Source organism: Dipodomys ordii, unplaced genomic scaffold (assembly GCF_000151885.1).
Source record: "Dipodomys ordii isolate 6190 unplaced genomic scaffold, Dord_2.0 Scaffold90, whole genome shotgun sequence".
NCBI classification, from domain to species: domain Eukaryota; kingdom Metazoa; phylum Chordata; class Mammalia; order Rodentia; family Heteromyidae; genus Dipodomys; species Dipodomys ordii.
This window is the reverse complement of record NW_012267306.1, coordinates 865,844-937,932: the sequence shown is the minus strand read 5'-3', so window position 1 is coordinate 937,932 and position 72,089 is coordinate 865,844. Positions and strand designations below refer to the sequence as shown.

The 72,089-nt window shown below is 35.9% G+C and overlaps 2 protein-coding genes across 3 annotated transcripts in view; one reads left to right on the top strand and one right to left on the bottom strand.

Moving 5' to 3' along the window:
* Positions 1-12,288, top strand: part of Ccdc132 (coiled-coil domain containing 132) — a 101,933-nt gene extending 89,645 nt beyond the window's left edge. The window contains exons 25-28 of the mRNA XM_013026070.1: positions 2,384-2,542; positions 6,107-6,228; positions 9,216-9,405; positions 11,606-12,288. Of these exons, the coding sequence (XP_012881524.1) occupies positions 2,384-2,542; positions 6,107-6,228; positions 9,216-9,405; positions 11,606-11,725 (591 nt within the window). The 3' untranslated portion in view covers positions 11,726-12,288. The remainder of the gene's footprint in view (positions 1-2,383; positions 2,543-6,106; positions 6,229-9,215; positions 9,406-11,605) is intronic.
* A 20,184-nt stretch (positions 12,289-32,472) lies between these two features.
* Positions 32,473-65,958, bottom strand: Calcr (calcitonin receptor). Of its 2 annotated transcripts, XM_013026025.1 has the most exons (14): positions 65,908-65,958; positions 60,809-60,962; positions 57,602-57,712; positions 55,166-55,278; positions 53,080-53,171; positions 48,946-49,112; positions 48,426-48,459; positions 48,191-48,233; positions 43,337-43,490; positions 40,184-40,244; positions 40,038-40,104; positions 38,254-38,472; positions 36,259-36,300; positions 32,473-32,706 (listed from the first exon to the last, which is right to left on the bottom strand). In XM_013026025.1, the coding sequence occupies exons 1-14, from the start codon at positions 65,956-65,958 to the stop codon at positions 32,473-32,475; spliced, it is 1,542 nt and encodes a 513-aa protein (XP_012881479.1). The 2 variants fall into 2 exon arrangements, with proteins under 2 accessions (XP_012881479.1, XP_012881480.1); XM_013026026.1 differs by lacking the exons at positions 48,191-48,233; positions 48,426-48,459 and having other exon boundaries at positions 48,986-49,112.
* Positions 65,959-72,089: the final 6,131 nt, after the last annotated feature.

Genomic DNA, 72,089 nt, shown 5'->3' with positions numbered 1-72,089 from the left:
AGGAAATCTTCATCTATTCACTCATAGATTCCTTATGTTAAATAAATACTTATTGGTGCTGGGAATGTTGCTTAGTGGTAGAATGCTTGCCTAGCATTCATGAAGCCCTGGGTTTAATTCCTCAGTGCCACATATACAGAAAACTGGAAATGGTGCTGTGGCTCAAGTGGTAGAGTACTGGCCTTGAGCAAAAGAAGCTCAGGGAGAGTGCCCAGGCCCTGAGTTCAGACCCCAAGACTGGCAGAAAGAACCCCCTCCCCCCCAAAAAAAACAAAAGTACTTACTGAGTACCTCATGTAATTTTTAATCTAGTGAAAAAGGACTAATTCAAACAACATTAATTTGCTTCTTTTAGAATTGCTTTTTTACTTCTGGGTTGTTCATTGTTACTGTATAGAATTATAATCTAATTAGAACTGTAATTACAATAAATTGTGATATGTGCTATGATAAGGGGAAAGAAGAATGACAGAAAATGCCTCCTCGACTAAAAGAAGGGGGAGCTGAAGTTGTCCAAAGGAAATAATATTTACACGGTACCACCCAGGTAGAGAGGTTATTGGGGACAAATAAATTCCCAACTAAGAGGGTGGCATATATCAAGATCAGAGAGTGAGATGCATGTGAGTATCTGAAGACAGCTTACCTTGACAGAACATGGAAGAGCTAGTGATAAGAGTGACAGGCAGAAGCTGTATCATGTAAAGTACTCCGCCTAGAGTTGGACTTTATTCTGAATGCACTAGGAAGCTACTGGAGAGAGTTTAAAACAGTTATGCATTGTATAGCATAGAAGCTTAAAGGGTGTTAGTGTCTTCTAACCTTAGTTTCTGGAAATTCTCTACTGGGGGGGTCTTAGAATAAGCTGTGCAGGAAAATTTAAATGACAATCTGTCATTCTCAACTAGTTTGAACAACTAAACTCTTTACAGGCTCTTGTTTCCGTATCTGGTTTCACTACTTGGTCCCCTTGCGGTAAGGGATTTTGACAGCCACTTTATCCTGATTCCTGAGGCAGGTTTCTACCCTGTTTTCAGAATTCTCTTGGCATTTTTTATTATTATAAAAGTGATGTATAGAGAGATTATAATTACATAAGTCAGGTAATAAGTACATTTCTTTTTGGACAGTTTTGGGCCTTTCCTTACTCTCTCCTTGCTTTTATCTTCTGATCCCTGTGTTAGTTTCACTTTATTCCTGTGTTTTGTGGCTTCTTATCAAGCTACAGGGAGTTAGGGAAGGTGTTTGATGGTAGGCCACATGTGCCTTGTGGGTTATAATTTATTAGATTCTGGTTTTGTCCCAAATACTGGTCATGTTATAATAGTATCTAAAACATCCAGTCTGGATAAGAATGGATAATGTGTCAAGCAAATTAAAAGGTTACAGTACCTGCTCCTTGTGAAGGAACAGCTAAAATAAACATGTAGATTATGGAATAGCATAAAGTAAAATGACCAGGCACAAAAAGAGGGAAGATTAATAGGAATTTTAAGAAAGTATTCTTCCCTCTGTCACTCACCCCATCCCACCTCCTTGATTTTTTTTTTTTTATTAGTACCAATGATTGAACTCAAGGCCTCAAGCAAGACTCAGCTTTTTCACTCCAGGCTGATGCTCTACCACCTGAACCATACCTCCATTCCACCTTTTTTTCTGGTCAATTGGAGGTGGATTTCCTTGGACTTAATAGGATGGCTTTAAACCATAGTCCTTGGATCTCAGCCTCCTGAGGACATAGGATTACAGGCATGAACCACTGGCTCCTGACCAGCATGGCTTTTTCAGTAATTGGAGTTAATGTTTTTTGTAGATCCCAGAGTTCAAACCATATTTATAAATGCATAATTCATTTACTATTGGTTTAAATGGGGAAATGTTACCATTTTGCTACAAAGAAAATATTTTCCAATTTATGTATCAATGTCCTTTTTAAATTAAACCCATTTTTTTTGTTTGCAATTTGTGTAATGGTTTCTCTGCAGTTGTACATGAAATGTTTTTACAGTAAACTGAGTTAATGTATAAAATACTGCTTTGATGCCATAATAAAAATATTAATACTTAAAAAAAAACAGGTATGCATTGTATTAGGGAGGCAGGTAAAGGATAGACTAGTTGACATGTCTAGATGGAGAAAAACAAGACCAGTTTGAAGGTGAGAGATCCTGGAATCATGTACCAGGATATTGGGAATTGAAATGGAGAGGAGAAAATTATACTTTGAGTAAAGTCCTTGTATCAGAATATTTTATAATTTGTCTCCAGATTTATAGTGTTTTATTTTCTGGTACAATATATATTAGAATGAGGGGCAGAATATTCTTTATAAACTTGATGCTTGTAAAGATAACTCTTTTCATCTCTGTGTAACACATTTCAGACAGTCTCAACTGCCAGTGAACTGCGCAAACCAATTTACTGGATTGTAGCTGGGAAAGCCATTGATTATGAACAGATGCTACTCCTAATGGCCAATGTGAAGTGGGATGTAAAGGAAATTATGTCACAGCACAACATGTATGTAGATGCATTGTTAAAGGCAAGTATCCTGGGTCACAGCATTCTATTAAGAGAAACGCTTCTTTGGTGCCTCTAAAATAGTGACATTATAGTTACTACCACAGTTTTCCCCTTACAAATTAAAGTCCCTGAGTTATAATAGGGTTATTGTCTGCATTTTGACTTATTTGGATCTAAGAATACCTCCTTCATAGATTTTGTTGTTGTTGTTTTCCATGTTGAGTTAGACTTCTATTATTTCTTGTCATGGGTGACTTTTATATTACTTAACCCAATGACTTTGATCTAAATTCAAGAAGATATTCCTATTTAACTGGAAGTTATTTCTATAGTTGAGAGTGTGTATATAACCATTCCCCTGATTATTCCAACTTGTATTTCCTAGAAATCGTATTATTTTGCAGTGTGTCATAGATATAAACTCTTTGCTTTCAGTGACCTACATTAATAAGTTTCTTAGAATTTTAGTTCATTTTCATTTATATGTAAATAGCTATTTATGGATCATCTGACAAGTGTCAGGCACTAATAGAGATACTGGCAATGTAATTATGAATTAAGGAACTTACAAGCCCTCAAGGAACTTACTTGCCAGTGCAGAGACAGGAATAAACAGATTATTGAGTTGTAATATCAAACGCTGTGAAAAAGAAAAATATCAAGAGCTAAAGGAAGAAAGCAAATGACAGGATATAGTTGAGAAAGAAACACCATTTATTTGCTCTGGTCCAGTGGAGATACGAGCCATACGGATACCTAAATAGAGGAAAGGGTATCTGAGAAGATAGATGCAGTGTTCAGAAGTAGTTCTTTTTTTAAAAAAATTTTGTCCAAGTAAAGAAATTGACCAGTATCTCCTCTCTCTCTTTTTTTTAATGGCATCAGGATTTGAATATAGGAAATTGCACTTGATTAGCTTGCTTCCTTGGCTGATCCTCTACCATTTGAGCTATACTCACTCTGCCTGGCTTTTACTAATTAATTGGAAATGGTGTTTTATCGTTGTCTTGTTCCAGGCTGGCTTCCAACTGCAATCTTCCAAGTCTCAGCCTTTGAGTTGGTAGGATTACTAGTGTGAGCCACTGGTACCAGCTAGAAATTGAGCCTTTTTAAACCCCCTGATTTTTATCTCTTTTGCATGTTTTTGTTTAATTGCTTACCTCAAGGCAATAAATAGTAGCCTGAGAAGCCTTGAGGACTCAGGAGGAATAGGTTGAAACAAAAATAGCAGTGCCATTTGTCTATTCATTTTTAGAAGTCCTGCTTCTCCCTGCTCCCTCCCTCCACTCCCGTTTTTGAAGAATTGGTAAACTGTGTCCAAATTTAATGTCTAGACCCAAGAGGTCTCCATTAAATGATCTTTGACCAGTAATGGAAATGGAAGGACAAACATTTCCAGAGCATCCAGGAGATTCCACTTGTGAATTCTAAATGGAATATAAAATACTAATATAATTTGCAAATGATGACATCACCTCATTGCTCTTTTTTTAAACATTTGGTGTGTTAAAAAAAAAAGATTGTTTTTTATGACATACTGATTTAGATTGTTTCAGCTGCTCTCACAGTGCAACAGATTGGATTGTTTATACACACAACAACAAATCATTGTTGCTCATAGTCCTGGAGGCCAGAAAGTTCAGGATCAGTGCTCAGATAGATTCTATCAGGTGATGGCCTGCTTTCTGATAGACGCCACCTTCTCATTGCACCCTCATACGGTAAAAAGGCACAACTTGCTTTTTAAAAAGCACTTCGGGACCCTTTCCTTACATAAGCCCCGCTTTCAGTGCCATCACCACTGGAACTTGGATTTCTTTATGTGGATTTAGGGGGATACAAACATTTAGGCCATATCATATGTCATGATGCAGGAACAGTTTCTGTTGGTCCTAGTTTCTGTGGTCCTAGCTTTTTGAGAGTCTGAGATCTAGAGGATTTTAGTTCAAGGCCAGCTCAGGCAGAAAAGTTTGCAAGACCCTTTTTCAGTCCATAGCTGGGTACAGTGGTGTTTACCTATTATTCTAAGGTATGTGAAATCAGAAGAGTAGTTCCTGTCCAAGTGAATCTGTTTTCCCCGAAGCTGGATGTGGTGATGCAAGCCTGTTTATCCGGGCTCAACAGAGAAAATCAGGGCTGGAGGCATGCCTCTGCTTTAGAGCTCCAAGCAAGTCCCTGAGTTGAAAACTCAGGAATGCAAAATAAATAAATGAAAAGACTAATACATGCACACTAGAGTGAGTTACTTGCTTCAGTTATTCCTAATTCCAAGAAGCATAATTATCAGGAAGAACCCATGTTTAGTAACCCAAATCCAATTTTTAGCAGACTAAAGCTTTCTTTAAGGTTAATTATTACTGGTAATTAATTATTACAAAGTTACAATTATTAAGTATAACTTTGGATCTTTGGATTGCGTTTTCAACTTTGTTGCCATGAGAGACTTTTAAGTACAGTGAAATGGTTTTATTATTCATATAATGACTGCCATCCTTTAACATTGAACTTAGCGGTAAGTAGAATGTCAGTTTGTACCATGAGCATATAACTTTATCTTTAAACTGTTAATGAAAATTATTGAACTATGATTCTTAAATTCAAAACAGTTTACTGTCATGAGCACACAAATAAATACCACATCAAATACTACTGCTCTTTTAGATCTGTGAAACAGAAAGTGCCATTATTTTATTTTACATTGATTTTCGGTGGTACACTTAGTGAATTTGCTTCTTTTCATAATTAAAAGCAATGAACTGTTAAAAATAAATCAGCAAGGAATATCGTGACTTAAGAAGTAATAAAGAGAACAATTATCTTTACACCTGATGGGAAAATCAGCTTCATCTGTCTTGACATTTTAGACATTATGTTACTTCTCTATTCAGGACACTAAAGAATTAGAACATCATTTTAAGCTTTCTTAAATATCTTGAAATATATTACAAAAGAAGGGCAGTGGCACTTGCTCTTATAAGTGGCCATGTCTACATGATGAAAAGGAATCCAAACAGATCATCTGTGGAAGGACACAACAGTGTCTTGCTTTCATGTAATTATTTGAAGTATCCAAATTAACAGTATATAGTTTTATTTTTAGTACCATCATGTCATACAAATTAATAGCCAGTAAAGAGACTCCATTTTCCGGTGATTAATTGGAAGTACTTTTTGCATTTTTTCCTTTGTATTAAAATTTTACATGTGTCATGGCTTGTAAATCATTTAGTTAATAATTACTTTCAAATAAGGTTAGGACAGAAAATAACTTATCAGATTATGCTCTCTAAGGAGAGAGCATATTACAGAGAGTTAACTTTCAGTTGAAAATTTCTTAAAATAGCATTTAAAGACTGGATTCTCAAACATTGTTTTAAAGCCAAATTGAGTCATTGGGCCCTTCTAGTGTATAGTGACAGCCATAGTAATGTTACAATGAAGCAACATTTGGCCATAGTTGACATTGTTCAGCCACTAATAGGATACTTTTTTTTCAGATGGAATGTATTCTTTTACTGTTTTGGGGGGAAGTGCTATGGCATTAAAATGACATTCACAGTTGGTTACATGTTTGTTTTCTTAGGAATTTGAGCAGTTTAACAGGAGGTTAAATGACGTTTCAAAGAGAGTTCGGATACCCTTGCCTGTGTCTAATATACTATGGGAACATTGTATACGACTGGCTAATAGAACTATTGTGGAAGGGTAAGTTTTTAATGTATTCATGACAGTCTGTGCTATCACTGGTGAATGGTGAGAATTAGTTGAGGTAATAATAGATAAATTTGGAATCTGATTTGAAAAGAAACTCTGAACCCCACTGTGCCTATATTTGTGATTTGGTATTTTTGCTGGTGATACCAAACCAAGCTAGTAGATGACTGAAAAATAATTAGGTTATCTGAAAGCTAAACTAATAATTATTATCTAAAGGAAAATAAAATTTATATTACAATGATTCCTAACATTTGAGCATGTGTCATTTACTGAACCAAATGTTTTACCAGGTCGCATCACCAGTATGTGACTTACCTCTTTGACGCTGTTTTTCTTTCTGTATTCTCAGTCAGATAGGTTAAATAATTTGTCCAAGTTCATACCGATTGAAAACTCAAAGAAAACATATGGACTTCTGATTTTCTGCTGGTAAAGTCAGTTCTCATAGTCCCAGTTTCAGTATTCCCATATCTCTGTCATATTTGAATTATTGTAAGCAATGTCATTTTTCATGTGTTAATTTACAGATCAGTTGTTAGCAGTTCTCCCACTTACTGAAAGACCATGCTTACTCTGCCACATGTAGAACACAGAGAAGAGTCAGTAATATAACTAAAACACCCCCAAAAGGTGAACAGATATATCAAATACCATGTACAGTACTGTAGAGTTGTACATTAAGTGAATCTTCACACATTCATTCATCCAATTCTCCTTAGTTCTTCTTTGCTATAAAAAGGAAAGTATTAGAAAATGGCAACTTTATGGGGATGAACAGACAACATCTTGTCTCTCTGTATTGGGAATTCCAGTGCTAGATTTCATAAAATGACTGTCTCAATAACTTTGAAAAGTATTTTCAATCAATTTGTTTAAAGTAGAGAAGTAAGCAATAAATGTTAGGTTTCTGTATAATCACCTTATTGAAAATAAATGAAAGTTTGGTCAATAAATTATGTAAGTTGTGTTTCTCTTGCAACTTCCAATAGGGGAAATAACTGATTCCCTAGGTTGAATTTTCCATGTTCTGTATGATTAATCGAAGAAACTGTATAGTTACTTAGGAGTAATAAAATGTTGTGCTGTTAAAGTTAATATATTTATGCAGATTACTAATTTACTTTAAGACACATAATGCTTCAACAGTGTGGAAGATCATAATAAATCACAATTGTTTTATCATTAAATATATATATATATATAGTGTTAGTGGGAGAATTATTTATTTCCTTTGCATCAAGTGGTTATAGTACCAAATGGTTTTATAAAATGGATTACTTTAGAATATTCAAAGCTTAATTTTATTTTTTATTTTTTTATATTAATAAGTTTTTTAAATTGTGAAAATATTGTACAGAGAGGTTACAATTACATGAGCCAAGGTAATGAGTACATTTCTTATCCAGCATTGTTGCCTCCTCCTTTGTTTTTCCCCTACCATCCGTTTCCTCCTATCTCCACAACTACACTCTTCCCCCCTCCCCCCAGCCAAAATTATAAAGTTCATTTTTGTTTTTCTTTTTGGTTCGGTCGTGAGGCCTGAACTCTGGGCCTGGGCGCTGTCCCTCAGCTCTTCAGCTCAAGGCAAGTGCTGTACCACTTGAGCCACGGCACCACTTCCGGCTTTTTTCTTTTTTGCTTATGTGTTGCTGAGGAATCGAACCCAGGGTCTCAAGCATGCAAGGCAAGCGCTCTACCACCTTACCAGCTAAAGTTCATTTTTCAACATAGCGTCTTGTACATCTTAACTGTTGCAATTTGTTTTTTCCTTTCCCCTCCACAAATTATACCAACATCAAATACAGTGAAAACAGGGGTTATACCATAGGAGAGGGACATACAAAGCAACAAAAAAATTCATCTTATAAATATGTTAGAAACAATAGCAAGAAAGAAAAACCATTTGAGGTTTATTTCACCTAACATCAACTTATCTGACCATTTCTGCTTGTCTAAGACATATACTAGTTATTACAAATAAGGGAAACCATGGGACCGTTTCTTTGGGCCTGGCTTACTTCACTTAATATGATTTTTTCCAAGTCTTTCCATTTCCCAACAAATGGGGCAATGTCATTCTTTCTGATGGAGGCATAGAATTCCATTGTGTATATATACCACATTTTCTTGATCCATTCATCTACTGAGGGGCATCTGGGTTGGTTCCATATCTTAGGTATGCTAAATAATGCTGCAATAAACATAGTTGTGCTGGTAGCTTTAGTGTGGTCTTGTTTGTGATCATTTGGGTAAATGCCCAAAACTGGGGTTGCTGAGTCATAGGGGAGCTCTATGTGGAGTCTGTTGAGGAGCCTCCATACTACTTTGCAAAGTGGTTGAACAAGTTTTCATTCCCACCAGCAGTGCAATAGGGTTCCCTTCTGTCCATATCCCCTCCAGCATCTGTTGTTATTGGAGTTCTTGATTATAGCCATTCTAACTGGGGTGAGGTGGTATCTCAGTGTTGTTTTGATTTGCATTTCTTTTTTGGCTAGGAAGGTCGAGCATTTCTTCATGTGTCTATTGGCTATCCTTCTTTCCTCTTGAGAGAAGTTTTTTCTGTAAGTCTTTAGCCCACTTCTTTATTGGGCAGTTGTTTCTCAAAGCTTAATTTTATAAATAACTCTTGGCAGCCAGATTAACAGAAATAACAGTTCAACCTTCTCATACATAGATGTATTAATTGGGTGCAAAGAGTTGTAGCCCATAGAGGAACAAAGAACCTTGAAGTCTTCAGTCTCTGCTTTACAAATGAAGAAAATGAAGGCCAGATAGGAAAAATAATTTTTCTTTCAGCCATATAGTTAAAACAACCTATTTTCTTGTGATACAGGATCATGTACTCTTTTTTTCTGAATGCTTTCATTGTTTTGGACCATCTACACAAATATGGTTTAGAGAAAAATTAAGGTGCCTAGAAGTTTCTTTTCCTAATCATGCCATCATCTATGCTGTCTTACTATTATGTATCTTAGATATGCCAACGTCAAAAAGTGCAGTAATGAAGGACGGGCCTTAATGCAGTTGGATTTCCAACAGTTTCTAATGAAACTTGAAAAACTGACTGATATTAGACCCATTCCTGATAAAGAATTTGTAGAAACCTACATCAAAGCTTATTACCTAACTGAGAATGACATGGAACGCTGGATCAAAGAGCATAGGGTAAGAACTGGAAATAGTTATTTAAGTTTTCATTCCTTCCCTTTGTGCTGTTCTTGTCTGGTATGTTATATAATTCTAGATTATGAGAATGAAGTGTAAAAACATCAGCTTTTTTAAACATAAACTACTTAGTTCAGTTCAGTTTTTAAAATCATATTTACATCGTGTGTATGCAGTGCTGTTTTTCTAAATAAAATCTTGTGAGCACTTTTGAACTGTTTGAATAATATTTGGAAATATAGCCACCATAAGAACATTACTAGTTTTCCTGCAACTGTTGCTGTTGAACCAGTTCATGAACTGTAGTGCAAAGCTTTTTACTTCATATAGACTAGCCTAAACATACTGGCATGTATTAATGATAACTGGAGGTAACAATATGTAAGTAACTAAATGTGTGTCCTAAATTAGATTTTAGTTTTATAAATTTGATTTGTTTTTGTTTGTGAGAAAAATACTGTAAGTTACTTAGGATGTTGAAGTTTCTAACAGTATAACTTAACGTGTCACTTAACCATGCTTGATATGGGCGTTTTTCTGTAGGACTTTTATATCATTTGGATAGATAGATTAGATAGATAGATACATACATACATACATACACGCATACATAGAGAGATAGATGGAGTTAATGAAAACATGGGAGGTATTAAAATCACCAGTCTAAGCATGCAGGATCTAAGGTAGGTGATCTGGAATTCGAGCACAGCCCAGACTACATAGCCAGATCCTGTCCCCAAAGTAAAACAACAGCAACCCCCTCTCCCCCCCAAAAAAAAATTATCACCAAATCTTGTTGCTTTATTAACTATTGTGTTCATCCTCAAGCTATAAAGGTAGAACCTAAGTGATGTCATTTAGATAAGGAAATACATAATATTTGTATTTACCTTATACATGCATCCTTTCAAGTTTTAGTATTATAAAAAGATGGAATGAACTTTAGCACTGAGCACATTTGCTGGGTTTTGTGCAGATGTGTCCACTCTAGATTGGAAGCAGAGTAAAAAATATACAGATTTCTAGTGATTTTTGACATAAGCCAGAACTGAGAAAAACCTCACCACTGAGCTGCAGTGATAGCTGCTAACCAAAATGCTAAATCTGTATGCAGATGGACTGCTGAATCCTGGGATGCATTTAAGTTAGTAAGCTGCAAAGATTTCTTTATTTGTATCACAGTTCTGAATTAGCCATTATTAGATGCAAGAATGATACTTTAGGATTTATTCTTTTTTTACACTAATACATTAAAATTTCTTAGCTTGATATTCTGATAAATACCTCTCATTCAGTGGCATTTTCTCTGTAGCAGTAGGGTAACTTCCTGCATGGTCTTTTCTCCTGGAAATCAGGAAATTTCTAGAAAAACTCCATACAAGGCCAGATCTAGTACTCAGTAGCAGTGGATTCTCACTGAGTGCTGACTGGTTAAATTAGATCTTACCCAGTGCTGATAGGTGCTTTGGGGTCAGATACACAAACTGAGTATTTTGCTGAGTCTTTAGAATGAACTCTTCCTCCTGTTTTGAAATTATATTCTCATTATTGGTTGTCTTAAAAAAAAAAGACTTTTTTTTCTTCTTAGATGACTGTACATTGCTGTTTACAACTTTTGCTGTTCATCCTTTACAAGCAAACCATTAGGTGTTTCTGATAAATCCCAATTTATTCTTATCCTAGTAACTCATTGATTGAAATTCAGGAAACAGATTTGAATGGAAAAGGATACTTTAGTCTTAATTTTACTTACAATATGAAAGTGTAATAAAGTAAATTTAAAAATTTTGTATTAGCAGTATATTTTGAGAATTTATCACAGAAACAAATGAACAGGTGTGACCTTTAAACTGATATAAACCATAGGCTTGTCCTATTTACCAGAGCATAAAACAGGTTCTGTTGCTTCCTGTTTCAAATATAGATAGGTAGATGGATAGATAGATAGATGATAGGTAGATCGATCGATTGATCGATCAATCGATCGATAGATAGATAGATAAATAGATAGATCTTTACTCCCTATTTTTACAGCTTAGTCAACAAGTTGTCTCTGAGTCTCAACTATAATTTGTGCTGTTTCTCCCTGGCTTCTCGTGTTCAGAAGTACTCACTGGCACTGAACTGGCCTGTTCATTCCTATCATTGATCATACACATGCCCTTTATGTTCTGAATTTGCATCTTCTTTCTTTGAACAGGAATATTCAACGAAGCAGCTGACCAATCTGGTGAACGTTTGCTTGGGATCCCATATCAACAAGAAAGCAAGACAAAAACTTCTGGCAGCTATAGATGATATAGACAGACCTAAAAGATAATGAACACAGCTCTTCTTCCTCACTGGCATTGGTGTTCTCTCAAAATATGTGATATCAAAGGCAGTTTCCCTGTACCCCTGACAACTGTCTACTAAGAAAAATTTTGTGTACATTCCTTGCAACTGGAAGGTGGAAAACACTGAAATGTGTGTGGTGTTCTCAATGACTTTTATATGCTCCAGGCTCTTTCCTCAACTTTAGGTTTCATTTGTTGTGATTCCTTCCTGAAATAATATTATTGCCTTATCAAAAAGATTGTACCATTAATATATCATTAGAACAGTGGCTGGTTTATCTTTGAGCAGTTTTTGGAGAGTGACTTTATGTTGGCATTTTTTTTTAATGCTCTGAATTTGGTTCTTAGTAAGCATAATATGAAAGGGTTGATGTACAGTATTTCCCAATTATGAGCACTGCATGCAAATTAAGAAGTACATGTAAGTAAAATAGTTGAAAAATCAGTATGTTATGTTTTAAGTGTCAAGATTTATGTCAGGGTTAATTTGGTTATAATGAAGTGATCATAAATGATGAAATTTAATAAATGTAATACTGTAAAATAATCAGCTTGTGTGAGACTGCATTTTGATACATATTTTTTAACCTGGCAGGCAGAATTCTTGAAACTGTAATGCAGTTTCTAGCATGTCTTAATTCTAATTATTTTATACCCTGAAACAGATATGAGAATGTATGTACGTGTTTAGTGCTGAGTAGAATACAGAATTACTATTGTGCGGTTTTCTTATATCTTCCTTTATAAAAATATGCAGTATTTCAATCCAGTTTTCTTGTCTTTGAATTTAGCATAATAGGACAGCAAAACCTGAGTCCACTGATTTGGGGAAGAGCTGTCTTAACTTTTCATAAATGTAGGGCCATATTTTTACTTTCCTTAAGTACTTGTTTGGCAAGAGTGCAGTCAGTGATGAACTTTAGAACTTAGTCTGTAGTAGCCATGTCTATTCCTCTAAACGTTTCCCTGCAACCAGATAGCTTCTCTTAATATATACATGAACACTACTTTGGCATGCACCTCTGTCAGCCGACTGTGTAAAAGAAACTTTTTTCTTGCTCACTGTGTTGGTCCACTGATTACTTGCATGATCTATACTTACAGAAGTTCACAGGATCCTGAGAGGTTGCATTAGAGAGAGGTCTGTGTCCTGGGAGTCTTGGGGGCTGAGGTGAAGGGCAGTGGGTGGCATATGACCAAGCATGGAAATGATAAGGAGACGAAAGCCACTCATTGTCTATCTGCCCCTGCAGTGTTTAGAACTATACAGTATAAAGTAAAGTACTCTTAGCATTTGTCTTGGGTGAGAGGGGTGTTTATGTGTGTGTCTCTGTGGAGTTTTTCATTTTCAGTCACACTTTACTGCCAATTTGAAACATTCTTCCTATAAAACAATGAGTTTGATACTATTTGTGATCTGCTTGTGTTATTAGCCTGTGTAGTGATAAAGTAGATTCTGCAACCACTTAGACAAAACAGGAGATAATCCTTATGCTGAAATGGCTTATTCAGCTGAGCACGTAAAGAATTAATCAGTCTTCCTTATTTCTCAGTTGATTAGCAGATGCTTCCCTTTTCTTTTTATTTGCATGGATTTTATAGTTGTTTTCCATTCATTTCTACCTTCATGGGCTCTAGGTAAAATGAAGAGCAATTACTTGCTTAGTAGAGCCCACTTTTTCTCCCTGGTTACAAAAGACATACTTACCTTGTGAGATTAGAGCCTCAAGCATACGATCAGACAGACCTTTTAACCTACCTTTAACTTGCTTCTCTATCTTCAAACTAAAAATGATAAATCTTCTCTAGACTCTTTAACAGTGTTCTTTTTTGTTTTTTTTCTTTTTTGGTACTGAGTATCAAACCCAGACATTGCACATACTAGGCAAGTGCTCTGCCACTGAGCTATATCCTAGCCCTTAAAAAACGTTTTTTTTTTTTTTTTTTAACATTGGAAGGTAGTTTTGTAAATGCAGGTATCAAAACAATAACAAGAGATTCGGATCTTAGGATTACCTAATAGAATTACTGGACAGTTCTTAAATATATTATGCACTGATACTGAATTACAATATGATACCTTGTGAAACTAATTTTAAGATAGAATTGAAAAGCCGATAAAACAAATGGGATTACACACTCAGAAAACTTTCATTAGCTACCCTAAATTTCTTTTTAGTATTAATTTTCCTTAACAGTTTAAAAGAAAGTATCCTGTAAAATTCTAGGTTTTGAATTGATATAGGAGCCTGGTAAACCAATGTCCTCTGAGAAAAGATGATTATTTATACTAATTCACTGTTTTGCATCTTAAAATGCTAGGAATTTAGATGACCTAATTTGCTGCAGTTTACAAAAATTCTATAGAGACCTCATTAGTCCACTTTAATAAGCTCATTTATTCAACTTTTAAAATAAGTCAATTTTTTTCTTGAAGCTAGAACCATCTGATATATCTCTTAAGTAGAAGGTATTTTTTAAAAATTTCTGCTTAGCTGTGTGTTAATGTGCAACTTTAAGTTAGATTAAATAACTTTTTCCTTACTCATTCACTGAAAAAATGTCATAAAAAGCTTGTAATTTGTTTCAGTCTGAAAGCATCGTTATCTCTTATAATGAACACTGTACCTGAAGATGATGAATAAAAATTTTACTCAAATCAAATAGAAATGGTACAAGGGAAGGAAAAATATATATTCATTACTTTGGAGTAATTTTGATACAGACTTTTTGGCCAATAAAATGATATTCAGCTCTGGATAGTGATTAATAACAAGAAAATCATTAATCTTCTGGTGTAATCTTTGTTAGATGTTTCACAGGTCCAGCTTTCTGCAGATTTTTTTTTATTGTGGAAAGTATTTGCCCAATTGTTATCTTTCACAGAATTTTAAAGGTCATTAAAAAGTTTAATCTTCACAATTATTACAAGGACAAAATGTCAGATAGTTCAAAATGAATGGAGGATGAGGTGTGTGGCTCAAGGGGTGGGTAGAACACCTGGTTGATATGAAATGAAGCCCTTAATTCAACCCCTAGTACCACCCAACCCCCCTCCCACAAAACCAAAATCAAAAACCAACAATCAAAAATAAAAAAAACACACACTAAAAGCCCAATTATAATGTTATCCCTCCTTGAAAGGACAGCTTTTATGGAGAAAAATCAACAGGGAGCCATATGAGACATTCTAGTAATCTACTTTTTACAGAGCTGTTTGCAGAAGGCCTTCCAGGGAAGGAATTGAGGGGGCTGGCCATCAGATATCAAGCAGAGAGTTGTAGGCTGACAAAGTGGGAGGTGAGAAGGCCCCAGAGTAGAGCTCTGTCTATAGAGAACAGAAGAAGACCCATGTGGCTGGCACAGAATTGGAAAAGACTGAAAACAGAAAGGATATGGCAGGAGGAATGTTCGTGGGAAGGGCTTTAATTTTGAAATGGAAAGTGTTTGGGGAACAGTGCCACAGGATAGTGGCCTGATTTATTACTTCAGTTTTAGCTAAGTCATTGGGTATATTTGAGAACAGACTCTATAGGAACCCACAAGCAAAACAAGTCTCAGGTTGGAAAGCTAGTACACTAAGCCCTGAGAGACAGGAAAGGGGCTAGGACTGCAGTAATATTGGTGGGTGTTGTGAGAGGGGGTCAGATGCAGCTGTGTTTTGAAGGCAGGGACTATGGTTGGCTGAATGGCTTTGTAGAGGAGATGAAGACAACAATTTGGAAATGGGGAAATTTGATACACCTAGGGAAATAATATACCATGGAGGTGTGGAAGAAACAGCTTGTGGACACGATTTGAGAGATATCAGGACTGCTGAGGGAAATATGACATCAGAATATATCCTATAGCCAACCTGCCAGCCCAGAAATCACCGTTCATCTATGAATATTAGTGGATATTCATTATGCAGCCTGGCTACCAGTAGAGTTGCCATCTGCCTGAATAGAGATCAGGAAAAATTTCACCTCATTCAGGAATGGTTTAGGTAAAGGTTTTCTTGGAGAAAGTTAAAAGCCTGGGACAGAAAAAAAGAATAATAAAGTACTGTCTCCATCCCAGCCCCTTGGCTTTGTCACCATGACTGAACCAGAATGGTTTCCTAAAAGGAATGTGAGAGCAACTCCACCTAGAGGCCTTCCTGGAACCTCCTTTCATTAAAAGAAGGAAGCCATCACTCCTTTGGGGCAGTGAGATCCAGAGGCCATACTGTCTAGAGTCCTTCCTGTGTCAGGCACTATTTGCTTTACAATGCTCGCGTGGGTCAGGCAAATAGTGCCTGCCCTCTAGGTGCTGCAATCTAGTAAGATAAACAGATGTAAGTAAACTTCCCATTCTTTTGGGGGGAATATTCCAGATGAAATGTCTGGCACAGAGGTCAGAAAAGGCTCCCCAAAGAGACATTCAAGCCAAATGGCCGAGGGAAAAGCATCTTAGAGGATTAGGCAGGTCCATGTGGAAGCACAGGCATCTAAAGCAGCAGGTGCCACTGGGTCTTTTAAGAAGTGATCAGTGTGGCCAAGCAGTATCTATAAGCACTTGAATTGTCACTAGACTCTATCAAATGAACTGACTCCTTGTACTAGCCCATTAGTTAGGGGAGGTAAGAGTCCATATAGAGCAAAGAAGGGCCGGGAACTTCCATCAAAGTATTCTAGAGGGCATCTTGGATATCATCTATCACAGAATCTTACTTAGACCTCAAAGATGGATGAAGTATAGTTATGCAGGTCCTGAGCAGCTGATCAGTTCCACTGGGGCTGAATTGTTACCTGTACACATTAACCTCCATGTGGATCACACAGCGATTGCGGTTTGTTTATTGACTTCTCAGTTTGAGGAAAGAGGATTAATTTTTCCCATGGTTGTTGAGGAGAGATGAACTCTGGCATTTGAATTGAAAATTCGGTTAAAAAAGAAGAAATGCTTAAGTCATTCCCTTCAATGTATATCCCCTGCAGGCTGTCTGATCTGAGATGGAGCTTGACTTGTTTTAACAGATTGCCTTAGATCAGTGGTTTTGAAAATATTTTCCCTATCCAATCTCCTAATTACCTGCCAACTTCTTTGATATGCAAACTTTTATACTTACCATACTGATGAAGCTAGAAACTGTGGTCAGAGCTTATCTGCTGTTGTTTTAACAAGCCCTGGGACAAAGTAAAATTTAAGAATCACTGCCTTGGACTTTGGCTCGAATTACCTTTCCATCAATGTGACAAAATACCCGAGACACATGTACTTTTTGGCTTGTGGTATCAGTACCTGCTGGCCCCATCACTTTTTGGCATCATGGTGGTGACAAAATGTGCTGAAGGAGGCTCACTTCTTAGTGGTCAGGAAGCAGACAGAACAAGGGTGAGTTTTAGAACAAAGTCCTTCCTCCCGAAATCATTACACTAGGAGTCTATCAATGGATTAATCCATTCATAAAGTCAAAGCCTTCAGGAATGCAAACATTTCCTTAAAGGCTTGACCTCTCTGAACACTGCACCCTTCAACAAAGGAGTCTTTGGAAGACATTTACTATGTCTTACCTGTTACAGCTACTGGATAGATAACTGTGGCCCAGAGTAGTTCATCTAGAACTTTCTTCCCTCTGACAAAACAACAAAAAACCTACAGTATAATTCTTCCAGACAGACTCCTGAGAAGGCTTTTCTTTCCATTTTTAAACAACATTTCATTTTATTCTAAGAACTGTAACTCTTCCATGAGACAAATCTTAGAATATTGTCTTTCCCACCTGAGCCTGAGTGACCTGTGTTTGGATAGGCCACCATGCAACCTGTGTCTCCATTCTTACTGCAGTTGAATGAGAAAGGTGTTTAATTGGTCCATAAGTTAAGTACAATAAGACAAATAGAAAGGCAAGATTAACTAATACATCCTCTCTTACAGGGAATTGGGTTTTGATTCATCCAGCAATTAATTGAATCAAAGACAGAAACCAGTTCACAATTTGGTAAAGGAAGCTAGCCAGCCAGGTGGCTGTTGCCTGTGAATAAACGCTAGCTGCATAAATTCACTTTCCTTATAGTCCAGCAAATATAGGAAGGACTCAAACAGTTGAGAGAACTGTTTAGTGTTCAATTGTCTGTACAAACAGAAGCATTTGGGAAGGCAGCTGTTTCCATTACAAAGCCTTGGCCAGACTCTGGGAGGTGTGTGAGTGCATCTTTTTTAGTGTGTAAAATGGAAAAATGAAGTTATTAGACTATACTTATTCTGATATTTTTATAAAGCTTTGCACAAAAATAAAAGGCTGCCTGAATTCTTTTCTAATAGAATACATCAGGATGACCAGCAGTCAGAGTACTGAGGGAGAGGATAATTGGACATGTGACTCTTAAAAATGGACACAGTACATAGTTTCTTTTATTTCTTTTTTTTTATCTGTTTCTTTTTTGTAACAAATTCTAAGAACTATCCTTTCTGAGAATTTTAAAATATATATCCTTTTCCAAAAATTATGCATGGCTTTTATTTTTTTGTCCTAATACAGCCTATAAAACTAAAAAAACTGCTGTTCCTCCAGCCTGTTCCTTCTGAAGGGACATCCTGTGTGTTTCAACCTCGAAATCCCAGACTCTCGCCACCTTTTCAAGGGCCTCTATTTCCCTATGCACGTTCATCCACAGGAATTTTTTTTTCTCAGTGAAACCTTCCTGCCCTCATCATAAATTCAAGACTGTCAAACCTTCCTACAAACTCCCTTGCCAGCATCTAGACCATCTTTGTACATGGTCACCTTAGATGTTCTGTTTTGGTTTGGGATACTGGGGGAAAGAGCTGCACATTGTATTTGTGTGACTCCTACAAAACTCAGCCAAACATCAAACAACTAGTAGTAACCATCTTAGTAGTCGGCACTCACTAAGCATGCTTTACCTCTGTCCAGTTAAGCTCATCAAGTCTGTGATAGCCACCATTGTAGTCATGTCTACACTGCAAAGGAGGATACTGAACAGTCCATACATTTCTGTGTAAGTCAGTGTTACTTAGGAAGTGGACAGTGTGGATTTGACTCACAGCTCTACAAATCCATTGTGAGTCAATTTGCCAAACATTTCTTTATTATCACATACTTTAGACCAAGTACACAATTTATGGTTTGATTAAATTAGAAAGATAAATCTTATTCAGTGTAAAGCTAATACAGATTCCCCTCTCCCATTTGTTTCTGTTAGACTTCCCCTAGACCTGGGTATATATTGCTGGCTGTGGCTCAATTGATATTATGTTTCTGGATCTTTGTATCATTTCTGGCCACTCTTCTATGACATAAGGAAAGACAAAAACAATTTTAGTTGTAGAGATAAGTAGATATTAGTTATTATTATTAACTTTATTTTATAAAGAAGGTGACTGAAGATGAATCTTAATCAATTTTCCCAGCATTCTTTTCTCTACCCAACTTTGTGGTATTTGGGGAAAGAGTATGAGTAGTCTACAAGTGAGAATATTTCACTTTATATTTGGATCAGAAATGTTGTAGAGTCATTATTTCAGCTTGTTTGAGGGTTAAAGGAGAAACATTGGGGTTTGAATGATAGTAAGAAGCAAAGAAGTTGGAAATGTCCAAAAAACCCCAACACTGATCAATGTCTTAACATTGTAGGAGAGTCCTCCCTTGGCTTTTAGTAGCATCCTTCATAATTTATAACTTGAAAACTAAGAAGACCCAATTTACTTTCCAGCCTCATATGTGTATACACACACACACACACACACACACACACACACACACACACACATCTGTCTGCCACCACCTTCATTGGTGAAACAAGCAAATGCACTGCTTGCTATCTGTTTGTTCAGATAATGGAATAATTCTTTCAAAATTTGTCTAGACTGAGGTCCATTGGATACCTCTTCTGAGTCATTAATCTTTGAGACAAGGCTTGTTGTGAGTAAACGAACTGTAGTTTTATCCCTGAGAGTTAAGTATGTGCCAATAAAAAAAATTCTAAATGAGATTATAATTAGCATCTATCCAGGGACAGAGGTTTGGCAATACCTGATAGAATTAGTCAGTACTTTGTCTTTATCTTTAAAAGCTCATTTGGTAGAAGCTCATTTAAATACTTTCCAAGACGCCTTAGAAAGCAAAGCTGAGATGATTTTTAGGATTGAAATTCCATTGATCATTTTGGACATATTAGAGGACTTTTCAACATACTGGCAATTTGAAGAATTTGGCTGGTATTTAATGATAATGATGGGAACTTGGCACTTATGGTTTAAAATCATTAAACTATCTTGATAGTTTCGTTTTGGAAATTGTAAGCCAAAATAGATTTTGTCATATCTTTTCCTCTTTGGCTTGTTTCCCCATGTATCCTTTAGATTTCATCTTCAGGAGACAATAAAGAGGAATTTTGGAGAGATAACACTTTTATCAAAATGACAGTGGCACAAAAAACTTTGTGTGGGAGGTGAGGTGGGAAGGTTTGGACCAGTTGATAATCTTGTTCTGCAGAACAATCTGTTATAAATGATATAATTTTGATATTTGAAATAGAAAGTAAAAAATATTTCAGTAAAAACAATACCCTCAACATTTGAACAAAAAAGCCATTTGAACAAAAGATGTCTTTTATATAATACTACATTGTATTCATTAATATTTTAAAGAATTTTTGTCTATATCCATGAGAAATATTTTTCTGTTTTGAACTCTTTAGGTAGGGTTTTGGTATCAGAGGAATAATAATTTCATAAAATGAATTGGGATGTGTTCTCTGTTTATTTTTTCTAGAAGAGATGACTTAGAATTTGTGTTACTTGTTTAGCCATTTTATAATCTTTTCAGTGAAATAATCTGGGCCTAGAGACTTCTTTTGGAGATTTTTAACTCCCTTAATAGACATAGAACTATTCAAATGAATGATTTATAGTATTCTTTGATTATATTTTTGTTGACTTCAAGATCTGTGGTGATAGCAGTTTCATTACTAATATTGCTAATTTATGTTTTTTCTCTTTTTGATGTAAGTCTTGCTAGAGGTTTATCAGGTTTTTTTTGTTTGTTTGTTTTGTCAGTCATGGGGCCTGAACTCTGGGCCTGGGCGCTGTCTCTCAGCTCTTCAGCTCAAGGCTAGCGCTCTACCACTTGAGCTACAGCGCCACTTCCGGCCTTTTCTGCTTATGTGGTGCTGATGAATCGAACCCAGGGCCTCATGCATGCAAAGCAAGCACTCTACCACTGAGCCACCTTCCCAGCCTCTTATCAGTCTATTTGACTCTTGAGAAGAACCAAATTTTCTTACGTTCATTGATTTTATTGTTTTTTGTTCTATAATTTTGGTGATTTCTGATCTTATTTTATTATTTCTTGCTGTTTATTTCTATTTCTTTCTACATAAGTCAGGTAATGAGTACATTTCTTTTTTAAATTTAATTTTATTGGAAAGGCCATGTGCAGATGGGTTACAATCAAGTAGGGCAATGAATACATTTATTGTTGAAAAGTGTTACCCCCACCCTCTCTGTCCCACTTCTCACCCCTGCTTCCCTTCCTGTCCCCCAAGTTGTAAAGTTCATTTCCCTCATAGTCTGAATATCACTGTTACATTGTTCACCCTTTGTCGTTTGTATTCCCATTGTATTCTCCTTCCCTTCCCCAAATCAGATAAATGTACATAGAAGACAGGGTACCAAAATCGAAAACAGTGATAATAGGTGATAAACCAAAGGAAAAATATCAAAGAAAGTCTAGATGAATGGGATCACATTAAACTGCAGAGCTTCTGCATGGCAAAGGACATAGATAGCAAGATAAATAGAAAGCCCACAGATTGGGAAAAGATTTTCACTAGCCATACAACACATAAGGGCCTCATGTTGAAAATATATCTAGAGTTCAAAGCAATTAATCCCCCCCAAACAAATCCTCAAAGAAACAACCACCCCATTAATTAGTGGGTTCAAGAATTGAAAAGGGACTTCTTGGGAGAGGAAATAAGAACACCTAGTAGACATATGAAGACATGTTCAACATCTCTAGTCATAAAATAAATGCAAATCAAAGCTACATTAAGATTCCACCTCACCCCAGTTAGAATAGCCATTATCAAGAAAAATAATAACATGCTAATGGAGATGTGGCCAAAGAGGAATGCTACTGTACTGTTGGTGGGAATATAATCTTGTTCAACAATTCTGGAAAGCAGTACGGAGTTTTGTCAAAAGACAACATAGATCTCCCTTATGACCCAGCAATCCCACTTTTGGGCATTTACCCAAATGATCACAAACAAGGACACACTAAATCTACCAGCACAACTATGTTCATTGCAGCATATGGAAGCAACTCAAATGCCCTTCAATGGATGAATGGATCAATAAAATGTGTCTTTCTGACTCAATCAGGAAGAATGACATTGCCCCGTTCATAAGGAAATGGAAAGAGTTGGAAAACATCATATTAAGTGAAATAATCGAGACCCAAAGAAACATAGGCTCCAAGGAACTCTTAAGGAGATGTTAAAGGGCTTTTTTTTTTTTAAAGTATTGCAATTCGTCTTACTATACTTTTCTTTCAAGGAATATTGGGATAAAAAAGCATGTGTAAATATTAATGGCTCAAGTAAAGTATGGTTTTGAGGGAATCAGTTCACTGAATAACCAGCAACTTCTCCATTTGGGAAATGGAATTTTCTGAGGTAAAATTGCTCCTACAGTTGAAGCAAAGAATTGCAGTTCTGGCCAAGTTTATTGGCTAAATCTCTTAGTAATATTTTTTAATATGTAATAGATCCTCAATAAGGTGGCCTTTTAAACAGTATTTGGATCACTCTTAACTCTAAGGATAAAGAAATGTGTGGTTTGTTGAGATTTTGTAAGGATGGTCGAAGAAAGAAGTCACTTATCTCTATGGATAAGCTTGCAGACATCAACAGGGAACTGAGGATATCAAAGGAAAGATACCCCACACTCACATGTAGAAGTGGTGCTTGAGTTTCTGAGATGAGTACTTGTTTCTATGGTTCTTGAATCTTAAAGGAGGAGCACATAGTTCTTAGTGTACAGTGTACTTCCTGCTGGCATTTCTGGAGCCCAAATTACCTAGGGTTTGGACCTTTGGTGGCTGGTATTGCTGAGTGAGCCAAACTCAATGCAGCTGGTGCTAGCAGTGATGAGATATCTGGACGGTGGAGTTGTAGTTGATGTTGAATTCTTATGAGCACTGAGAGTATTCAGAAACTCTCCAATCACCAGCCAGTGGCTCCCATTGACAGAACTTAACTGAAATTGAGTTGGCGAGGTGATTTATAATTTGTAGTTCACAGAGTACTAAAGTTAGCATTCTAGAGAAGAATACAGAAAAGAGGATTAACACTAACAGACAATTATTCAATAACCAGTACATTAGCCCCACTCCATTTCTGGAATGTTCTCCAAGTTGCCTCAAGTCACATGTAGGAAGTAGAAGGATTGGTTTTTTGGAGGTAGAAATATTAGATGAAAACACTCATTTTCTTACCATTATATCAAATGAAGTAAGTGTTCAACTTTTAACTTGTTTCATTCAAAAGGTGGCTCAAATGATTATTAATTGTAAATTTATTTTATTACAGGGATCAAATGGAAATAAAAATTTCATGGGTATTATATAATATATTGTACTGAAAAGAATTCTGTTTTCCCCTTTTCTCTTAAGTTTGAAGTGAATGTAGAAGAAATATGTGCACAAAAATAGAAGCGTTTGGGCTGGGGAAGGTGGCTCAGTGGTAGAGCGCTTGCCATGCATGCCTGAGGCCTTGGGTTCGATTCCTCAGCACCACATAAGCAAAAAGAAAAAAGCCGGAGGTGGCGCTGTGGCTCAAGTGCTAGAGCGCTAGCCTTGAGCTGAAGAGCTGAGGGACAGTGCCCAGGCCCAGAGTTCAGGCCCCACGACTGGATCCCCCCCCCAAAATAAAAGAAATAGAAGTGTTTAGAGAGGAAAATAAAAATTCCCAAATAGTTTAGTCCACAATCCTGAGTTAGCATCTGTTAATTGTTGGTAACTGAAGTACAGAATGCCAGACTAACATATTCGTATGATAAAAAGAATCACTGTGCTGGATACCAATGACTCAGGCCTGCAATTCCAATCCCTGTTACTCAGGAAGCTGAGATCTGAGGCTCCAGGTTCAAAGCCAGCTCACACAAGAAAGTCTATCGGACCCATATAGAATTAACCATAAATGGAACTGTGGCTCAAGTAGTAGAGTGCTAGGCTGGAGCATGAAAGCTCAGGAATAACACCCAGGCCCTTAGTTTAAGCCTCAGGACTGGCACACACAGAAAAGAACAACAACAACAACATTCATTGTATTTATAATTTTGGGAGTTTGATCACTGATAAGGTAACACTTCAGATGATGGGTCTTAGAACTTCAAATCCATTGGATAAATGCTCAGAAGTTGAATTGCTGGGTCATAGGGGAAGCTCTATGTTTAGTCTTTTGAGGAACCTCCATAGTGGTTGAACAAGTTTACATTCCCACCAACAGTGTAGTAGCCTTCCCTTCTGGCCACATTCTTGTCAACAATCTGTTATTGTTAGTTGTCTTGATAATGGCCATTCTAACTGGTGTGATATGGAATCTCAATCTGATCATGTACAATAATATTTATCAAAATGAACTCCAGGAAATGAAAACAAGAGGTTATTTTTTCTTTGCTACTGTTCTTGTTTTCTTTTCCTTTTGTTTGTTTGTTTGCCTTTCTTTGGGAGGATAAAAAAGAGCAGAGAAATGGAAGAACAAAGGATGAACAAATGCAGCAGTGATACTCATTACACACTATGTTGAAAATGAGCTATACAACTTGTGGGAGGGAAAAACTGGGAGAGAGATCAAGGGAAGGGGTGACATTGTTCAAAAAGAAATGTACTCATGACCTGACTTAAGTAAATGTAGCCCTTCTGTACATCACTTTTACAATAACAATAAGGTATTTTAAAAAAAAGAACTACAAATCGAGAAAGAAACCAAGAAGTGACATGTGACATACTAAAATGACAATGTTGATATTTGTATTCAAACTCATGGCCTTTCAGTAGGCTGTACATTATCCCTGGTTTACTTGTGGTTATATTTTTCTCAAAAGAAATTCTTGGTTTTCAAGAAATTGAAGTGTAATTTGTAAGTTATATATTTAAAGACAATAGACACTAAATTTCATTCTTCTTGATTGTCCAAGGTGATTCAGTTTCTTGAAGACAATAAGAGAGTTAAGTGGATTAACTCAGACTCTATATTATGCATGCAAGACAGTAATTTTCTCTAACTGTCAATCAGATGGAACTTCATGGTGCAATACCATTTTTAAGCCAGTAGCAGGTACTCAAATATTAGCCAGTTTGAATAAGAGTTGTTATAATTACCTACCAGACTGAAATTACCATCTGAAAAATGTTTTTCTGTTAGAGCACATTACAAAGTTCAATGAAGTCCATAGAATTCTGTCAACTAGTAATTAATGCAAATGAAGTAGATTCTTTTTTGTTGTTGAATTGGAAATTGCTTTTAGTTGTCCTGTTGTTTGAGAAGAGCAATTTTAACACATCTGGCATCTGTTTTTTTGGTTCATAGTCCTAGTCTGTTATGCTGCTTCTTTTTCTCTTACAGGTGAATAATGATTTAAGTGGCATAAAATATAAATGCAATTCTCCTTTCCTTTTAGGTCCTTACTCATACATAGCCAAGGGAAACAGTACTAGAGTTGTTTTGTTTTTCCTTTCGTGCTGGTTCCAGGCCTGAGCTGTTTTGCTCTCTATCACTTGAGCCACAGCTCTACTTACAGCTTTTTTTCATGATTAATTGGAGATAGGCATCTCAGGGACTTTCATACCTGGGATGGCTTCAAACTATAATCTTCAGATCTCAGCCTCCCGAGTATCTAGGATTTACAGGCATTACCCACTCTTGGCCTGGTTTAAGATTTTTAAAATAGCTTCTTTTACCAATTATTCCAGGGATAAGATGGTTTGGATAGACTAGTCTAAGGAAGATCAAATAGACATATGATGAGAGTCGAGCTCATCAGTGATCTTCCAGAGAGCCAAATAGAAACCATTTTTGTGGGAATGGAGCATGGGTGAAACAACAAAAATTGTAACCATATATTGTTTTCATAAAGTACTGCATCCTGCCCAGAGAACTCTGAATATCATGCTAATGTCTTCAGATGTTCTTTTCTCTTTCCTTCATCAGGTCTGCCTCTACTTTTATTTTTTAATATATATATATTTTATTGTAAAGAGGGGTTACAGTTACACGAGCAAGGTAATGTGTCCATTTCCTATGGAGCATTGTTACCCCCTCCTTTATTTTTCCCCTACCATCCCTTTACTCTCCACCTCCAGACTCCTCCCTCCCTCCCCCCTCCCAAAGTTGTAAAGTTCGTTTTCAACATAGTGTCTTCTTGTGCATCTATCTTGTTGTTACAATGGGTCATCCTGTATCCTTGTTTCAGCATTTTGTTATTTCCCTTCTCCTCTCCAAATTAGAAAAATGGGTATATAATATGCAAGACACTGGAATCAAATACAGAGACAACAGGGGTTATACCATGGAGAAGAACATACAAAGAAACAAAACAAAACAAAACACATAGTACATTATAAGTATATTAAAAAGAACAGCATGAAAGATAAAATCTCTTGTGTCCTTATCTTGGGGTTCATTTCTCTTAGCAGCACCTTATATGGTCATAGGTACATAGCTTTGACCTCTTCTGCTTGTCCTAGACATATACTAGTTATTACAGATAAAGGAAACCATGGAACCTATGTTTCTTTGGGTCCCTGCTTCTACTTTTAGTTATATAGGCAAATCAGTTCTCAAGGTTCTATTATGCTGGTCATCCATCCCTTTAGTAGTTTAGGGTTTTATTTTATTTTTTAAAGACAATATGTTTTTCTATTGGTGAGGTCTCCCTAACTCTCTGTAATATCCACATTATAGTACTTTCCTATTTGCTTTTAAATTTTCAATTCATTCTGTTCCTTTCACACTGTGCATCATCCTATAATGTCTATAGGATATAAGAATGATTTATGACTCTTTAGCAGGTAATTTCCCATGAAATCTATCCAATTGCTCTTTTATCTGTCATGCTGCGTTTCTTCAGAGAAAATTTTAGATTGACATCTGGGGACTCTCATCCTCCTCGCTCATGGTCAGTTCAAAGATGTCTTGACTGCATCCTTAAATATCCTACCAAGCAGAAGAAGGGCCGTACTGTTAGACGTCTACTCAGAAGACAGAATTCTATTTCTCACTAATATCCAGACATGAAACTCTTCTCATTTCACTCTACCTTTCTGACAAAGCTACTATCTTCATTATGAAGAAGATAAAAGGAGCTATTGGTCCATAATCTTTCATTTTTTACCGAAAATCTGCTGTGACAGGGACCGTCTTTTGTGTTTTGTTTTTTCTTGGTTGCTTGATTTATTGATTTCTCTTAAATGAGACTAAAATTTGAATTTCTAGGAATTGCTTTAGGCATGCCCCATGAATTCGGAATTGTAATACTTTAAGAATATTAATAATTAATGTTTCTGTGACACTAACAGATAAAAGTGCATTCTGTATTTTTTAATATCCATTTAAAAGTGAGAATTACTGGGCTGGGAAGGTGGCTCAGTGGTAAAGTGCTTACCTTGCATATGTGAGGCCCTGGGTTCGATTCCTCAGCACCACATAAGCAGAAAAAGCTGGAAGTGGCACTGTGGCTCTAAATGGTAAGAGTGCTAGCCTTGAGCTGAAGAGCTAAGGGAGAGAGCCCAGGCCCAGAGTTCAAGCCCCCCCCCCAAAAAAGTGAGAATTACTTAGAAATATTTGTTTCTAGCATCAATTTTTTCTATTGATTTTATTTATTTATTTTGCGTTATGGGCAGAGATCTTCTGTGTGGTTTCAATTTTTCTGTTGTAAATATATACTTTGTTCTTAAATGCACTGTTGCATCAACATTCTGGGCATACTTAAAGAGAATGCATGTTTTCTATAATTTTTTGCTCTACAATTTGAGCCACCATCTGTCTCTTGGTGGTGCTCATCTCAGTGTTGTTTGATGCATGTTGAAGGTGCATCTTAAGGTATGCATGAATTTAGGTGGCTAAGTGTTCTGTTGAATTAAAACTTTTATTGGGTTATCATTTTTTGTTTTTGTCTGTTTTAATCTTAACGCCCAAGTCCTCTCAAATGTCTTATATTAAAACTGAATCTCCAAAGTAACAGACTTAGAAGAACGAGAAATGATAAACTAACAAGGAGTTTTTACTGCCTGAGTGTGACTATTTCCCTAATGGCAGAGGCCTGAAAGAGTTCCCTGGCTCCCTTTATCATTTATCACAGCATCATCTACGAGGTGTGGGCCTTCATCAGACATTGAATTGAGCAAACATCTTGATCTCAAACTCTGAGCCTCTAGAGCTGTGCACATCAATTTCTGCTTATAGATCACCCAGTCTGAAGAAAATTTGTTAAAACACCCCAAAGGACCAAGACATCTTTTATGTTTTGTTTAATATTAAGATAGCTCCCACTGGTTTCTTTTGGTTCATATTTCCCCAGCATAATGTTCCTATCCCTGTTTACTTTTATTGGGGGTAGGGGTGGGTTTTAACAAAGCAGTTTAGAAATAAAATGCATCTTGATCAATGACACTCCTTTCAGCATTCCCACCCATCTCTCCCAATCCAACTTACCTCAATTTTCTGACTTTTGTAGGCTATACATTGAATTTGTGACTGTATTCTCTTTCTCATTTCCTCTTCATTTATCTATCCATCTCCTCTTAGGAACTCCCACCCCTTTCAAGTACCCATTTTCTGGTGTTTATTTTGTTGAACTTTTTAAGAGTTCATGTTGTGTGTGTCTCTTGTTGCCTGTGTGACTTTGTTGTTCTGATCCAAGATTGGTTGTCATAGTAGGATATATTTTACATATCTTATTAGTCTTTTATTTATTGATATTTCTTTCTTCAATATTCAGGTTTCTCCTTCAATATTCATCTTTCTCCTGTGAGATACAAGTTTCAACCTTCTGTCATGCCATGTTGATCTTTCCCTAAAAATTATTTGGAACTCTTTGAAATATTTCTATTTTGAAGTCTTTTATTTTCAACTGAGGAAGAATTTTAACCATATTTCTGCAAATATATCCCATTTCCCATTGCAGGCTTTTTGTGTCTTTCTGTGACTATTGACTAGTTATTGTCTTTCCCTCTGTATCTCTCATTGTTTTTATGTTCTACTTTTTACCTCTTCACCCATTCCTTTGGGAGAGACATACTTTGCCCTTAAATTATAGAGAATATCTCTAAATAAAAGTAATTAAAGAAGCAGCAAATAAACACCAATTACTGGAATGTTGTACTCAAAATAAATAAGTCAATGATGATTAGCTCATCTACTCCATATAACAACCCTTTCTTATCTTTATTTCAATATTAGTATCATTGACGATTAGCTTATCTATTCTATACAACATCCTTTCTTATCTTTATTTCAATATTAGTATCAGATGGAGTTTCTGACTTCACCTTGTGTTTTTTTCTCAGCTTGCTTTTCTGATTTCCACTTATTCTAAGTAATCTCATTATAAACATTGAAGTGTTAACTCTCATGGCAGGCAGCAGACTGCAATGTAACTGATGGATGGATCTATGTTTCAGACTTTTTGTATTTGAAGAAGATAGTATCAAAACTTTGTATGAAGATCTTGCTTTCAGAGTGCATCTGATAACTGGAGTTCTTTGGTCTAGTGTTCATGAGGAGGGACACTGGCACCTCCAACCACATGTGTCATTCTGTGTTCCCACCCCAAAGTTATGAGTGGTTATACTTTTCACTTAGTAGGTTTTGATTTTGACCACTAACTCAGAAAAGAGGTGGTCATCTCTGCAAGGAAACTTTGCCATGATAATTACTATTAATAAACGTTACTATGGGAGGATGGAAGGTGTATGAAACATCTGCAGAACCAATGAGTGCTGAATGAATGAATGAAAACTCTCGTAGCCCCATTATTAACATTTTTCATGTCTCTTCCACTAGCTTTTCTTCCTCTGAGAATCATATTATCCATTTGTACTTTGCCTATTTTGAATCACTTTGTAGTTAGGAATCAAAGCAGGTGGGCAGATGACTGAATGTAAGTCATTCTGTTGAAGGATTAGGTTTTAGGCTATAATGGAAAATGGCTTTTGTTCTTCAAGATCACAGGGAAAATAGTATCTATTTGTATCACTGTGGAACATTTAGGAAACAATTCAGCCCTTATGTATCATTTCTGAAAAAGTTCCCCAGATTTCATGAGGCAACAATTTTGGATGCTATCACATAGTGTGAAGTACTTACAAATTGCTCCTGTTTACCTTTATTAGCTCATCTTAGTTCTCATTTAATCCTCAGTTTTCCATTTCTGGCTCTCCAAATCAACAGTAACCTTTGTGCATTCTAATGATACTTAGTTACTTTTTACCCATCCTTAGTGTCTCTCTCCACCCCAGCTACATTAAAAAGTGGCAATTGTAACAATTCTAATGACCTGATATAATGCTAGACAGATCAAGAATGGTCCCACAACAATCTCAAAACAATGCACAGTGAGAGGATTTGATACTTCCTCGCCGGATTTCTTTGTTGTCTACTCTAAACATACACAATAACAGATTGACGGTTGGGAGTGGTTTTTGCATTATCAAAGATATGAGAGCTGTGGCACGAAGTTCATTGTCAAATTGAAGACTAAAGGTGGCTACATTAATAAAGGTAAAGTCCTTGATAGTTTTCTCACATATGTTTTCTAACCTAACCTTTGGGTTCTCTTTCTTCCTTCTATGGAACAAGCAAGGTGGGGTGTCAGCAGCTCATGGTGGAAATGGAAGCAGGGAATGAATGAGTAGCAGACACAATGAATGGATGAATGAAAGATGAACCATGTATTTTTTTAGAAAAATATGCAAATATACATCATTTTGCTTTTAATATGCTCTGTATTGATTTAAACATGTACACAGCAGAAGCAGTTCACACAATGTTGGCACTATTTACAATACTATGATGAACTCCGGGAGTCTGGTCAGTCACTACTACATTAGCACAACAACATTTAAAATACTTCAGCAATAGATTATCACATTTGTACGAGAGCTGCCTGGAATACTCTGTTTTCCAAGTTTGTAAACAAAAATAGGAACATCACTACGTAACACTGTGATTGGAAAAAAAAATGCCTTCTTTGCTCTTCCTCCCTTGCACTCAGTAAAGAAGACTTAAACTGCAGTAGTATCCAAAATACATCTTACTGGAGAAATCTAATTTTCTCTGGGTGCACTAAATACGTAACCAGCAGGAATCAGCATAGTTTTCTTTAGTTGTCTTTCCACAACTAAATCCCTTCTGAAAGTCAGTAGCATAGAGATGATATGGATAAGACAATGAGATTTGGAGGATTTCAACATAGCCAGATATGATACTGGTCTTTTCCTGTGTTTTTTTGGTTTTGGTTTTTAGATCTTATGCTGGGAAGTAAAGAGAGGTGTAGAAATGTAACACTGAGTTTTAATGAGAAACTCTATTTTATTTTAACATGAAGTAATATGCAGGCAACCTTTTTTCTCTTGTTTTGATAATACAAGAGATCAATTATAAACCAATTTCTAATTATTCATACTGAATATTCCTACAATCTTGTTAAGCTTTGAAGCTGGGTGGAAAGCAGTTAATGGACTTTATGGAATCTTTTAATTACCAGTCTTAAACAAATGTATCTTCTACTGCTAGATAGCACCCAAGGGCACAAGAGGTAATCTGCTTTATAAACCTCAGCTTGTTTTACTTTTAAAAACCCTAGCATTTAGGAAAGTGGAAAAGTCTTTAAAGAGCATTTTCTTCCACTAAAAATTACATTTTTGGCAGTTTTGTGGAAATTTGGTGATGGATTCTTTGTGACCTCCCAATTCATAAATGTAAACAACCAAGGCGCATTCAACTTTATGACCGACTCTTTACAACTATTAGAACCTGCCCAGTGGATAGGATTATCCAAGACCAAGGTGGCCATGGAATAGTTCCAGCAATCCAACTTTACATTTCTTTTCATTCAAAGCATTACATCTCTCTGACAAATGCAGTTCTTTTCTTCACATTCTTATCCATCTTATCTTTGAGAACTACGTCTTCCAGAGGCCGTATAATTTGTGCGGATGACATTGTATGGATGGTAAAACAAGTGAGAATCATCAGAACTGATTTAAAGTAAAAGATTAAAAATCAGATTCGTAGCCAAATACAGAAATAGTCTGATTCAAAATCCAGAGTTTAAAAAGAAAAACAAATATTGACAGTGGTTTGAATTTTTTCAAAGATAGAAATGGCTCAAGATTAACAAGGAGCACCCTGTATCTGAACTAGATCAACTTAATTGCGTTTTTATTTTTCTCGGATACTTTGCTAGCATTACTAAGACATGTGTTTCTCAGTCCAGGGTAGATGATGGGGTTCACAAGTTGCAGTGGGAGACTCCATTCCTAGACTGTCTCCCAAAGCAAATAGTACCAAGAATAACTTTCTTCAGATTTACTATGGACAAATTCACTTAATAATTCTTCACAAATGATATGCTCAGCTCCTGGGAGGATGGGAATCACTGTAAATGCACGGTCTATCTTCTGTTTCCCCCAGAATATGAAGGCTCAGTGCTCACAACGCTGCGTCCTGCTTCACATTCAAGCGGATGACTCTTGCTCGATGATGTTCAATGCAATGATCTCAGCACCCTCCTGGTCATGGTTGTTGGCCCCCAACTCCCTCAGCTCCTGATGGCAGATGTAAACAGGGAGGTCGCCAGCCTCAGCCGAGGCTGCAGCACGAGAAGCCGAGCGGTTGGCGGGGCGTCTTCCCCAACGCTGGCTCCACTGGATTTTGAATTGGTTCCATTGGCGCTTCACGGTGGTTTGGACCTGGAAGAGAAAAAGGTTAGGAACGTGATCCTTGGAGTTTATCAGAGATTAAAACTGGAGTTTTGATCTCAAAGGCAGAGTTGTATATGCTGTGGCCTTGAAATGTACCATCCTGGGAGGAAAAAGAGTGGCCAAGTGGGAGAAGGGAGTTGCTGGTCTAAGTTAATACTGACAAGGCTGTTTGCTATTTTGGACAAAACTTTTCCTCAGCTCTCAAATCCAGTGAGTGAAAGCTGTTGTGGTTTTATAATATAGAGTACATGCCACAGCACTGGGGAAGGTTAGGAAACATTTATCTGATATTTATCCATGACAATGCAAATTTTAAATACAATTCTTTTCAGAAAATATATGCTCCAACCATGGAGCTCTACATTTTATGATCATATCACCATAAAGTGTATTTATTCTTATTCACATGGCTTGAGATGAGGTATACCAGGTAAAACTTTAGTTAAGGTGGTGGAAACCGTTTGCACGCACGTGTGTATGTGTGTGTGTGTGTGTGTGTGTGTGTGTGTGTGTGTAAATATTTACAGCTAGCCAAGACAGAGAATTGTAAGTTTAATATGAGTTTTCAAAAGGGCACAGTAGAAACAAAACATTTGTTTTGTCTCCTCACTTTAAAAAATAATCCTTAATTAGAGTATCCATGTATATTGAAGTACTCAGCACAGAATGAGGGCAAAGCACTTGATGTCTATTTTAATTTTTAAAGTTATTATTACAGAAAGTTCACAATCTTCTCTAATTGCATTCTAAAATTATAACCCATCCTTTTGTGTGGAGAGGGCAATCTGCTTCAATTTATAAACCACACATATAAAAGAGACCCTGAGCAGCAAGCAAATGACATCTCAATAATTACAATTTAATAAGGGCAATTATCTCCACAGGTTGAACCTGATGCTGCTTTGGTGATAAGAATAAGAACATTGAATCAGTGCTCTTCAAAACAAAACAAAACAAAACAACAAAATCCACCAGGGAGACTCTCATTGCTTCTTAAAATCAACAGAAATATTAATAGATACTAGTATATAACATTAAAAAGTTTTGAATTTATAAATAAATTTATCTCTGACATTAAAAAAGAGCAAAGAACACAAATAGCTTTGCATTCCCTCCCCCTCCCCCTGGATTTTATCAAGTGATTTATTGCTGTTTGAAAAATGAAGGGCTGGTTTGGTGGTGTAAGATGTAACTGTTACAACTGGCTTCAATCTGTAACTCATCAGCAACATCACCAAGCAGGAAAAAGGGCCCTTAGATACCTAATAATTTATTTATATGTATGGAAAGTCCATGTCAAAATGTTAGAAGAACTGTAGAAAATATCTGATACTTAAGTGTGTTCTCATGGGCATTTTCTGATTCCTGTTTTGATGTGTCTCCCAGTTCCTTCCCTGCTTCTAGTCTAACCCACAAACCCTCCATTTCCTAAAATAGTCACCACCAGTAAGAATGAAAATGAAAAATTCAATCTCTCCATTGTAAAACTCACATATTTGCCTCTAGGTCTCTGCTAAAACAATATTCAGTGAGAGAATTCCCATCACAGCTTCGTCTCATGCACCTGGAAATAACTTCCTTCAAGTGTGAGACTTCTGCCTACGCTGAGTGTTGTAAGGGTGATACATAGATTTGTACACAGAATGCCCAGCTGAGGCCCAGATGTTTGACATCCAGAGGCTGTGATATTATATTTGGCATAGTGTATACTATCTATATTATTAGGAATGTCACATTGACCCATTCTTCCAGTAGCAGAATCTTATTGAAAATGGAAATGGTTTCTTTATTTAAAAAACCCTCAACAACACAGAGACAATACATCAAATGAACTCAAGCCATTTCAATTATTAGGAGTACCTCGGGGTTTGCTTTCAGTTTGACATTCCCAATGACAGCATCATAGGTGAAGTACAATACATTTCTGTGGTATTTTTACAAATGCACTAAATCCTCTTGTGCTTTTCAAGGCATGCCCATCCAGATTTGATTTTTATATTAGCTTTGATTTGTTATTATGTCAGATGAAAAAAATTCATTTTATGTGCTGCCTGAAAGAACTCAAAGAGCAAGAGCATTCACTGGTGATACTCTACTTAACATAATTTAAACCCTTTTCATTGATTAGATTTTACTCTCAAAAAAGGAGGGATTTCTATAGCAGCTAGCAATATAATAAGGTTTCTTATCTATCCTAAGCCTCTAATCTAGCCACTGGCCATAAAAAATGCACAATATATCTTTGTTGAGTGAAGGAATGAACATTGGACGAGGGGAGGAAGGAATAAAATTTACCAAAGAGAGGAAAAAATTAAAACTTCCACAATGGGTTGAACAGGCCACAGAGCAGGAAACTATTTTAGGTGTTCACTAAGTATTATTTAACTAAAGAAAGAAAGAATAGAAAATATTTTAAGTATCAATTGCTAATGGTTAGAAAATATATCTAATAGGAAAATAACATATTGGTATCTTAACAAAGTCTCATAGAATGATCAATAGGAATTAATTTTAAATACATTTTCACTAGAATTATGCAATCCTAGAGAAAGTACAGTTCATTCTCTCAAAGGTCTTAGAGAGGAAAACTAGACATTGTTAGTTTAGTTAATTTAATTGGGAATCAGAAAATCTCCAGTCTTGGCTATCACAACTAGGTTGGGGTGATAGCAGCTCTACTTTCATGTTTTAAAAATTGAATTCCCAGGTAAGACTTTCTTAGAAGAAAGGGTACTGTCACCTCCAAGAATATTTGCCATGTAAATCTATAGATTTTACCTATCTGAATATTCAGATAACATATATATATATATATATTTAAATTTGAGGATCATTTTTGACTTAACATCAGGATTATTTTCAAAATGTGAAGCAGTATTTTGACACTAGAATCAAGCAATTTTCAAATAGGATGGTAGCAGGGCGCTAGTGGCTCATGCCTATAATCCTAGCTACTAAGGAGGCTGAGATCTGAGATCTGAGGATTGCGGTTCAGGCAGAAAAGTTCGTGAGACTCTCATCTCCAATAAACCACAAGAAAACAGGAAATGGCACTGTGGCTCAAGTGGTAGAGCAGTTGCCTTGAGCAGAAGAGTTGTGGGACAGCCCTCACCCAGACCCAGAGTTCAAGCCCCATGACTGACCAAAAAAAAGGTGTGTGTGTTGGGGAGATGGTGAATAAATGAAAACTAATAATATATTGGCTCTGTCCCAACTAGGGAATGGATCTTCTTTAAGAATAGGGAAATAGTGTCTTTTTCTATGGGAACTCTCAGAAGAGTTTTAACTATGCTTCTAGAAGGACTGATTGGCTCAGGATACAACAAAATGGTAAGAATATAGTTGCTTATTTGGTTCCTACCTGCATTTCTACCACATATCCACAGGAAAGTTTCATCTGAAGTAGAGGAAAAACATAATCCTACTTAGTCATAAAACTCTATGAGATCAACTGTGGATATGAGCTCCAAGAAAATATGTACAAAGCCCTGGGTTAACTATAAAATACCTTCCTTTATAAATGGTGATAGTATTGCCTACCTCGTTGTTGCAGAAGCAGTAGATAGTCGCGACAAAGAATCCCTAAAAAGAAAAGGAAAAATAGAATTGAAGTTGTTTTTGTGTGTGTGTTGCTTCACAATTGATTATCAAGCTTGCCTGGAATCATTTCATGACTGCAATAGCACATACGGCATGAGAATTATACCTTCTATTCAGTGCTACACTTCAAAATTATTCAATTAGAAATGTATTTTCTTGTTGGAATGCCGATGTTCAGAAACCAGGACAATTCTAGTAAATTTGGTTAATATATCTTATAGCATCCAGTGAATCTTTTAAAAGCACACATGTCATAGTGTATAACTGTGGGCCTGTGTTCTGTTTTGTCAGAGTGAATTAGACTGGTACCTTTGCTACCTCTATGTTCATCTTTTAAATAAGCAACAAGGATATGTACAGTTAACTTCTGAGGTCCTAGCTACTGTTTTAAAGATTCTTTGTGCCCAAATTTTAATTATGACCGAAATAACAGCTTAAACAACACTTAAACTTTCTTTTAAGCCCAATTAATGCTGATATCCTCCTCAAATTAATAATTTTGGCAGTAAAATAAGTGAAATTTAATTTTTCCCCTCAGATCCTACCCTGCTCTCAAAAATCCTAGCTGTGAGATCTGATCTCGGACAAAGCTTTCAGGTGAACGGACAAGGGCAGACATCCTCTTCTCCAATGTGATGGAGTCTGCGCAGCTCAGGACAGCCCCTGAAACAATTCTCTCCTATATGGGGAGAGATTCAGGCACAACTAATCTTTATATTCACTGAGCTGTTGTAGATCCTGACATTTGTCTGACAGATGGAGGACAGAGCAGGAAGTATGGGAAGTTCTGTGCAAATGCATTGCTTCTTGTTACTCCAGAGTCACAATAATTTATGACAGGAAGATCTGACCATTCTTTTGATGTGGTATCTCTGCCTGGGTGGAGTCAATGAGGGTCCTGAGATAAAGGAACAGCACAAGTAAGTGACTTGAAGAACCCAATTTCCTTCAGAATTTTGGTTGGGTCTGTCGGGTTGAAGACTGTGTCATGACATTTAAGATCACAGGCTTTAAATCCTACTTCTACACATCTAACCAAATGATCACAAACAAGGCCATACTAAAGCTACCAGCACAACTATGTTTATGGCAGCATTATTCACCATAGCTAAGATATGGAACCAACCCAGATGCCCCTCAGTAAATGAATGAAGAAAATGTGGTATATATATAAATATATATATATATATATATAAATATATATGTGTGTGTGTGTGTGTGTGTGTGTACACACACACACACACACACACAATGGAATTCTATGCCTCCATCAGAAAGAATGACACTGCCAATTTGTTAGGAAATGAAAAGACTTGGAAAAAATTATATTAAGTGAAGTAAGCCAGGTCCAAAGAAACATAGGTCCCATGGCTTCTCTTATTTGCAATAACTAGTAAACATCTAAGATAATTTTACCAGACAAGCAGAAAAGGTCAAAGCTATGTACATATGACCATAAAAGATGATGCTAAGCAAAATGAACTCCAAGATAGGGACACAAGAGGTATATTTTGTTGCTGTTGTTTTTAATGTACTATGTGATTTTTAAAATTTCTTTTGTATGTTCTTCCCCCATGGTATAACCCCTGTTGTTACTGTATTTGATTCTGGTGCCCTGCATCTTGTACATAAAATTTTCTAATTTGGAGAGGGGAAGGGAAATAACAAAATGCTGAAACAAGGATACAGGTTGACCCATTGTAACAATGAGATGTACAAGACACTATGTTGAAAATGAACTTTACAACTTGGGTGGGGGGAGTTGTGGAGGTGGGAGGGAAGGGATAGTAGGGGAAAATAAAGGAGGGGGTAACAATGCTCCATAGGAAATGTACTCATTACCTTACTCATGTAACTGTAATCCCTCTGTACAGTATCTTTACAATTAAAAAAAAAGATCACAGGCTTTAGAATTAGATAGGTCAACTTCCTTACCTGGAAATGAATCAGAGAGTGCATGAGGTAATCATATATCTTCCCAAGCAGCTTGTTGGAGGGCCTCCAGGGAAAGACAACGAACTGGATTCCCAGCAGGGGCACCAGGATCATGGTGGCCTTCACAGCCTTCAGGTACATGTAAGACTCTGCCTCATGGGTTTGCCTCATCTTGGTCACAAGCACCCGGACAATGTTCAGCAGAAAGAAGAAATTGACCTGTAACAATATGACATTATGAGCAAATTATTTTGACAAGTGGTAATTAAGGATACCTATGGTCTTTGATGCCTGTTTGACAAACAGGAGAGTAGATGTCACCCATACACAATGTAAAAGATTGATGGGAAGCATCAGACAGGATCTGGAGGCTTCCGTATAATTGAAGACCCTTTTCAGGTTTGGTTTCAATGTTTCCCTTCTTTTCCTAAAAGGGAAACTGTTTCCTCTACATGTAACTAGAGTAGGTTCAACTCTAATTTATTCTTTATTTAGATATTTATAATTTTTGTGAAGGAGAGTTATAACAACACTTGCCAGCTGGTGCCAGTTTGTGTTTTTGTTATTAAGACTTGCCCTTAGCCAGGACTATTTACCTGAAGTGAAATAAGGACTGAGAATTTTATTTTGAAAATTCCTATGTAGTAGAAACAGCAGCTAGCCCAGCTTTCTTATAAATAATATTTTTAAAAGTAACTTCATTGAAATATAATTTTCATGAAATGAAATGCAGATTTCAATCATAAATTTGAGAAGTTTAGTTTACAAATACATCTCTCTGTATAGCAACCACTCCAAAGAGGATATAAGGTGCACTATGACCCTGTCTCCATCTAGTGTAGTCTAAATACCTAGGCACAGACTCGCCAATTCTACAGTAAAAGCAGGTTTATCTTGGTAAGGACTGGCAAGATAGCTCTATTTCATATTCCCTCCAGTAGTACACAGAAGTTACAGTTGCTCTGCACCATTGCTAATCCTTGGCCATCACTTTTAGTGTTATCTATGCTGGTTGGGGTGTGGTGTCAACTCATTGCTATTTAATCTGCATTGCTTTGATGGCTAAGGAGGTTGAACCCTTTTTAAATAAATTTATTGTTTTTCTAGGAATATTGAAAATCCTCTTCACTCTAAACAGTCATAATTTTCCTATAGGCAATTTATGAACCACTTTCTTAAGTGTTCTTTGTAGACTGCTTTAGAAATCTTTTCGTACCTCAAGCTCATGAAGGTATTTACCTAATGGTCATCTATTATTCATACAATTTTGAGTGGGATTACTCTATTTTGGGTTCGTTTCCATGTATCTACTTTAGAGGGTAGCTGTTAGAAACAGTATGACAATATTTATGTAATGCCTGAAATACTTTATGTGTGTGATCAGTAGTTGTTATGGCAATGGCTCATGTATCAATTATGAAGTAAAAATATTTTTGCTTCGTATAGTATAGACAGGAGTTAATATACACAATGGCATTTCACTTTCTTTTTCAGCAATAAAGAAAGTGTTTTTCACATTTACCTAGGAGAGTCTAGCTGTAGAAAAGTTTCATAATATGAAACTGTTGTCATGGTGTGTATGCAAATAAACTGATGTAACCTCTCCCTCCATAAAGAAAGCAAAAGATACTTGTTGAAAAATATGGATTTTCTTATTCTAGAGTATTATCAAATTGGTTTCACTCTGAAGTTTTCACATATGTACTACATATATACAGTATATTTACAACATTCCCAACAAAGAAATAATATTGTTACTAAAGGACTGAAACACCAGTTCTTACCACCAATGCTGCCATGACAGGGCCATGGATGATGTACAGCAGATGGGTATCCACACTCAGCCAGCAGCTGAAAACGACGGAGGTGACACTCAATACAAATGCATTTCATTTATGAATAAAATGAATAAAATGATCATAGTACTTACTTGTCATTGAAGTACAGAGCTCTAGTAATGGCATGGATAATGGTAGGCACCAGTGGAAATCCTAAAAAAGAGAAACATACAAATTACACTTGGGGATTAGGTCATAACTTCTAGTTATCCTTGCTTGGAATAAGCTAGCATCCTTGCCCAAAACTGTGGCAAGTTATCTTCTATGAGGTCTATGTAAAAGTTGACTTTAGTCAAGCCAGAACTTTGGTTAGACAACTAGATACTTCAGAGAATTTGGTTAAGAGTATTCAGATAATTAAGAGCCTATCACTAGTTACCTACTGTAGTAGTTACATGATAACTTCCTTTATGACGTCATTACCATTGTTATGTTTATGATCTCGATTTTCATGAAGACTATTAACTGAAACCAGAAATTTCTTCATTGGGAGCAAACTAGACTCTTATGGAGAGACATTGGGACACCCTGAAACTATGGTGATATCATTAATCTTATACCTTCCTTCTATATATTTCATTTTTCTGTATGCTTATAGCATGGGCATTAATCCTGTATAGTTTTACACATATACTTTAAGGAAGCAAGTGTATTTTCTACTCTGTTTTCTGTCTGCAGATCATTCTTGGAAGTAGTGTTGTATTCATTTTCCCAGCTAAACACAGAGTACTAGTGAAACCATCGTTGAATTGACCAGTGGAACAACAGAGGTCATTCTGACAACATTTTGCCAAATCACCTTTTTAAAATAAATTTTATTCTGTAAATATAAAGTTGGAATCTTCCTTAAAAGCATCTTTTTGGGGGAACTCATATGTATCTAGTTACAGTAAGATACTTTTTGGTTTGATTGAAACACCTGGAGAGGTATTTTTTTTATTATCATCAGATTTAAAAAAATGTGTCTCAGGTGAGAATTAAGCCTATCGACTTTTACCTTCTGTGATCTATATGCATAAAGCCTCACTTTTGAAACCTATGAAAGATATGATGCTATAGGACTATTAAATGTTTGACCTGAAATAATTTTAGTTGAACTATTTACTCAAAAGGTTTGTGTTATTCACAGCAGTTCTAATATGCAATTTCTTCATCGGAGCAAAAACTCACCCTGGATTTATTCTGAACCACACATTTCAGAATTAGCAAAAGAGGCATATGGAAATCTGAATCCTACCTGCTCATTCTGTAGAGAGGTAATGTATGCTCTCTAGTGAATATAGAGGAGGGCACAGACCCCCACATCTAACTCCTGGAGTTCTTTGCCTATGTTTTGTTTTTTCTTCCTTCTTGCTTTCTTTCTCCAGATCCTGAGATCTGTAACAACCTATCCCAGCCCCCAAAGATAATGACAAGAAAAACAAGGTTCTTATAAAAGGGAAAATAATGCTGTTTATTCAATGTTAAAGTCCATGAAAGGACTTTTCCCAATGGAAGATTTTCTGAGTGTGGCAGATAGATGATTTTGAATAGTCAAAAACGGTTTAAGAAATAGGTTATAAATTTTTTCTTAGTGGTAATAAACTAGATTTGACAGAAGGTTTGTGTGTGTGTGTGTGTGTGTGTGTGTTGAGTCTGAGGTAAATGTCATTTTTCAGATTCTGTTACTGGCAACTAAAATGTGGTAGCGTCATCATTTCAATTATGAAGCCTTTCACACACCTGTAGCTCTGCTCCACTATTATAGCCTACTGGGTTTTAGCAATATCTTTGATTAAAATGGGCATAACAGAAAAAGACAGTCTTACATAGGGGCAGCACAGATATACAGATCATGAAAATGTCTATTGTATAGACTTCCCAAGGCACATTTCTGTAAAGTTGGTAACAGTGCTTGTTGTTTAGATTTTCAATGAAATATATGATTTTTTTAAAAAGCCCTGCATCCTTTTCCTTCTTAACCAAATATTCCTTCCTCACTGTATCTGTTTGTAAGGAAATGGAAAGACTTGGAAAAAAATTATATTAAGTGAAATAAGCTAGTCCCAAAAAAACATAGGTTGCATGGTTTTAGTAATTAGAATGTGCCTATAAGTCTTCAAATTAACACAATGAGGGTAAAAGACAAAATTACACTTGAACATGACAAATTAAACAGGACTGTAAATATTCACACAGTGAGATCAAAGGAGGATATTCTTAGGATAGGATCACAAAGGTTTAATAGCTATGTGCATATGATCATATAAAATGATATTTATTGAAAGGAAGTCCAAGAAATGGAAAGAAGAGGTTTTTTTAGTTATTTTACTTTTTGTTTAGGTTTTGTTTTTTTCCTTTTCCCTTTGTCCCTGTTTTTGATTCTGTACTTTTGGTCTCGTATATAAGTTTATCTGTTTTGTCGAGGGTAAGGGGGAACAAAGGGTGAACTAATGCAGCAGTGATACTCACTAGACACTATGTTGAAGGTGAACTATACAACTTGTGGGGGAAGGGCATCAGGAGGAAAAAAAAAACTGAGAGAAAATGAGGGAAGAGGTGACACTGTTCAAAAAGAAATGGGTAGACCAAGCTGAAGGTCATTTGTAGCCTCTGCTCTGAGATCTACAGCCACTCTATCAGAGCAGTTTGTAAGGAAAGCCTTCAGCTCTATGATCAGTGACGGAGGCCCATGAGATTCTCCTTCTGGGATGTAATTTAGGAGCGAATAACTTTTTTGGGGGAGGGGGGCATAAAGTAGTGTGTGTTTCTGTCCTAATTATGTTTCCTTCTTACTGTCTCATCTTTCCTCCAAAGGGAATGGATTTTTCAGATCCTTGGAGGAGGGGAGAAATTCTAGAGAGTTCTGAAAGACATTTACTGTACTTTAGTTAGGACAGACCTAACTGATGTTATGCTTTTGACAGTCATAGTCTATACTATGATGTTGGGCCCAAGCTACTTGAAGACCTTTGTGATTCTGCTTGCTTCTCAGTTGGACTCCGTTCTCTGATTTTTCACTGGAGGAGTCCTGTTGATGACGGACAGAAAGAGACTGAGGAAGCGCTCTGCAAATATGTGATAAAGTAACAGGGGGTCTAGTCAGCACTCTGCTCCATCAGGACATGCTTTCCATCCATCCATGACTTAGTTTATGTCCTCAAGACACTCGTCCACTCTGTTCTGTGAGACCAAGACTACAAGACAATATAAATACGTAAACACAAATGAAGAGGGCTCCAAACTCAGTTGGAAGAAATACGTACCCCAGCCAAGGAGGTAATACCAGAGCATGCGCTGACTGTTAGCGAACACAGCCACCACAATGAGAGTATGGAGATAGATCCCTTCACACAGCATCCAGAAGTAGTTGCAGGCCATCATATACTGGTGGAAGAAGTGCAAAATCTTGCAGGTCACCTATCGGAAAGAATGAAGACATCAATAGAGGTCCATTAGTGACCCAAGGATAAATATAAACAGGAGACAAAGTATCTTCATTTAGCAGTTTCTCTAAGACTCTGTCAACATTGGCACCCTCTGCACCCACAAATCAGTGGTTGTCTACAGATTTATGCCAATAGAAGCCAAGCCCACAAAAGTGTTCTTTCTCTGTTAGATCCTGGGTACTTGGCAGCCCTTGGGTTTGAACCTAGGACCTTGCCATGGTTCTCTACCATTTGAATCACACCTATGGCCCCCTTTTGTGGCTCAGTTATCTTTCAGATAGGATCTCATGATTTTTCCTGTGACCCTCTTAGTTATAACTCTAACACAACTGGTCTACAGACACACATATTACTCCTAGCTTGGTTGAGATGGAGATATCACCTGGATGGCTCTGGACCATCATCCTTCAAAGTAGCATACTAGAAAGGATGCCTTTCAAGTAGCATACTTCATTACTTAAGATTTCACATTGGAGCCTAAATTTCATATGGAAAATTTACTTGTTTATGGTGTTTAATCCTAGGATATACTTAATTACTGCAAAGATAAAATACAATGCAGACATAAGGATCTTTTGATGGGGAGACAGATACAGAAACAAGAAAGTGTCACCATGCATGGCTTCTACAGAAGGAAAAATGTCTAGCCAACTTTACGGTAAATAGCAAAACCTAACACTTAAGTCAGAGGAAAAACAACTGAACCTAACTAGTAGGGGCTATGCTCTTAACATTAAATAAACTACTTAATTTATGGACAAACAAAAGAAGAGAAGATGAGCATATTCAACCAAAGTTGAACACATTAATGAGCTCTGCCAAGCATTCTTCTTCAAACTTTTGCATCTGGGGATGCAATACAGACCAATGCACAGCAATACAAGTGCCTCATTATTATTTGCTTTAAATTTTTTTATGACAGTATTGGATTAAAATAAAGAGACTTCAGTGAGTATTTCTCTTGTCTCTTTAGTTACTGGAGATATATATGCTTGGAAAGTTAAAATTTAAGAGATATTTCCTTGTAAAAAATGAGAAATATTTTGCCAGCTTCCTTTAGATGACGAAAGAAAAATGCTTTTAATTCTGCCTCTCAGCTATACATGGAGATAATCAAATGAACAGATAAAATAAGAAATGGAATTGTAGATATTAATGGAAATGAAGTATTCAAATGACACAATGACAAGAGGAAATTTTCACATCACTCAATAAGCTGAGATCTGTTTAATCCTTATTTATGCCCTTTTTGTTGTTGTTGTTGGTCATGGGGCTTGAACTCTGGGCCTGGGCACTGTCCTTGCGCTCTTCAGCTCAAGGTGAGCACTCTACCACTTGAGCCACAGCGCCACTTCAGTTTTCTAGTGGTTTATTGGAGATAAGTCTCACAGACTTTCCTGCCCTGGCTGGCTTTGAACCACTATCTTCAGATCTCTCACTCCTGTGTAGCTAGGATTGATTACAGGCGTGAGCCACTGGCGCCCGGCTCCCATGAGTTATTTTGAATTTAACTTACAAAAAGAACAAAATAGAAAAATGTGAAAGAATATAATTCCTATAAGAGAACATGCATAATCAAACATTTCTGAGGGAAGAAACTACTTTGGTGACGTGACTACAAATCCAGAGATTCATCACTGAGCAAGAACACTCCATTTTCTCTCTGTCTCTGTCTCTCTCTCCACAGTAAAATTAAACCTTCTAAGAGTAGTGTACTAATATTTTGGATTACTCAGCATCTCTCCAAAACATAACTTTCTGAAAATTATTCCATTTAGTGTTGTATAGACAATCTTTGTGTGTCTTCTTTACTGATTCAGTGATTGGGTCAAAATTTAAAAACAATACTCATTGCTTTACATATGTACATCACCTAGACAATAAAATTAAATTAAAAAATTAAAAACAAACAAAATAAAACCCTACATCTTTGCCTTTAGTTTTCTTAAGAGGGAAAAATGTCTTTAAAATTAGTAATTCTATTTTTCTTTTCAAAAAGCCATATACTTGAATCATCAAAAATAGACTGAGTGCTTCTATATATGCCTTCCAGAATTATTTGAAAGCAATGTTTCAAATTATTCATTTGAAGTAACCTTAAGTACATAATTCTGCATATGATTTAACAATGCTGATCACACGAATCTCAACTTTTGGATACTGTTATGTCTGTCTCTTTAAAAGAAGAAAAGTACTCCTAAGAAAGACAGAGCTTGAGACGAGCAGTTAAACCTGAGTTCTTGTTCATTCCCAATATATTCAAATATACGACAATAAAGAAAACGTCTTCTTTCTTGATACCTATTATTGTTCCAACTGCAATCCACTTAAGTAACACTTGACTGGGAAAAAGATAGTTAAGAAATTGGGCTTCTATGAATGCATTTATGAACGATCCATTTTCACAGTAAGAATACAAAATTTTCATTGTGTATCTCTTAGAGACAGTAAACAATTTCAAGGATGAGCAATGTATAAAACATGTCTACTTGAGAGCTCATTGTTGCTTTTCTTGAACTAATTTTGCTTTCCTAGAGAGACAACTCACATGTTTACTTTTAAATATAGAAAGTTAAGCCATTTAATAAAACTATCATTGAAAAATGGGTTCAGAGAAAGTACTAAAAGACAAATGTCCTAGTTTTTATATGCTTCACAGTTCACAAGAATGAATTCGCTTTTTTTCACTGCACTGAGTTTTGGCCTATACTACTTACATGTGCTGTGTGACAGACACGTGCTCCCATGTTTTGTCTTATGGAGAAAACAGACAATTGGGCCTGTGAGAGCACACACAGTGGGTTCTGACACTGTGATGTGGCTCCATTTAGACAGAAGTGGGTTGCTAGTGAAGGCCCATTCTCATTGTATAGAGCCTGGGAGGAAAGGAGGTTTTGTTTTTAGATATACAGAGGGAGAAAAAAAATCCAATTATTTTTTCCTTTTTCATGAAAAAAAATCACAATTCAAAATAGATTAAAACATGAATGAATCCCACATTTATGGTTGTGAGACAAGGAAAGTTTTATGGGAGGCTCAGCTCATTCTGAAAGATGATGGAGGAGATGTGATGAATAGATATTTTCAGATGAGATTGAGAGTATTCAGGGTGGTATGACCAAAGACAGACTACTTAGAAATAATAAAAAATTAAAATAGTTATTTTCTTCAAATAATAGCCATTCACGTCAGCCTAATGACTGTTTTGTTACTCCGATGGCCAGATGAGGTGAAGCAGTTTCTGTAATTTAGTAGTGAACTCAGAAAAAAGAGCCAGACTTCGTAATTATTTCATGAAGATAAAGATTAGCACAATCTCACAATAGGGAAAAATGCCCATTTCCAGTTACATTTGAGGAGAGGCTGGAAACATGACATAAAGGGATGAGACTCCCAAAAGACAGAGAGGAAAAGTTTAATTGTGAAAAAATTTAATTTGTAATTTGAATATAGCTCTCATGTTGACATGGTTGGTTATTCCATAACAGAAGTGTCATTCGCTAGCTTATTTCCTACCTCAGCTTTCTCAGCGTTTCCACTCTCCCTCCATGGGAAATGAAAAGTCAGAAATTGTGACTATTCTATTTTGGGAGATGCCTAGTGAACTGCTTCTGTCTCTTTTAATCTGAATGGACAGCTCAGATTCATCAAAACGGTACTTGTATGTCCAATTATGGACAATCACTGCTTTGTAATGGCCGAGCCCATTTCTTGAAGGACATATATGTTTATATATTTATTATATATTTAATGCTTATTATAATATGTTTATCATATTAAATACTAATAATTTATATATATATATATATATATATATATATATATATATATACCCAAGGAAATAAATAAAGTCAAGAATACCATGTACTATAGAAAAGAGAGATGACTTGTATGAGATAGGTCTGTGTTTGAGCTCTGTATCTATATATTCAGTGGGGGGAAATCTTGCCTTCACTAAGACTACTTTCCAGCTTCATAATGTGATAATACCTATTTCCAAGTGGGGTTTTGTGAGGATTAAATTAAGTGAGATGCATTTTTATTTAAATTTGATGGCACTAAAAAAGAAAACTCATCAAGGTAAATCCATTTGGTCACATTTTTTTTCAGCTAAAACAGGACTTTGTCTCCAGTAGCAGATGCCATGGTTTAAAAAGATGGATCCTAATGCCTTTCTGAATATATTCATACTACAAAAAATGATTAACACTCTGGATTCATTAGAAGCCTAATTAAGCTGCTTTCCCATGCTATGCCACTGTCAAGCAGGATGCATGCTCTGGGCAGATTTCATACATTTTTGTCACTGGGTTGGCAGAACTGTCAAATGTCAGTTTTGAAAGATGAGGCTAGCTACAGATGTTTGCATTTAAGCAGAGAAATGAAAATGAAAATATCCCCTGGCATTCCCCATGTGCTAGCAGCTTCTGTTTGTGCCACCAGACGCCTTCTCCATCCTGTTTCTCACCACCCTGGGCCCAGAGGAATACATGTGTATGTCTCCATCAGGGGCTTCTTTGCCCTCTAGTTTCTGGGTGAGCTCAGCTAATGGAGAGCTGAAAGTAAGCAAAGGAAGGGTATTTATTCCCGATCTATTCCATGGGGTTACCACAGGTTGGTTGCATCTGGAGACAGCAGTCCTGAGTTTCTGAATGTCAGCCTACCCCATACCACTTCTCTGTCTTTGGGTTCCTTCATCTTTCCCTCCTCTTGTCTCTTCAGGCCTACAGTGGAGGCACTCATGAGTGGATTGTTCGTGCATTTGCATTAGGATGAAAAATATAGATTTGGGGGGCTGGGAAGGTGGCTCAGTGGTAGAGCGCTTGCCTTGCATGCCTGAGGCTCTGGGTTCGATTCCTCAGCACCACATAAGCAAAAAGAAAAAAGCTGGAAGTGGCACTGTGGCTCAAGTGGTAGAGCACTAGCCTTGAGCTGAAGAGCTGAGGGACAGCACCCAGGCCCAGAGTTCAGGCCCCACGACTGGACCAAAAAAAAAAAAAAGAAAATATAGATTTGTTGATGTTTCAGAACAAAAATTGATCAAATGTTGGTCATTTCTTATGAAATATCATAAATAGTTATATACTTAAACTGTTTTTGAATCAACCAATTGAAGTACAGGCCAGTTATATAGAAAAATGATTTGTTATTAAGAATAAGAAAGGTAGACTTATTAAAGAGATGGAAAGAAAATATGTGTGGATTTTTTGAGATAAAGATATTTGGGACGATAAATATGATTGAAGGACATTGTATAGATTTAAGAAAATAGCCTATTAAAGTTATTGAGATGGAGTAGGGATAAGAGAGAAATAGAGAGGGGACATGCAAATGTGATCAATATATATATGGAAATGTCATAGTGAAACCCCTTTGTACAAATAGTATGTGTAAATAAAAAGGAAATATGTACTGAAGTATGATGCTCTCAAAAATAAAATTAAACACAAAATCATGCGAGCTAACCGGATCCCTTCGCACCAGCTCTCCATTGGGTACGACTTCAACCAGGTGGATGATGATAATTATCGAATTCAGAATGTAGGTAAGAAACATGTTCTTGTGCAGTGTAACCCTCTGGCATGCAAGGCTCCTGGAAGACAAAGTAACATAAAACATTACATGACACCACAATGTTGGCATTTCTAGGAAGAAATTATTTAGTGGTATTTTTCGTGTTTTCCTTAGCAACAGATAAAGAAAATATACATATACATCCACATGCAAGATGTAACATGGGTCTCATCTTTAAGACTTACTACATTTCTTCTTGAGTCATCTCTCTGCCTATCTGTCTGTCTGTCGTCTATCATCTAATTTATTTATTTTTTGTTGGTTGTGAGGCTTGAACTCAGGGCCTGTGCTCCTGAGTTCTTTTTGCTCAAGGTTAGTGCTCTACCATTTTGAGCCACAGCACCACTTCTGGTTTCCTGGTGGTTATGGAGGTAAGAGTCTCACACATTTTCCTGCCCATGCTGGCTTTGAACTTCAGTCCTCAGATCTCATCCTCTTCAGTAGCCAGGATTCCAAGAGTGAGCCACCAGTGCCCGGCCTGACTTTTAAACAGAACAATAAAAACCTTTTTTTTTTTCAGTCATAGAGGTGTATAGAATTCAGTGTTCAAGATAGCTTCATAAAAAAGTGAAAGTAGGTGCTAAAATCCCTTTAAGTTATACAAATGTAGAATTAATTAAGGGAAGGGTTCTTCGAGGAGACACTGTTAGGTTTTGCAGTGTGCTTCATATGGAAAGTCTACTGAGCTTGATAAGAGTTGTGTGAAAAAACATCAGGCAGGAGATGGCAGAAAGAATAGCTTAGGTCATTAGTACTGACTTTGCTATTATTTAAATTATACACCTATTTTGCTCAAGTTGCAGAAGGTATAGAAATTCAATTTTTGTTTTATTATCTTGTTAGTTGTATGTACAAGTTGCCATTTAACAATTTATGAATACAATAGCATTTTGATCAATATCACTCCCCCAAGTCAATTTTTAAATTTAAAATAACAAAGATTTTATATATTACTTCTACATCAATTATCCAGTGATACAGGGAGCACAATTCTTACTTGTGTTAGGGTTACCTAGTCTTGCCAAAGTATAAGCACATTTAAATTGGGGGTAATCTGTAATGATTTCACTTTAACACATATTTCAGATTTTTAGTGAATTACTGGGTATTCTATAGCATCTTGTGTATTCAGTAACGTCAAATTCCTCTGTGTCTGCTTAGTCAAATGGCTTGCGGGTGTCTGAAGGGTTGCTCCTTCTAATTGACCCTGTGAGGCACATGTGGAGAGCTCTGCAGGCTTCAGAGTGAGATTTCAATGGCATAATTATGAATGAGGCAGAAGCTCTCAAGTGGAGCAAGCTAACATCTCATTTTGAGTTCATGAAACTTTTATGAAACTGACTATTTGTATATTGCAAAAATAACCCTGAAAATACAGAGTTAAGCAATAGATGGACTTTTTTTGGCTCAAGTTTCACATAAATGATGCCATTTAAGTGCACAAATGATAAAAAACATTTTACTGTGAAATGCAGCAAAGATATTAAAAGTGATGTTGACTGAAAAAAAATTTTAGACAAGTTTGACTAAGAGGTAAAATTTAAGGATAGCCTGCAATTTCTTTCTATTTTCAGAATCATTTTTAATATATATATATACACATATACGAAAAAGTTGAAGAGTCAGCAATGTAATTTAATGTTAAGAAAAGAGACTTTTCACATTTTTAAATAAAATGATTAAGAGGAAGTATACAATTTATGAATAGCATCTTTTGTTAAGTGAACCACTGTGACCTGTGTATTTCATTCACATCTTGAGCCAGTGGTGGCCTTGCTGTACCAGCTTCTCATGATTAGATACAGATGATAAATCAATAAGACGTGTCTCTTCCTCCAACATCTGGGGCTTAAGTTGCTGTCTTGGTATATCCTTGAAATTGAGAGATACTAGTTCAAACTCAGTGCTGACAGTCACCATGACACTCCCTCTAGCTTTACCAGAATCACTTTTGTTTTGGGTCTAACTTGAGTTGAAAGTTATTTTACTTGGCCTATATGGTATACCTTTATCCATTTTCAGTGACTTGATACAGAAAACATGGGTAAAAGGACCTTCTTTTCTTTGCCAATGCTCTTGTAATGTTTACCTTTGAAGTCCTGACTATACCTATAACTTGTATGATTACAAATATGGAGGACTTTCTTTTACTTTTCTTATGGTTATATATGTGTATAGTAGGTATACTATATATACAAATATATACTATATATTATATAAACAACTTAAAAAGAAAACTCTTAGCAGCAGACTCTTAAATCAAAGCTGTGAGAGTCATGATGGTGTATTTATTCACCATAATGAAGAACAATTGAGAAAATGAGACATCACAAAATGAATCATGTTATGTGATTACTCTGCCATGTTCTGATCAGTATAATTGAAAATGCTCTTCCACTTCTAGTGATTAATTCATCATGTCTTGCTCTTTCTCAGGGTTTCTTCTGTTAAAGCACTTATGGAAACAGATATTGACTGTTTGCTTACGTTATTATTCACTATTCAGTTAAAAATTACTATATAATTACATTGCTACAAGAATCTTGAAAATGATGTAGACAAAGATTTTAAATAATTGAGATAAAAATAGTTGTTGTATCCAGGCTCTGGTGGCTCATGCTTGTAACCCTAGCTACTCAGGAGGCTGAGATCTGACGATCACAGTTCAAAGCCAGCCCAGGAAGGAAAGTCTATGAGACTCTCATCTTCAATTAATCACCCCAAGAAACCTCCTGGAAGTGGCTGTGACTCAAGTGGTAGAGCCAATAAGCTCAAGAACACCATCCAGACCTTGAGTTCAAGTCCTAGGACAGGCAAAAATAAAAATTAAGAGTTGTGCTCAAGCTGTGTCAATAAGTGACTATCCATCTCCTGGTTTAATTTTATTTAGCACTATTAAAGTTTGCCTATTCATTCATTCATTGAGGATTGAACTCAGGGTGTTATGCTGACTAATCCAAAGACTCTAACATTTGAGCCATGTCTCCAGTCATTTTTGCTTTAGTTATTTTTTTCAGATAGGATCTTCTACTTTTTCCCAGGGCAGGTGTGGGAGCATGATACACTCTTTCTCTTACATAGCTGTAATTAATAGACATGAACCACATTGCATTCTTTCTATTTGAAATAAGATTTTGTTAAGTTTTGCCCAAGCTAGACTCAAATTGTGATCCTCTTATCTCAAGTAGCTGAGATTATATGCATGAGCCACTAAGTGTGGCATTCAAGATGGTATTTTAATAAATATCAAATTAAGATTATATTATTCTACACTATTCTTTTCTTTCCTGGCTAACCACTGCCATGGATTAACTAATCTCCTGGCTTAGAAAGGTAGGATGAATTTGAATTAGTGGCCATGGCCTTCAGATATTGAAGTGGGGATAAGAGAAGGTGGAGGATCCTCTCTTCAATACTTGATGGAACCTTAACCATGGCAAGCAGAGCCTTTACCACATTACCACCATGTATTTTTAGATCACATGATTGTCTTATTTTGGAAAGGAGGTATATTGCTATTGACAATAATTGTGGCTTCATCCTGACTGCCGCAAAGTAAGGCATATTTTAACTTATTTCATTTTCTTGCTACTTTATCACTCTTAATTGTTTGTATCTCTTAGGATTTGTGAAAGAGCCTTGCCACACATCACACACTTGCAGAATATGCCATTTACCTAAGTGACTTACGACAGAAAATAAAAATCAGAGCCAGGTGCTGGCGGCTCATGCCTGTAATCCTAGCTACTCAAGAGGCTGGGATCTGAGACTGAGCCAGCCCAGGTAAGAAAGTCCATGAGACCCTTAGCTCCAAGTAACAACCAGAAAACTGAAAGTGGAGCTGTCAATCAAAGTGGTAGAATGTTTTCTCGGAACAAAAAAGCTCAGTGACAGCATCCAAGCCCTGGTTTCAAAGCCCTTAGACAGACAGACAAATAAGTACAGAAGTAAATAAATAAATAATCAGATGCTGTAAATGTGCTTACCTGAAAAGCATAAAAATCCCCAGGGAAATTACCAATGTGAAGATTGACATAGAGTGACCTACCAAAGCCAGGTAATACAGAACATATGCATTCTGGAAGAGAAATGTTAAAAGAAAAAAAAATAGATGAATGAATGACTGGAAAAAGAGGAAATAGTTTGATGTCTAGAGACTAGTGCAAATCAACAAAGGTTTTCCTTCTTTAAAGTATCTACTAATTACAAAAATACTTTAGAGGATGAATTTTTTGTTTATTCATATTATTTTCCAGAAATAAATCAATTTACTTTTTAAGAATAAAGTTCCTTGAGATGAAGAAAACCTTGTTTAAAATATACTACAGAAATAGTTATAAATATAATAAAACTTGTTACCTGCTATGCCCAATAAGTAATGCAGGCAGTTCTAGGGTCCTATTATAGACTGGGCTCTATCTGATACTGAAGTGTTATAAATAATGTGTAGAATAGATTCTATTTTCCAAATTCTTCTGAATCTCAGCATTGGGAATATTAAGAATATACTGAGAGGAAGCACAGTTAAGGTGGCAGGTTTTTTATGCCTTTTTAAATCTAGGATGCAAATAGACACAACCTTACATAGCAATTAATATACCTTTGAAAAAAAGTAGTATTCTCAGTAATTATTTGATTGAAGAAGTCAAGTTTTTCTCTTTTCTAGCCATTGGTCAAAGAGAAAGATTTTATATATTTTGGTAGACCTATTGAAATATTTTGTGTAACTGTGTAAAGATATTAAAAATTAATATCTTGGTTGATTTGTTTTTGGAAATTTTTGTGAGAAGGATTTGTGGAAAACACTTTAATCTCACACTAGATGCTTTGAGGGAACATTTCTATTTCTTAAAGTTATTTCTTTCTCAGATGTGGCCAGGGTGTGTGAGATGGTTAAACATGGCAGCCTTGATTATCATTTATTTGAATTTGCATTATTTATAACAATTCAGTTAACATAGTTAAATTTTTTTCTATCAGATTCTAATCAGCATTCACAAAGGAAATTCCTTACTCGGTGACATGTCACTTCAATCCGACTTTATTAAGTAAAGAGCTTTCCATTAGGGTGCCTCTGAGCTTGATGAGCTGACTAATTTGTAAAGAGGTCACTGTCTTCGCTGCCTTTATCTTGAGCCTGTCACAAGATGTCCTATTAGTCAACTGGTCTCTATTCCATTTATTCATCTTAGTTGTGCTGCTATTATTGTGTTCTTAAACTATATTTTTACTATCTTTAGTTGTACAAAGGAATTCCCATTTAAAAACCAGTTTGTTCACTTTCATTTTCTATGCAGTTTATATGAATAGGATATATTATTTTGTTTTTACTAAAGAAATTATATACTCTTCAAACTTCTTACCAGCAAACAAATGCATGCAGCACTTTTGGGTTTTTTTTTTTGCAATTTATGTAGTAATTGATTAGTACTCAGGTTGATCTTTGAGGGAACTATCAAATCAGATTGCAACCTGAAAAGTAGTTCAGATAAGCATCCGTACAATGTAGATAAACATCAACATTATCTCCTTTCAGGGTGAAGAGGATTTCTGGTGCAGTTTCTCCCCTACATTGGCTCAAAATAATCTTTTCTAAGCTGAGATGTTATTCAAAACATTAGTAGCTAAGAAGACGTAAGTATTAGCAAATAAGAATAGGAATAGGTTGCTTCTGAAAATAATCTCAACTGCTATATGTGTATCAACAGGCTAATGAGAAGGCCCTCAATAAGGATTTCCTCAATGGTTGATAATGAAATTGAGGAGAGGGAAATTGAGGAGTGTGGGGAAACCACACTCTTCCAGGATGAGAGAGATGTTAGGGAGAGTCTCAAAATATCCAACTTCTGGCTTCAGAGGGATTCCCATTATATAGTCCAATGGCTTGATTCCATTGCTCACAGAAGTCCCTGCAACACTGAGTGGCAATCAAAAAGAGACATACTATTTCCTCTAATGGCAGAGACTCTAGAATTTATAACTCATCATCCATTTGTTTTAACAGCAGATATTTATCCATCCTCATGTACAAAAGCCTTGTTATCCAGTACCGAGATCTGAAATAGAACCAACCTGCAGTTTCTCAGGAGTGAAAGCATTGCACAAAGTGTAGTTGGACCAGGTTCGATTGTTTTCAGGATGCTTAAACCAAACCCCTTTTTCATCGCAGTATTTCGTAACTTTTTCTGTTAATGAAATGTAACAGTTGTGACCTTAATAAGTCAAAAATCTCAAGAAGGACAAAACATAATTGAAAACTTTAAAGCCATTCCAAAATGTTAATCAGTAGACCATGAATGAGAACATCAGTCAACAGAGGTTACATGGATGGGATGGATATTAAATGTATTTTAATATGCATTGTCTCATTTTATCTTCAGAAGTGGGTGTTGCCACTTCTAATTTACAGATTCTCGGGCTATATCCCTAGAGACTCAAATCCTAGTAGTATTATGTGTGAATATACATAATAATATAAAATTTATAAACACTCCCTCTATATATGTTTCCAAAGGGCATCAAGATTGAGAACTCCTGTTCTAAACCATTTTCGTCCATCTTGGCTCTGTGCCATTACTGTTGGTTTATATTAATGCTAGCAAGGTTCTAAATGCTTCCTTGTTACATGGTGCTTTTTACCCTCTGGCATATTCCTGCAGAGTTATCTCTTTTGAATTTCAATATTGTTCTTTATTCTTTCACTGTTTGTCTTTTACCAAGCATTTTCCCTAAAATGAAACCTTTCAAACCTTTAAAAGGCCAGATGGTTTGTGCATATCATGAAGATGTAGGTTTTAGTGCAATATTAAAATCCTTAATCATTTAAATTTGTTGAATAAAGATGTTTTAAAAATGGTGTGTGTGTGTGTGTGTGTGTGTGTGTGTGTATGTGTGTGTGTCTGTATGTGTGAAATGGAATGTTTATAAGACCGAGGGTTCCATTAAAAAAAACTGGTCTGAAATGATGCACTTATATCTGGAAATGCCTATTTTGCTCATCAAAGCCTCACCTTTGAGTCAATATTTTACCACCATTTTGGCATTAGTCCACTGCTCCTTTGGAACTGGCCAGGTAGACTCAACGGCCAAACAGATCTTTGTGCCAATCAAGTTACCTCTAATGCAGCTGTCAAATTAAGATTAATGAAGCATCACTTATTGATAAGAGTCACTAAAGACCTAAAGGATTACCATTAGATAGATTTAGAGTTTATAAGAATGTAGCTAGGAGTTAGGGCACTCTACAAAGCCTTTTTATTACACTCCAAACTTTTCTATCAAAATAGGAATTCCCAGAAGTAACTGATGTGTACTAGTTTAAAAGGAGGCCGTCTGCAACTACACCTCAATCATCGTTACCTTTGCGGGGTGGGATTTTGGTTTTAGGAACAAATGATATCTTTGAAGGAAATATCCTCCAAACATTGTACCAGGGACAAACTCATTTTTCCAGTCTCATTGGGATTCTAGAGCCAATTAACAACCTTTACTGGATATGTGGTTAATGCTCAGTTCACTCTTGAGGGGTTAAAAAAACCCCTCAATCTACTATAGGGACTTATATATTGTATCTGTGGTATATTTCAAATTATAATTAATTATTATCATAAGTAATTATATTTAAATAATTAAGATATGAAAATGTAACTCATAAATAAATGTATTCACAGAATTTTGGAAAAGCTAATTTAATTTATTTATTTTTTTTGCTGGTCCTGGGGCTTGAACTCAGGAACTGGGCACTGTTCCTGAGCCTCTGTGCTCAAGGCTAACTCTACCACTTAAGCCATAATGCTACTTCCAGCTTTTTCTGAGTAGTTTATTGGAGTGAAGAGCCTCATGGACTTTCCTTCCCTGGGCTGGCTTCAAACTGCAATCAGATCTCAGCTTTTTGAATAGCTAGAATTACAGGTATGAACCACCAGCACCTGGCTAACATTTTTATTTTTTGTAGTATATATAATATCTATTTCTATATGTATATGGAATATAACATAGTTGTGTGTATGTGTATTTTACAATTCTTGTTTTTCTTCATGCATTCTTTATTGTTATTATTGCCAAAGGTGATGTACAGAGGGGTTACAATTACGTAAGTAAGATAAATAGTACATTTTTTAACAATGTCACCCCTTCCCTTGCTCTCTCCTAGAAAAACTAATTTTATTTTATTGTTTTTTACTGAGAGTTCTTTCAATTGGCTCAATTGTTTCTTTTTTTTTATTGTGAAAATACCATACCTGAGGGGTTACAATTACATGAGCAAGGTAATGAGTACATTTCTTATCAAGCATTGTTGCTTCCTCCTTTGTTTCCCCTTCCCCATCCCTTCTCATCTCCTCCCTCACCCCCTCCCATCCCCAAAAAACTAATTTTATAAACCAGAATTTCATATGCATAATGAAGCCATAATATGACTGTAAAAATAAGGACACCTTGTAGTACTTGCACAATGAAACAATATTCCATTTACAGAAACTCTGGGGATATAAAATGAAAATACTTTACCCATTGGGTCAAAGTCTGGAAAGTAATCTGGGCAGAACTGATAGGACATGGCTCCAGCAGGCGTGTCATCCCAACACATCCAGCCATCCCAAGTGCGGTTGCAGTACAGACCTGGTTATTAAGGAAAAAAAGAGAGAGAGAGACAAAGTGAGAGAGAGAGAGAGAGAGAGAGAGAGAGAGAGAGAGAGCGAAAGTGAGAAGCCATGGAAGCCATGTGGTTTTAACTAAAAGACATCAATCAGAAGTCAGTCTTCCCCTGCTTTCACTATATTTGATGTCAGTATAACTTGTGGAGGAGATGGGGAAAAACCAGTTGTTTAAGGATACAGGTGGATCTGAGGCAACAATGAGAAGTACAAGTTGTCATGTCCAAAACGAGCTTTACAACGTCGGTGCGGGGGGAGGGGGGTTGGGGGGGTGAAGGGGGTGGGAGGGAGGGGGGAAGGAGAAGGATTGGGATGGGGGGGAGGGGGGAGGCTGGGAAGGGATGGGAAGGGTAAACAAAGGAGGAGGCTGCAATGCTTGGTAAGAAATGTACGTATTATCCTGCCCATGCAATTGTAACCCCTCTGTACAGTATGTTCACAAATAAAATAAAATAAAATTAAAAAAAAAAAAGAAGTCAGTCTTACATGTACCTGTCCCCTGAGGCAGTCAGGACAGTTTGCGTTTCAGAGTCAATTATCACCTTTTGAAATAGCCTTAACCATCTTTAGCTTATCTATGACCAGATTTTTCTCATGAGATGATAGTCATGGTTCTAGTTCTACTCTGTAAGAGGTTCCAAGGTAAAATTTATCAAAAAGAGCAAGTAGATTATGTTTTAGTCTTCTCTATAGTTATTTAATTGTGGACTTGAGGTACAGGTTGGTTGTTAATAGAATGGATTTTCATGGGCCCACTGCTGGTATGTGGTAAGTTTTACTTTTAAAAACTTTATTCTTTTGTAAAATATCCAACCAGAAAACTGGATTTGGATTAATAGGTCTTGCCATTCTTGTAAGGTATGCTATGTGTTCTCACCAGTATCAGCATAAGGATTTGAAAGGCATTGACAAAATTCCTACTATCAATTAATTCCTCAAAAGTTTAAAATACATTTCAAGGATGAGAATACTCTTAGAGGACAAATGTTGCAATATTTATCAGCATATTGCATCTAATCAATCTTTTTACATTATGCCCTTATTTATAAACAATAACATTTAGGAATTGGCAAGATATAAAAGAATTTAAACAGGGAATTTGCCCTGAGCAATCTGGTTCTCACAACCAAAAATTTGGTTGAGAGGCAAAGATTAAATTAGACAATTAAGATACAATTAAAATTTCTCAACAAGTGTTGACTCAGTGGGATTTAATTGTGTGTGGACAATTAAGTTTATCTTGTTCTGGAACTTTCCATTGGGATATGGAAATATTTTTTTTAAAAAAGGGAAAGCAGCAGCAACATAATTAAAAAATTAACTTTATGTACTATTTTATAGGGTTTACTCCATTTTTCCTCAAAAGATATGTATGTCAAATTACTGAATTTTTCTTCCAAAAAAACTCCTTTAAAATACTACTAAAAATGCTATTAGTGCACACACAATTTTATCCCTCAGTGAAGGCTTCCCTTTAAATCTATATGGCTTTGGACTGTAAGGATTCTAACAACCATGCATCTGAAAAGGTTTCCTTGTGTAGCTCTATTCTTAATTGCAGGATGATGGAATTCTTCCAAGTTCCTACTGAATGTGCATGTTCAGCATGTAGGTAAAACACACACAAAAGGCTTTATTAGACTAGAATTATACTTTGTTAGCAACTTAATTAGATTACTTCATGTGTTCATCAACATTGGCACCAAGGGTTTTCTTGCCATCTTCAAAAATGAAATCTACCATACCACATGCTTTAAAGAATTTCAGGTTCTAAGAGCAGTTCTCAAAGTTTATTTTTGTTTGTTTGTTTATTTTTTGTTGGTTGTGGGGCTTGAACTCAGGGCCTGGGTGCTGGTCCTAAGCTCTTTTTGCTCAAGACTTTCACTTTACCACTTGGAGCCACAGCTCAACTTCTAGTTTTTGAGTAGTTAATTGGAGATGAGAGTCTCATAGAGACTTTTCTTCCTGAACTGGCTTTGAACTATAATCCTCAGAGTTCAGCCTTCTGAGTAGCTAGGATTATCGGCATGAATCACTGGCACTTGGTATTTTTTTTTAAAACAATGAACATACCATAAAAAAAAACTCAATTTTTCAAGGTGATTTAAAACTCAACTGAACTCACTTGGTCTCTTAAAATATAAGGCTTGTTGTTGTTGTTGTTGTTATTATTGTTGTTTCTGTTGTCTCATTTCTACAGGGTTTCTCCTTCAGGCAGAGCTGCAACTAATGCCTTTCTAGTTCTTGATAAATAATGAAGCTACTGCAGTTACAATAATACCTGTCTTTCAATTGACTTGATCTTAGTTTAAAGGAAAGTGGTAAATGTAAGGAGTGGAAATAAAAACTATTTTAAATCAAGCCACATGTAGTAATAATGTGTTTAATCCTGTTTTCCCTTTGACAAATTAGGGTTATGTTAGAATGTTTGAAGTCCTAGACTATTACAGCTTCTCTTTTATTTTCTTCTGAGACTTCTATAGATTATAGAATATACTTAGCACTGAAAATATTTGGGAAATCAAAAAGATCATTTTAGAGAAGGTGATAGATATACAGAGCTTGTCTAGGATAGATCCTAATTCTCCAGGAAAATGGGTATAGAAAGAGTAAGTAACAGTATGAATTGTCCACCACTTGACAGCAAAAGAAAGGTATTTCTATTTAATGAAGTATATATCTAATTAAATAAAGGTATGTCTAATTAAACGTAACAGGGTTTTGACAGGTTCCACCTCAGGCAAATTCTCTGCCCACCACTTTCCACTTCTCCTTCCTGTCATTTTCCGTTCCCTTCCTCCCCCACCCAGTCCTGTAATGTTTCTGCTTCTTAGTACTGAGCTATTGCAGTAATGTTATCATGAGGGCAGATGTTAGCTCAAAAGAAGTTATATGAAGTTGAGAAATGAGGCATATCTGCCACAAGACATACACAACTATACCATGGAGCAAAAGCTGTTGGAATATTAAGTTTAAATTATTCAATACGTATTTACCCAGGAAAGATAATAAATCCTTCATGCTGTTTCAAACACAATTCCATATGTGCCTTTCTCTTTACCTTCTCCCTGGTATGGAGGCAGCTGCTCCATTCGTTCATAGCATTTGTACTGAGCATCAAGCAACTTCTTGCGTCCCAACATGTACAGAAACGGCTCATGATCCATTGGCTGATAGGTGAGATTTGAAGAGGCAGGAAGAATTGGGGTTGGTTGCTGTATTAAAAGGGAAACTCAGTTACTTACTCAGAGTAGGGATTGGTGAATACATGCATAATGGAGATAATAAAAATTTGCAAATACTTTTCCTCTTAGGAAAAAACATTATTATTTCCATGTAGAACATTTTGTTTTACAATTAAAAAGTATATGTGTCCTTCATATATAAACTCTACTAATTTTAGAATTCTTTTAAGATGTATTCAGCATCCACACATGCATATTTTTCTATCATCTAGGATTATTTCACTTTGATTATCATTGTAAAGTTTAGATGGAAACAAAAGAAAGCAACTAGTTTCCAAAAACACTAATAGTAAGTTAATTTTGCCTGCTTTTGAACTCTTATAAATTACAGATCACATTATTAAAAACAAGAGTGCAATAAACGTGATTCTTTGGTTGAGTTTTTCAGTAAATATTTTTGGGATTGGATCATGTACCTTGCCAGACATATTTTTCTATTTATTAAACAGAATAAACAAAATATGGAATTTGGGGACTCTGATAATTGACTTTGAGATCTTTAAATTAGTTTCACCAACACACAACCTACATGGATTGATTTATATGTTATAGAAATGTCAACAATGTGTCTGAATAAAAATAGATTCTTTTTACTGTTATAACAATGGACACTTATTGTAAATAAAGTTGATATTATCCTTGAATACATAGATTACATATTAATGTGTACTCATTTTATGATAACATTAAATGTATAATATTTATTAAATTTATTATAGAAAAAAGAGAAATTAATGAACCAAGTAAAATGATTTTGTGCAAACCCTTTACTCATGAAAGTGGACACAATTTTTTTTAACAAACAACCTGACACCAATAAATTATAAAGAATAAAGTTTCATGAGTAACTGTCATTCTATTAGGAATTGGAACAAGCATTGTGAAACTTAAAAAAAACCCTTGAAGAGTTCTTGTGTTTAATTTTTTGTATTTAATTAATCCAGATTTGGATAAATATATTAGTGTGTACTTTAAGAATTCAACTTACTATTACTGAGCCATCAAAGAAAGAAAAGCTCATGGAGCTTACACAGTAGAGATGTTAATGGCTTATGTATCTATTCTAGATGCTTGTTGTTTTAGAATATAGACATATTTTAAGAAGTATCTAAGAAAGATATTTTTACTCTTAGATTCTTTAGTTGATATGAGAATTGTCATTTGTGCATTATTAACTTCTGGGCTAGATTTGTCATCAACTCAAATTTTACATGCACTTTAGAAACTAGTTCCTTTAAGGTTTTTTTCCCAGATGAGCATTGTTTTCCTATGACTGAAAAACCATTAAGAAATGTTCCTGGACTAGTCGGAAATTTGTTGGTTCCATGGAGGAATAGTATGTACAAAGATATCAAGTGAAAAATTGGCCCATTTTTCAATCACATCTTTGTTTTGTGTAACGTAGCCTTAATATCTGATACCATGGAAATAATATCTTAGTGAGAGTAGGTAAAGCTCATGTCAATGACAATCTTACTATTCTTGCAATATTGAAACAAACTCCAATGAACTTGGTTTGGAGCTTGGTTCAATAGAGATTGCTTTAACACTGAAGGAATGAGAAATCAGAAGTCTGCTGTCAGGTGGGTCACAGCAATGTGAGTCTGCTCCTGGTCTACCATATTTGAGAATTGATTATGCAAATTTCCTAGTGGTAGATGAATGTGTGATAAATTTATTCTTAAAATAATATACACATTGGAACATACATACACTCTCTGTCTACATATATCCATATATATATAGAAAATGTATGTTATATATGTATGTGTATGTATACATATACAGAAAAAAGGGTATATACTTACAGGTATATAAATATTGTATGCATATATAATTGAACTCATGAAATTTATTATTGCTTAAAAGTAACACTACAAACTTCAAAAAATTCATTAAAACTTTTCTGATGTTTAATATAAACTAAAAATTGTGTTGAGGTAGTAATTTTTCAGCAATTATTGTCATCATAGCGGGGCAAAAGAAAAATCTGTAGGGATTACATAAAACAATCAAGCATGCTGGGCACTGTGCCTCATGCCTGTAAACCTAGCTACTAAGGAGGCTGAGATCTGAGGATCGTGGTTCAAAGCCAGCCCAGGCAGGAAACTCCATGAGACTCTTATTAACCACCAGAAAGGTGGAAGTGGTGCTGTGGCTCAAGTGGTAGAGCACTCTCCTTGAGCTGAAGAGTTCAGGGGCAGCAACTCAGGCCCAGAGTTCAAGCCCATGACCAACCCCTCTCCCCCCTGCCAAAAAAAAATCAAGCAGTGTGAAAGATGTAAAAATATCGACTTATCACAAGTGTTGTGTCTATACTATGCTTTTGAGGGATTTCAATAAATATATGAATCCATATTTTAGATGATTTCTTCTATTCTATATATTAAATGGTGATAGAAATGACACACCAAGGGCATATTCTTTCAATAAAGACTAGTGTTCAAGTTTTGCAAATAAACTATGTTACATGATTTGTCAAAAACCAAACCAAAATCTCCAGTGTGGCAGTTTAGCCATCATATATGCGATGTGACTTCTCAAAGTTCAAGCAAATGGCTCCACACATATGACAGCCAAGCTGCCCACAACAGTAATCAGCTGTTGAGACGTCATGGAATCATTTGAGAAATACTTTTAACTTTCTGCAAAACTCTAGCTTCTGGAAAAGTGAACAAGACTTGCAAGGTTCCTGACCTCGTGGGGCTTGCATTCTGGAATGTTCTATCTATCCTCATCATTGAAAGGAGAGGAAAATATTCTACTATGAAATGATCACACACTATAGCAGTTCCTACTTTGATATGTCAATCAGTGTATTTTGGGTTACAGATAGCTTTGAGAAGAACAGTTATAGAATGGTTTGGTTTGGAGCTTTGAAAAATGCTTTGCCTGTGTAATAGTCCAAGCTCATTGAAGCAGAAAGGAAAGCTGCCTACTGATTGCTTCAGGAAGACTTTTTTTTTGTTTTAAAAAAGAATATGTCATAGAAAAAAATGTTCCTTTCTTTGAAGAGTGGAAGAAAGTGTTTGAAGAAAATTTATGTATCAAATTTTGTTTTATGGACAAATCTTCCAAATGAAGTATGTAGTCCAAATATAGAGGATAGAATTTCTTTTTTTTCCATAGTAAAGAGAGCACAACACCATTTAGATACACTGTTCAGTTACATTTGCTAATCAAGAGATGACCACTAACCATAAAGTAATTCTGTATATAATGCATAAAGTCATATGTTAATTTTTCAATTTTTAAGTTGCAAAACTTATTAGGCACAACTTTGTATAAAAATAACATGCTAGGCTGGGAAGGTGGCTCAGTGGTAGAGTGCTTGCCTTGCATGCATGAGGCCCTGGGTTTGATTCTTCAGCACCACATAAGCAGAAAAAGCTGGAAGTGGCGCTGTGGCTCAAGTGGTAGAGGGCTAACCTTGAGCTGAAGAGCTGAGGGACAGTGCCCAGGCCCAGAGTTCAGGCCCACAACCGACAAAAAAAACAAAAACAAGAACAAAAAATGACATGCTTTATTTTTTTCTAAATACAAAGTTTATCTGTAGTTCAATCTATTTTGTTGGTATTTAGTTTTTCTCCCATGATATCCAATATAATCATATGTTTTATTAAACAAAGTTTAGAAATGATTACATATACTATATCACATAAGATTTTATTTGAATTAAAACAAATAACAACATAAGAATCACAGAAGTTCCAGCGTTTCTGCATATATCGGAAAAGGCATGAATACTTATAGATTAAATAAAACATTCTGGCAGTCTCTCTTATTGAGGAACTTGTATAATTTTCCAACAGCATGACATAACCTGTATTTACAAGTACTGGGTAACTTTTAGAAAATTATACTGTAATTTAGCAAAAGAAATATTTATTTGATAAATTGAAGTTATCTAACAGCCTGATAGGATAAATAAACTATCCATATTACCAAAGAGGTATAAAAAATTTCATTAACAATCATTTCTCAAAACCATTTATTTGATAGATAGCATTACAAAATAAAACTTCATTTCTTAATTAAATTAACATTTAGGGAACACTCGGAATAATTTTGTTCTCGACTAATGGAAAGGGAAACAGTTTGGGTTACTTATAACCCTGGAACTACATATTAATAATAATGAAATCCTGAAATCCTACATAAGCCTTGGTTGGGTCAGTTTCATGGGATGAGATATTAAGTACTCCTTACTGGCAGCTGCATCCATTTGTGAATACTATTCTGATGTGGTGAAGAGGATAAAGATCAACGTATTTATGTAAATTTATTCAGCTCCCTTTTATGTCTTACTGAAGCTAAAGTAATGATGGGTTAGCAATGTTGACACAAATAGGCAGGCTTTAATAGTGTCTTCTTACTTGATTACCCTTCTAGCTAGATAAATCTTTTAGACCTTTTGGAAATTAAATAATTTAATCATGATTTTAAGGTCTGGAAAAAGAGTTATAGAATAACAATGCTATATAAAGTCTTAAAACTTCTTTGTTTTGGGGAGAAGTAAATGTAAAATTATTAATAAGACCAATGGAATTCAGATGTTTTAAAAGCATTGAACAGTTCAGAAATTATAACTTAACTTGACATTTTATTTGAGAATATTGTCAATTCTCATTACTAATTTTGAAGATAATAATGGAGATGTTTAAAAATAATACTAAATTTTTGTGAACTAATAAATCTCAAATTTTTCTGTGAAAATCACAAAACCAATTAGCAAAGGTTAAGAAGGGAGACATGTCAACAAAATATTAACAAAAGAGATTTTTTTAAGGAACTTAGTTTTCACATTAGGAGAACGATGCCTAACCTTGTAAATGTCAAGCCAATCACACTCAAACATTACTTTCTCATCAGCCATCTCAATTAACATGGCTCAGAAGAGTCTTGCTTTACTTACATTCAGAAGAACAAACAGTGCAAAGCACCGGCAGGTAAAAATGAATTTCATTTTTGGTTTTTGAAGATCTTCCTTTCGCCTAGAAAAATAACAAAGTACAAGGATTTAAATCAGTATAGTGTATGGCATCATCTCATTTTTCCTTTTCTTCTCTTTCTTTTCAGCTTGATGAGCATTCTTGTCCCAAGATGCCCTAAAATAGAACACAGATAAATAAGAAGAGTATGACTGAAACATACTTGTAGGTGCATTGTTCAGATTGTTCCTCCTGTCAAACATTTTGCTGTCTCTTAGGCACTATTCAACATTTCTTTGTATATTAGGGCTGAATGAAAGAAATTCTGAGAAACTTCGAGCAATAACATCAATGTCATTAATGGAACTACCAAAAATAATGGAAGCATCCACAAAGACAGCACACACTACACTTAAGGCAATATAAATCTGTGGTTTGTGAAAGTTAAATAGTCATGTTTTGTAGGCCATCTAAGTTCAACTCAAAAGTAGTCTTATTTAGAGCTTTGAATATTTTTCCTGTAACTATTTCTTTTTTTTAATTTTTTTATTGTCAAGGTGATGTACAGAGGAGTTACAATTATATAAGTAAGATAATAAGTACATCTCTTGTCAACCATGTTACCCCTTCCCTCATTTTTCTCCTAATTTCTCTCCCTCTAACCCTCCTCCCAAGTTGTACAGATGATTTACAACATATTTTCTTGTGTGTATCACTGTTGCATTGGTTCTGCCCTTGTCCTTTGTCTCACTATTCTTTTATTCCCCTTCCCTTCCCTAATTCAGATAAATGTACAATACTAGGGTACCAAAATCAAATACATTGACAACAGCACTGCTGGTGGAAGTGTAAACTTGTTCAACCACTCTGGAAAGCTGTATGGTAGTTCCTCAAAAGACTACACGGAGCTCCCCTATACTCAGTAATCCCACTTCTGGGCATTTGCCCAAATGACTACAAATAAGGCCATACTAAAGCTACCAACATAACTATGTTTATTACAGCATTATTTAGCATACCTAAGATATGGAACCAACCCAGGTGCCCCTCAGTAGATGAATAGATAAGAAAATGTAGAATATTTATACAATAGAATTCTATGCTTCCCTCAGGGACACGGCCTCATTTGTAAGGAAATGGAAAGACTTGGAAAAAGTCATATTAATTGGATTAAGCCAGACCCAAAGAAACATAGGTCCATGGTTTCCTGTAACTATTTCTTAAGTTTCATATGCTCCTGGATTGTGAAAATGGCAATACTGCCCAAAGCAATTTACAAACTCAATGCAATATCCATCAAAATCCCAACAATACTCTTCAAAGAAATAGAAAAGGAAATCCTGAAACTCATACAGAATAATAAAAGATCCCAAAAAGCAAAAACAATCCTTATCCTGAAGAAAAGTGTTGAAGGAACATCAATGCCAAATTCTAACTCTATTACAAATCCATAGTAATAAAAAAAACCAGCTTGATACAGACAAGTATAGGCCCGAGGACCAATGGAACAGAATAGAAGACCCAGAAATGAACCACAAACCTATAGCCACTTAATATTTGATAATGGAGCCCAAAACACAGGTTGTAAGTAAGCCTCTTTAACAACTAGTGCTGGAAAAATTGGCCATCCATGCGCAGAAAACTGAAACTAGGTCTTTCTATAATGCCCTGCCGTTTTTAATTTCTTTTTTTTTATTGTGAAAATACTGTACAGAGGGGTGTGAAAATACTGTACAGAGGGTTTACAATTACATGGACAAGGGCCTTTTTGAATTTTTAAAGATCTGCTTCACACAGTAGTCCCGAGATTCATCATCAGAGAGAATCAGGATGTGTGTAACTACCAGCAGCAGGTGGACACATTAATTGTTGTGACTAGATTAGTACACAGTGCACGCATGGCACATCTTACTGAACATCTCGAGATATACAGGTGTTACATAGCCATCAAAATTTTAATGCATAAGGACATGTTCAAAGTAACAGGTGAGCATTTAAGGAGTGCACAGTTGGACATAGGAATATTTTTTAAAGAATGTTAAAAATAGACTCTCTAGACTCTCTCTCTCTCTCAATAGACTCTCTAGACTCTCTCTCTCTCAATAGACTCTCTAGACTCTCTCTCTCTCTCTCTCTCTGGTCATTAGGCTTGAACTCTGGGTTTGGGCGCTGTCTCGACACTCAAGGTGAGCGCTCTACCGCTTGAGCCACACGGCCACTTCCTGTTTCCTAGTGGTTTATTGATAAGAGTCTCACAGTCTTTCCTGCCTGGGCTAGCTTTGAACCTTGATCCTCAGATCTCAGCCTCCTGGGTAGCTAGGATTAGAGGCATGTACCAACAGCAGCCCGCTAAAAATCACATCTCTTATTTACATCAAAATCTTGCTCAATAAGTTCAAGCAAGAAATCTAATTTTGGTGAGAGGCTGGCTTCTTAATGGAAGTGAGTATGGGATGCTTAGTCAATGAATTGTCTTATGCTATTGATGCCACATATTTGATGTCATTTGATATTTTGTAATGTAGAAGTTGCTCAGTTTGACTCAATAGTATCATTATAAGAGCCTGGACCTGCTGAAGACTTGCCATCTTTACAGTATACACACAATTATCTGCCTTTGTTTCAAAGGTATATGTATAGTAATCTGCCTGTGGTTTCAAAGCTCTATACACTATTGTACCATGAACCAAAATGAATTAAAGTAGTATGAGAACAGACATGAGAATGAATATTTGGAAATCACTGAGAGGAATTAGACAGGAAAGTCTTTCTTTTTGTTTATTAATTGAAGAGGTCTATAACTTTGTAGGACTCTGATTGTAGAACCAAATTTTCAAACAAATCAGAAATTAAAGAAACCATTGTTAGAGGTTCAATACTATTGGGACAACAGAATCTGTACTGCTCTGGGCACGGGTCATTAACATCCACTTTGGAAAACTAGACTCCTATATTCCAAAGATGGGTTGATCAGTGGGAACCACTCCTATTGTGAATAAATAGAATCCAGATCACTAATTCAACAATAATGATTGGGTAGAATTATCTTCATTTAAAGGGATAAATTTCCTTGACAAATAAAGTTATATTATTTATATTTATTTATATTTTGTGGAAAGTATGAAATGTCAATATCTGAAAGTAATGTATCTGTTCTCAAAGGTCAGTATTTCTACAAGTCTATCCCATAGAAGAGTTAGGAATTCCATGAGGGAAAGTATAAAATAAAGTTTCCACAGCTTGATAAGTTTAGGAAGTTAAAGCTGAGTTCTATATACTCCTTTTCAAAATTCAAATAAAGACTAATTTTCCTGTACTAAAATTATACATTGACTTTAAGCTTTCATCCCCTAAATCTGGTTGACTATGAAAGACTTTGTGATTGTTGTTGATGGAAGAACAATTATAAACACATCTATAGAAGACACTTTGGAAAATGTTATTTCGCTCAATGCAGTTTCTAGCCCACATATTAACTAAATTCATAAGTCATGAGAATGAGCTGCCCTTTTGCTTAAAAATATTATTCCTTTCTACCCCATGGAGAAAGAGTAATTTCTGAGGTCTTCGGCATTCCCAAGCTTTGGTATAGAGCCCAAAGTTATTAAAAGACTTCTCAGAGGCAATTGCTCTTCTGCACCATAATTTGTCATGGAGCTCTCCATTACCTCCTGCCTATGAGAAAAAGGAGTGTAAAGTGGATGAGTAGAGTAGAAACCAGAAGGCAGCAGCATTGCTGATCTAAAAGTATTGGTGCAATCAGCACCTAGAACTGGTGCAAAATTTAATATTTGTTATTTCATTCTAAGCCAGATCTGTTTAGTAGGTTTCTTTAGATATAGTCTGAATAGATCATCTTGTAAAGCCATGGAGTAGGCTAGTTTGTTTCCTAAGCAATGGCTTCTTTTAGATGGCTTCATTTCATTACTTATTTGGAAGTTATTCTTCATTAGTACAGGAAGTAACTTGCCAATGCAACAATTTATATTGCCAAATCAAGCAATATCAATGCCTTTCTGCTCCTCATCATGAGTTTAAAATGTGCATCAAAATCCAAACTCTAGGTCTAGTAGGTTAAAAACTCTGCTGCTCTTGTAATTAGCATGCCATACTGAGTTAGAGGAAAAATTCAGATAGGTGAAACAGGATGAAAATGAGACCATATATAGAGAAACACGAGTTTTTCTTTGATTTATGCCATTGGCCTGACACAGCTATGCATTTTCCATCAGAACCATCCTAATTTATCAGTACATAGGACTTGTATAGTTACTTTTTATGCATCATTGAAAGAACACATATAGATACCATGATTTCAGTACCATGCTAGGCAATTCAATATGTGTCCATTGCTTTAGTCATTAAAGCAACATCAGTGTTCAAGGGGATTAGATTAGTTTCTAGTCATGCACTTAACAAGTACAAATGGACTGCTAGTTTTAGGGTGCTTTTCCCAGTCCTTAGAGGTGTCTCCTCAACTATCATCCTGATCCTTGAAGTCATGGACTTTTTCTTAACAATGTCCTGACTACCAGCATCCCAAATTCTCTCAGGTCAGATTCTTTTAATAAATGTCTTTTGAATATATGAATGAAAGGGAGATCGACTAGCTATACTCTTCATATCTCTTCAAGGTTTCCTTGGCTAACCAGGGTCTCCAATTATTCCTGATTTCTGCTGTATCTGATTATCAATTCAATGGCTGATATTCTCAAGTCGTCTTAAAGCACAACAGCATTTCTATTACTATGTTTAAAAGGTTAAGGACTAAATTCCAATAATCTATGATGGAGATTATTCAGTGTGGTCAGATATTTTCAGTTATTATGGAGAAAAGGTTAAAAGAGTACTCTAAGATACTAATCTGGTCAAGACAGCAGAAGTGATTTGACAAAGTTAGAAAAATTACTCATACCATTGTTTTAAATCTGTCAGTATTTCTTTGACAATAAAATGTAAAATTAAGCAGTGGGGTATACTTGTTTCATGGAAGCTTCCAAACTAATTAGACTTTCATTCTGGTTGCAGCTGTCCATTAAAGAATGATTAATACAAGGCTCAATACAGAGAACTGACCACAGTAAATACTCAATAAGCATATATTGAGTGAAACAGACACATTACCCCTAAGAAACATTATGTACGTGAGATCTTAGAAAAATGTTTCAAAATCATGTGTAAGTCAAAAGTATGCCATTGTTCACATGGATATTATTATTATTATTATTATTTTGTTGGTAGTGGGGCATGAACTCTGGGCCTGGGTGCTGTCCTTCAGCTCTTCAGCTCAACACTAGCGCTCTACCACTAGAGCCACAGCACCACTTCCTGCTTTTTCTGCTTATGTGGTGCTGAGCAATCGAACCCAGGGCCTCATGCATGCCAAAGCAAGCACTCTACCACTGAGCCACTTTCCCAGCCCTTCAAATGGATATTGTTAATGGATAATTAGATAAAGTTGGTTAATTAAAACTAATTTGGGGGATGGGGAGAATGATGACATTGATCAAGATGCATAGATCTTAAAAACTGATTTATTGAACGGTAACTATTTTGTTTAACTACTTAGGGTTAATAAACATATAATTTAAAGGAAAATAATTTGAGGGCAAGCCTTGTCCACCTCATGTGACCCCATGCATACCTTTAACAGCAGCCATGATAGGGAAAGCAGAAATAGAAACTATTGAATTCAAATAAACTTAATTAAAAATATAGCATGCTCTTATGAGGAGTCTTTCAATGCTATTTCAAGGTAAAGGTGAACTTCAGTAGGTGAAAGTTTGAGTGATGAGAAACGAAGGGTGAATGTGAGCAAAGATGAAGATACAGGAATTTTTGAGTATATTGGAGAAACTCTAAGTAGGCTGATCCCAAAGTTCCTGTTCTTAGTCAGAGCACATGCACTGTCAAAAGAGGACAGAAAGAAACTCAGTCTGGACTGATTAAGTTTGAATTTTCAGAAAGGTCATTTATTTATAGTACCTTAAATATGCCTGACTGTAAGTGGCAAGTTTTGTTGTGATTTACTGTGGAAAATATGGGAAAGGGGAATCAGCGTGGTTTATAGGGTTAAAAAAGAAGTGGGCCAATGAACTAAGGGATTCCTATTTGAATCCCAGAACAACTGAACTTTTCTGGGTACCTACTTAAATTAGATAATTGG

What these genes read in the sequence shown, in the direction of transcription:
- Calcr (XM_013026025.1), bottom strand. Translation starts at nt 65,958, where the DNA reads ATGAAATTCATTTTTACCTGCCGGTGCTTTGCACTGTTTGTTCTTCTG. An exon ending in GCCTCCATACCAGGGAGAAG is followed by an intron (nt 57,713 to 60,808) that starts GTAAAGAGAAAG and finishes CTTAATAACCAG; the next exon opens with GTCTGTACTGCAACCGCACT. An exon ending in GCTCTGTACTTCAATGACAA is followed by an intron (nt 40,105 to 40,183) that starts GTAAGTACTATG and finishes CGTCGTTTTCAG; the next exon opens with CTGCTGGCTGAGTGTGGATA.